Raw genomic sequence first — 72,089 nt, 5'->3', positions numbered from 1 at the left:
GCAGCCATAAAAAATAATGAGTTCATGTCCTTTTCAGGGACATGGATGAAGTTGAAAACCATCATTCTCAGCAAACTAACACAGGACAGAAAACCACACACCACATGTTCTCACTCATAAGAGGGAGTTAACAATGAGAACACATGGGCACAGGGAGGGAACGTCACACATCAGGGCCTGTCGGGGCTGGGGGGCTAGGGGAGGGATAGCATTAGGAGAAATTTTACATGTATATTGTACATGACGGGTCAATGGGTGCAGCTAACGACCATGGCACATGTATACCTATGCAATAGACATTCACATTCTGCACATGTATCCCAGAAATTAAAGTATAAAAAAAAATTAGTTTTAACTAACATCCAAAATTAATTAAAAGTTTATCAATTAAAAAATGTCTTTGCAACATGAATGAATAATTTTCCTCTCCTTTAAAGTAATCATGTGAATTCACAACATGCACTCTCCCAGCAATTTTAGAGTGAGCACTGCTTAGGGAAGGGTCTTTTGAAATATAATTGTAACTATATATAAAATACAGCTGTTTTCTATAGTAGTTTACATTTTTGTCTATATTATCAAAGTGAAAGTATCATTTTTGTGCTCAGTTTCACAAGTTTGGAAGCCTTCCTACATTTTCCTGTGATCTATAGATTACTCAAACTCTTCAGAATTGTCTCTTCCTTGAAGTCTTTGAAGCTATCTGGATAGCTTTTAGGGGTGGGTGTTGAACAACTTCCTGAAGAATTTCATAGATATAAAACTACATATATTTCCTATCTATTTTAGCAACATTCAGCAATTTAGGTCTTCCTAGAGAAAATACATTTTTCCAGATTTTAACATTTTTAACATAAATCAATAGAAAGTATTACCCAATAACTTTGACTTATCTGTCAGCTGGCTTTGTCTTCTTACTTATCCCTAATTTGTGTGCTTGGCTGTTTTCTTCCTTCTTTGAAAAACCACTTAGATATTTATACCTTAGATTTATACTTAGATTTATACTTAGATTTTGTACCAAGGTACAAAAAGCTCTTGGATTTATTATACTTTATACTGCTTTTCAGTTTTCTATTCATTAATTGTAGCTTAAATTATTATTTTCTCCTGCTTTCTTATGTTCATTTTTTCTTTTGTAAATTTTCAAATTCAATAGCTTTTTTGTTCCATTTTTATTCTTATATAGCAAGAATGTAATAAAGGTGCTTAATTCTATAACTTTCCTGTGAATACAGCTTTGGCAATATACCAGAGGTTGTTATATGCAGTCTCCTCGCTTATTAAATTTTAATTTATTTTCTTCTTTGACTACAAAATTGTTTATTTTCACATTTTTTAATATTATTTTTCTTCTGTTATTTATTTCTAGCTTTCTAATATTGTTCCCAGTGTCTGTAACCTACACTAATTCTATCTTTTGGAATATATTCATGTTCAATTAAACAAAAAACTTACAAGTGCTTAAAAGATTTTCTGTAGTGGATAGAGTTTATTACATATTCTTGAAATCTTTTTAATTTCCCATTCATTTATCTCTGTTCAATATAATCTTTCAAGGACTAAAGGAGGCAATTAGTTTCACACTAGTACTGACTGACTTTCTGCCAATATCTCTAGATACAATATTTACTTTGGTTTTGACTTTATAGGTTTCAATACTATGTCACTTGTTGAGTTACATTTCAGTAAAATATAAACCTCCTTTGTAATTGTTTAAACATGTCACATTTATTTAAAGTTTCATATTAAAATTGCAAGCATTTTTATATTTGTTCCATTTGATGACTAATCTCCACCTTTAATTTTTAACTTCTGATTTTTACATGTGTCTCATAGAAATTATGTAACAGTATTTGTAGTTTGCTTTTGTATTTACTCAATTTATGTATTTATTTGAAAAGCTAAGTTTTTCATGTATATTTGTATCTTACTTCTGTCTCTGAATATAAGAGTTTTCTTTTACATCCTTCTTTTTGGTGTCCTTTATTTTCTCTATTTTGCTTTATAGTCTGTGTTTCTTCTATTTCCAACATCCCCAATTACCTTATTTTTATTGTTATATTCACCGAACATTTTCCTAGTTTTCTAATTATTTTTACTCTTAGCACTTAATTTATTTCTTTAGGTTTTAGACATATGTTAATTATCTATACTAAACTGTATATTTAAATGGTTTTAATATTCAATATTATCCCTTGGAACCAAAGCTCTCCTATTTATGAATTATTTGTTTTATTCAACCTTTAGTTGAGTAATTATAGCTTCAAGTGGTTTTGGGGTTTTTTTTATTGTTTTACCTTGCTTCGTTTTTCCATTTTCCCAGTTATATTAGTAATCCTTCCTGGAGGTTTGCATATTTGAAAATAATTTAATGTTATCTCAATCTATTAACAATATTGGGGTAAGGTTAAAATTCTTGATGTAGCAACACTTTTCCTCAAGATATTGTAGTTGATATTCTATTTCCTTCTGATTTCCTAGCTATGGAAAAAAAGGACAGAATTGTTACTGTTCTCTTTAGGTGACTCTCCCTAGTCCCATGTAGGTTTCGGTTTATTCATGAAGTTCAATAATCCCAGTAAGATATGCTTTGTTGTTTCTGCTTTTCACTTATCTTGATGAACTTTAACAACTCTTGTTATCAATATATTTAATTTTTTCAACTTAATAAAATTTTCATCTACTGTACCATCGAATGTTTTCCCTTCTTTTTTTTTTCAATTGTTTTCATTGAAAATACCAGTTATACTTATTTTGGAGTACCATCATCTTCTGGACAACATCTAATTGGATGTTATCATCTTCTGGTCACTTTGTTCACCATGACTATTTATTGGATTCAATATTATATTTTTCATGTCTATCCTCTATCACTGATACATTTTTATTCATATTATTTTCTTTCTTTTTCACTTCAAGATTTTTACTGATATTATTTCTTCCCTCACTTTCTTTTCTAATTCTACAAATACCTTCTCTTTTTTTAATATTAATATTATACTTTCCAATTCTGTGAAGAAAGTCATTGGTAGCTTAATGGGGATGGCATTGAATCTATAAATTACCTTGGGCAGTATGGCCATTTTTACAATATTGATTTTTCCTATCCATGAGCATGGTATGTTCTTCCATTTCTTTGTGTCCTCTTTTATTTCACTGAGGAGTGGTTTGTAGTTCTCCTTGAAGAAATCCTTTGCATCCCTTGTAAGTTGGATTCCTAGGTATTTTATTCTCTTTGAAGTTATTGTGAATGGGAGTTCATTCATGATTTGGCTCTCTGTCTGTTACTGGTGTATAAGAATGCTTGTGATTTTTGCACATTGATTTTGTATCCTGAGACTTTGCTGGAGTTGCTTATCAGCTTAAGGAGATTTTGGGCTGAGAGGATGGGGTTTTCTATATATACAATCATGTCATCTGCAAACAGGGACAATTTGAGGTCTTCTTTTCCTAACTGAATACCCTTTATTTCTTTGTCTTGCCTGATTGCCCTAGCCAGGACTTCCAACACTATGTTGAATAGGAGTGTTGAGAGAGGGCATCCCTGTCTTGTGGCAGTTTTCAAAGGGAATGCTTCCAGTTTTTGCCCATTCAGTATGATATTGGCTGTGGGTTTGTCATAAATAGCTCTTATTATTTTGAGACATGTTCCATCAATACCGAATTTATTGAGAGTTTTTAGCATGAAGTGCTGTTGAATTTTGTCAAAGGCCTTTTCTGCATCTATTGAGATAATCATGTGGTTTTTGTCTTTGGTTCTGTTTATATACTGGATTACGTTTTTTGATTTGCATATGTTGAACCAGCCTTGCATCTCAGGGTGAAGACCACTTGATCATGGTGGATAAGCTTTTTGATGTGCTGCTGAATTCAGTTTGCCAGTATTTTATTGAGGATTTTTGCATCAATGTTCATCAGGGATATTGGTCTAAAATTCCCTTTTGTTGTTGTGTCTCTGCTAGGCTTTGGTATCAGGATGATGTTGGCCTCATAAAATGAGTTAGGGAGGATTCCCTCTTTTTCTATTGATTGGAATAGTTTCAGAAGGAATAGTACCAGCTCCTCCTTGTACCTCTGGTAGAATTCGGCTGTGAATCCATCTGGTCCTGGACTTATTTTGGTTGGTAGGCTATTAATTATTGCCTCAATTTCAGAGCCTACTATTGGTCTATTCAGGGATTCAACTTCTTCCTGGTTTAGTCTTGGGAAAGTATAAGTGTCCAGGAAATTATCCATTTCTTCTAGGTTTTCTAGTTTATTTGCGTAGAGGTGTTTACCATTCTCTGATGGTAGTTTGTATGTCTGTGGGGTCGGTGGTGATATCCCCTTTATCATTTTTTATTGCCTCTATTTGATTCTTCTCTCTTTTCTTCTTTATTAGTCTTGCTAGCGGTCTATCAGTTTTGTTGATCTTTTCGAGAAACCAGCTCCTAGATTCATTGATTTTTTGGAGGGTTTTTTGTGTCTCTATCTTCTTCAGTTCTTCTCTGAACTTGGTTATTTCTTGCCTTCTGCTAGCTTTTGAATGTGTTTGCTCTTGCTTCTCTAGTTCTTTTAACTGTGATGTTAGGGTGTCAATTTTAGATCTTTCCTGCTTTCTCCTGTGGACATTTAGTGCTATAAATTTCCCTCTACACACTGCTTTAAATGTGTCCCAGATATTCTGGTATGTTGTATCTTTGTTCTCATACCTTTTCTTATTTCAATATAGTGACTTATTTAATATGGTATTGAGTTGATCTTCTTATTTTTTTTTTTTTTTTTTTTTTTGGTGTTAAGTAGTATAGTCTAAATTTTTCTTCTGGTTCCTAGTGTTAATGATTTTCAGAAATATTGTTCTGTGTATGTTTTTAGTTATATTAATCTTCTTTATTGTTGCAAAACATTTACAACAGTCCCATGCTGTTGTGTCTTTTTTAAATTCTTTTTGGGAAAGTTCATTCGAGGTTACTATCTTTCATTAAGTCTTTTTTGTTAATCTGGAAAATACCCAAATCCCTTCCATCTTCATATCTGGATTAACACCTGCAATTTCACCACCATCTTATTCTAAATTTTTTCCTTTTCCTTTCCTTCAGTGCATTGAAATAGTTCCAACTATGCCAAAGATATTTTAAAAATAAATGACTTAGGAAAAATACAGATATCGATATATTTGTGGAAAAGGCTGATTGGCTTATGTAAAATTGTTACTAATTATGCAATTTATACTAAGAAGAATTTTTAAATCAATGGTAAAACCCAGGAAGCTTGTAAAAGATCTTAGATTTAGAAATATTTGCTTGAGGCAATTTGCTAGGCTTCTGAGGGCAAATATTTCAAATCATGTTATTGCTACTGCAGTCTCTCTTCATCACCACACTAAAGCTATCTACGAGCCATTATTTCTTATCACAAAAGCTGCCAGTATAAAAATCAAAGCACAACAAAGAGCAAAACATATTCTGTCTCCTGCTTTAAAATGCACTGTGAGTGCAGATGTGCATCCACTTTTAAGTGTCAAGAACTAAGCAGAAATTTTGAAATGTTTGAGAATGGATGCTTTATTTTACCTAAAACCAAAGAAGCAATACTGTAGTTGATTAGCTTATAAAAGGTAACCTATTATTGACTTACAACCAATAAATGATTATGTTATAAAAGGTAATCATTCATTGGATTACAACAAATAAATGTTCTAAGATATACAAAAAGCAGACTTCCTATCACAAAGGAAACTTTATTAGAAATCTCATTCTAAGCTCCTATTCTTAGAATATTATCATGATCACAACAATGAGAATCAACAAATACAAGTGGTTTTTTCCTGAATGTCTGTTTTTATAATATCTTCCAAAAATAAAGTATAAATTCTAAAAACTGAAATCTCTTTATTGATATGCAAGTACTTAGCAGTAAAATGTTTGAAAGTGACTCTCAAACTTATATTGTGAGGAAGAGTATTTACATACAAGGACGAAGAAGGAAACTATATATAAGAAGATGAAGTCAAATATACAGAATGTGTTGGAATTCACAATCTGGGATGAAAATAAATGGCACCTTAGGTCACTAGATAGTCTATAACCAAAGAAACTAGAACTGTATGGACGGCAAGAGAAGACTCCTTCCCCACAGACTCAACAGGAGCCAGAGGCACCACTTTCACCAGCACTGCCCAAGCATGCTGGTTGGTTTCCACACCTCCCTTCCAGCAACAACTGTAAAAACTGTTACCTGTCTGATGATAAATAAAATTAAATAGTACAGTTTATTTTATTTTGAATTTTCCTAACCACGAGTGGATGTGAATATCTTAATATGTTTGGTCTATTGTACTTCTCTTACATAGAATGTCAACTCATAATCATCTGCCTATTTTTCTATTGGGTTATATAACTTTCTATATACTAAGACATTAATATTTCTCTATTATCCCCATTGATCTATGTTTTCATTCATAGCTACTAGGTTTATGTTCATGATGGAGGTCTCCACTGTGTGTGTGTATATGTACGTGTGTGTGTATAATGCGTGTGCATTTGTAACTGTGCATGTTGTGTGTGGATGGGGATGTGTACTCCCTTGGTTTTCTTTTTTTGCAGAGGGCTTTTTTTATTTTCATTTTGCTTTGTCTATCTTTTCACTTCACTTTTTATATTTAAACTGTTAATCTTTCTGCAATATTTTTTACAGATAGTTTAACTGAAGATCCACTTTTATTGTTTTCTAGATGGAAGGTCAGTTGTATTGGCATTATTTCTCAAATAATTATTTTTCACCATGTTGTATTGTACTATAAAGTTTACCTTATATTCTCAAATATACTCAGATGTATTTCTAAAATATTGTTTATATTCATTTTTATTTTTCTATTCTTAAACCAAAACAATATTCTTATTTCTCATGAGAGTCCTTGAGTCCTGATAATGCATTTTATGTACATTTTGAATAATTTTATTGAATAAAGAATCCAGTAGATGTCTTAATTTACATATCAATTTAGGAGATTTAAATTTTATGATAGATCTTTCCAGTCAAGATGAAATCTGCATTTCCATTTCTTCAGCTCTTTTTTTTCTTTCATAAGATATTCTATTATAGTATTGTGCAAATTGAGTAAGTCTTTGAAACTTTCTTTTTAGCTTTTCCTGAGCATTGTGTAGTTATAGCACATTATCAAAATCATCTCCATTTCTAAATGTAGGTAAGCAGAAAATCTTTTTAAACCTATTTTTCTGGTGCTCATACATCTTACAAATTTTCTGATTAATTTTAGTATTTTCGTTTTACTTTAGTAGCTCGAGTTTTCTTTGCACATAAAGATATAATAATCAAAAAGATTATTTCTTTTTTCCAATTTTTTTCCTGTTATTTTATTTTCTTCTCTCTTTGCACTTGATAATGATATTGGCAGCTGCTAACCCTGTCTGCTTCTTAATAATAACTAAAATTGCTTTATTATTTGGCTGAAGTAGATAAAAACAGGCTGCTTTTGCTATTTGGTTAAAATCCTTTATTATATTTAAACAGTTTTCTTCTATTGTATTTTATTTCAAATATTTCAAGGTAAGAATTATTTAACTCTATCAAAGACTTTTTCTCACCTAAATATGCAATCTGAGCCATAGTTGAAGCTTACATGTCACTTGTAACCTTCAGAATTTTGAAAAAGGAGGCACATATCAATTTTCAGAAAACAGCTATTGCTCTTATGAAGATTTTCACTTTAATCAAGGATATCTGAGTTTTGTTTGCCATATAATATTAATCTTAGAAAAATGTGTGCATTTCTGCAGTAGAAATTTACTCATCTCGAAACATGTCCTCAATGACAAATTTTCATGATAAATTTGTAATAGTGTTTCAATGTCTAATTACATTGATTTACAACCCAGTTGCATTTTATATCTCTTGATCTTAGAGTAAATTTAACATTCTGATTACTGGTACTGATTCTCCTATCTTCAGAATATCCCAAGTAGTAATTTTCAGACTTATTTTCAAATCCTTGCTTGTCAGCATTTGCCACAATTAGAATATTGCATATATTTAAGGAATACTGTTTTGTTTTGTTTTTTCTATTTTGAAGCCTTCTTTCGTTTTGGTTACAATTATTTCCCAATGAAAATTCATTTCCCTTGCCTCATGCCAAGATTGCAAAAATTAGTTTTCCTAAATTGGTTGTTCTACTTTCAGGATTTAATGTCTTTCTAGAAAATTTTAATTCAAAACTAAACTTAAATATGTTACGATTTTTCATAGCATTTTTAGTTACTATAAAAACTTTTAGGTTCTTTTTAGTCCCATTAAGTATGGTTACTTCCCCTACAAAATATAGTGACTGAAGTGCTATCCCAGCTTCTCACTGTGGATCCCAGGCAACTTTCTACAGCTCGTCTGTAATCAAGTTTCTGATAGCCACTAGTCTTTGCATCTTTAAAAACTACACTACATTTCTCACTCTCAGACTAATTTACAATTTTTTTGGCGGGGGGAAGAATGGAGTTTCACTTCTTTGCCCAGGCTGGAGTGCAGTGGCGCCATCTCGGCCCACTGCAACCTCCACTTCCCAGGTTCAAGCAATCTTCCTCCTCAGCCTCCCAAGTAGCTGGGATTACAGGCACCCGCCACCACGCCCAGCTAATTTTTGTATTTTCAGTAGAGACAGGGTTTCATCATGTTGGTCAGTCTGGTCTCAAACTCCTGTCTTTAGGTGATCCACCCACCTTTGCCTCCCAAAGTGTTGGGATTACAGGCGTGAGCCATCACTCCCAGCCTACAAGTGTTTATAAAGTGGAAAATCTTCTGAAATTAGAGAGAACTGGGTCAGAATCCTAGCTCCACCATTTATAAACTGAACAAACATAAAAAACATTCTTCAACTAATTGAGCATCAACTAAAAATGTGTGTGATAATATGTACCCCAATCATTTGTTCAATTCCTATTAATTGAACATTAATGAAGAAAACAAATACAAATCCTGAGAAAATTATCTTAATGTTAAACTAACTCCTGAGAAAATTATCTTAATGTTAAACTAACTGTAACGTGATGAAAGCATTTGATACACTAAATTATTGCTGAGACCACTGCATCAATTCACTGGACTTATAATCATAACGTATATTCAATTCCACAATTATGGAAAGTGTATATCTACTACTTGAAAACATTCTGTTGGAAAGCATTCTATGATTTTAAATGGAAAACAATTGAGATCCTTGTTTCAAATTTTGATATCACTGAAAAGATTAGTATCATAGGAAAAAAGGTCATATTGAAGAGTATGACTATTTTGCTTATATTCCCAATTTTAGATGTTACATCTGGAGATTTAAGAAAATATAAATGTTAATTATAGAACATCTATCACTAATTACAGGGAATATGTCTTAGAGTCCTGTGCATAAATGTATTAATTAGTCTCTTTAAACTCTGATTACTGCTTTCCCTTTGCAGCCTCCCAGAGAGCAAAGAAATTCATTATAATGAAGAGTTCTTACAAAAATTCACATTATGCAAATTGCCTTTGGAAATATGATGAAATGTGAACCTCCCAAAAACTTTGAGAAGATATTTTATCCACATTATATGTAAGAAAACTGAGTTTTAAGGAGCAATTGTGTTACTAAACCAAAGTAACAAAAGGAATAAGTTGCAAAGAAATATGCCATTCAATACATAATCCTGGCAAATGATCAGCACCTCAACTGTCCTTGAAGAGTTACCAGAATGAGATGACTGTTTCCCAGGGCAACTGAACTATTACCATATTATATCTCGTAATCTCTCAGCATCCCACTGTGAGTAGGTCGCTATATCCCTTCAAGAACTGAAACAGACCATATTCATTATAGCATTAATCCCTGAACACATTTATGAGTTCCTCTGCAACAGCTTTACTGATCTTGTTCCTCTTTTCCTTGCTTTGAGTCGCATCTTCTGTACAGACCCCAGAAATCCAGAAAGACTGACTCTAACAGTAGGTAGATGCTTCAAAGCTCACTTTGAACGGGATATACTCCTTCCTAACTCTACAATAGAATCGGGCATAATTTTTTCTGACTTTTTGAGTCACATTATTCTTATTCATGTTGCCCTGACCCAACCTTCAATTATTTTTTATTACAGAATCACTAAATTACACAGTAGAAGTGAACAATGTGAATGAATTAATTAAGCCCAAGTTTTGAATGCACATATTTACTCAGACTTTTCCAGGAACTGAAGATGCAAATTCTTCAACAACTTCAGGATAGAAATGTTTACAAGACATTTTCACACTATTCTAACCTTCAGAAAAGGTTTGTTTTTTGCTTTTTTTTTTTTTTTTTTCCTGAGACAGGATCTCACTCTATCGCCCAGGCTGGTATACAGTGGTGCAATCACGGCTCGCTGCTTTTAACCTCAACCTCCCAGGCTCAGGTGATCCAACCACCTCAGCCTCCTGAATAGCCGGGACTACAGGTGTGTACCACCATGCTAATGAGCAAAAATGCTAATCTTTGCATTTTCTTTCATAAACATGAGGTTTCGCAGAAAAAAACAATTTATCTTGTAAAATTTATTTGTCTTTAGATTCTACCCATTGAATCTTGTGGTCTTCAGTGGAAACACAAAGCAGAATAAATCTAATTTTCTGTCTCACACACACACAAGAAGTCTTCAAAAAAATGCCAAACCACACAAATGTAAAACAAGCATGAAACAGAGTACAGAGATAAACTCACATACATGTAATAACACAGAATAGAGGTGGCACCACCAACCAATGACAAACGGTTTAGTAGGTGGTGTTAGAGAAGCTGGCTCAATACGGTGAAAAGGGAAATGAGAGCACCACATATAAAGGTAGGCTCCAGCTGGATTAATGATCTAAGTGTGAGGTGTAAAACTTTAAAAATAATAAAAGAAAATGTAGCATATCTTTGACATAAAAATAAGGTAGATCTTCTCAAAAAATAAATCACAGATTTAAAATGTTTGTTCATTTATGCACAATATGAGCAAAATTAAATGACAGTTTTGGAGATATTTGCAGTGTCTAACAATGACAAGGAAATTTATCAAGAATATACAGTGAACTCCTACAAATCAATAAGAAAAAGACAGAAACCTCAATGGAAAAAATGGGCAAAGGATATGGAAGAGAAACCACGAAGGTTAACACATATTGGAAGAAATGACAATGTTCAAACCCGTTAGTAATCAGAGATATGCAAATTAAAATAGCAAGATAACTTTTTACTCCTCAAAAAAAAACATTAAAAGGGGATATAAAACAATGTTGGCACATGCTTGAGGACATATAAGCTGCAATTTGGCAGTTTGGACTGGTGGAGACATCCTGGAGACTAACCTGATGATACTTACTAAAATAAAATATAAACACATCATTTGTCTCAGCAATTCATGTTCTGGATTGATTCTCATAGAAGCCCATGGGAGACATGCTCATTGCACCAATGCTGTGCTGAAGAGTCTGGGTGTGATTAAGTGTGCATCATTGAGATCCTGAATGGACAAAATCTTGTGTATTAACCACATGGAGTACCAACCAAAAATTAAAAATAATAGTTTAAATCTACACATAATAGCATAAATGGGCCTTTCAACACAAATAGTGCTGAGAGAGAAAACATCTTCAGAGGATATAAAGTAATACCATTTACATAGATTTAAGATATTTAATGAAATGACCAACTTTCTTGGGACTTCGAAAACATGAATAGGGATGGTTGCATATGAGATAAATGGCAATATGGCTATAAATGAGAGATGAAAGTGGAAACCAAAAATAAATAGAAGAGAATAAATAAATTATTATGTTAGCAAAATATTAAAACACAGAAAGACCCATGTGTGGGCAAACAATAACATTACATGAATAGGGGAGTATATTAAACCTCTACATTTCAAGAAAAAATTTAGCGAAGACATCAGTTGTGCACCTGCCCAACTAAAGTTGATGTAAGGACATATATTAATTTACCTAAGATTGTGCTTGCTCAGCCTTTTGTCCTTTCCTCTTGATCGCCAAGACTTATAAAATTTGGGCACACATTCTTGGCTGACTAGCACAACCATGGCCCACAACTTTTTTTTTATTACCCATCTTCAGCTAAGAGTGGGCGCAGAACACATGTGTCCAAACAGGGCAGTCAAAAGTCTTCCAGGAAGAGTTTACCTTCCCCCCAACAAAGGACAAGGGTTTTTAAAGACCTGATGATGTAGTATATAAATACCTATATTTATTTTATCCCTCTGTATCTGGGGATTCTGCAACCATGAATTCACTCAAGCACAGATAAAATTATTGGGGGAAAAATGACAAAAATAAAAACCAACAATTAAAAATGATACAAACAAAAAACAACTCAAATATTCACAGAGCATATTCAGTATCATAAGTAATCTAGAGATGATTAAAGTATGTGGGAGGAAGTTCATAGTTTATATGAAAATACTATGCCATATTATATAGGAAATTTGAGCATTTGTACATTTAGGTATCTAGAGGGCTTCTGGAACCAATCCTTCATAAATACCAAGCAATGACTCTATGACTCTGTGTGTGTGTGTGTGTGTGTGTGTGTGTGTAAATTAATGTTTTCATGATAAAATTTTAATAATGATCAAATGCCCTCAGAAAATTATCATGTGATTGACCTCAGTCCACCTTGCCTGAAGCATTTTATACAATAATGTTTTTGTACAAATACACAATGAAGCGGTACATCACAGAGCTTGGCTTCATAGAATATTTTGCAGCTCAGCAACCATGAAAATTCATTAACATGACTAATAATCTACCTCAGGAATAAACCTATGTGTTAAACAGGAAGAAAGTAAATTTCTGCATTCCCAGATAGTCATAGGATTGCCATGAAAAAGTGAAGTCCATCTCTGTTTGGAAGTGTGACTATGTTACAGTTGAAGATTTCAGTATAGACGAGTTGTTATGAAAGAGACCTTCCTGAATCATGAGGTCATGTTCTAAAAATTATATGAGAATCACACTGATAGCCAATAGATATTGCCTCCTTTTGCTCTCTTTCCTTTTTTAAACTTACACTTTAATTGACAGAAAAATTATATATTTATGGTGTACAATATGAGGTTTTGATGTATGTATACATCATGGAATGACTAAATCAAACTATATAACATATGCACTACCTCACATATTTATCAGCTTTTTGTGGTGAGAACACTTAAAATCTGTTATCTTAGCCAATTTTAATTATACAATACGGTCTTGTTAACTACAGTCAACACGCTCTATACTATGTCTCCAGAACTTATTTATCTTACAATTGAAGGTTCATACCATTTGACCAACATCTCATCATTTTCCCCACTCCATAGCTCATGGCTAACACCATTGTACCCTTCATTTCTTTGAGTTTGATTTTCTTGGATTCCACATAGAAGTGAGATCTTGTGATAATTGTGTTTTTATAACCTGGCTTATTTCACCTAACATAATGCCTTGCAAGTTCATCCATGTTGTTGCAGATGACGGTGCTCCATTTTAAGGCTAAAGAATATTCCATTGTGCATAAAGTTCACATTTTCTTTACCTATTCATTCACTGATGGACACTCAGGTTGATAGTTGATTCTGTATCTTGCACATTGTGAGTAATGCTGCAAAGAACATGGGGGTACTGATGTGTCTTCAACAAACTGATTTTCTATTCTTTTTGATGGAAACTCAGCAATGTGATTACTACATTATAAGGATGTTTTATATTTAATCTTCTATAAAAACATACTGTTTTCCATTGTGACTGTATTAGTTTACATCCCCACCAATGGTAGAAGGATGGACTTTCCTTAGAATTCTAGCCAACACTTTTCATGTCTTCAATAATAGCCACTCTAAAAGGTATAAGGTCATAGCTCACTGTGGTTGTAATGTGCATTTCCATGATTATTAGTGATGTTAGGCATTTTTTCCATATACTTTGCTCATTTGTTTGAGTTCAACTGAGAGATGCCTATTCTGCTCCATCAGATTATGTTTCTCATTCCTTTTAATCTTCAGGTTTGCTTTCCATGATTTCAGTTACCCACAGTCAACAGTGGTCTGAAAATATTAAATAATAAATTCCTGAAACAAAAAATTCATAGGTTTCAAATGCTGTCTCATTCTGTCCCACTCAAACATTAATCATCCCTTTATCCAGAATATCCATGCTGTAGATGCTACTCACTCATTAGTCACTGAGTAGCTATGTCAGTTATCAGATGGACTGTAGTGATATTGCAGTGCTTGTGTTCAAGTAACCTTTATTTACTTAATAACGGCCTCCGAGTATATAATAATGCTGGCATAATGTTATTATTCCAATTCGTTATTAGTTGTTGTTTATCTCTTACAGTCCATGAGAATTTATAAATTAAACCTTATTATAGGTATGTGTGTAAGTATAGGGGAAAAAAAACATGTTGTATATACAGCTTAGAATGAACCAGAGTTTCAGGCATCCACTTGAGGTCTGGAACATATCCCTCAATTATAAAGGGGTACTACTGAATTATTTGAATTTCTTATATATTTTCAATTATAAAGGGGTACTACAGAATTGAATCGTTTGAATTTCTTATATATTTTGGGTATCAAATCCTTATGAGATATGTGGGTTGTAAAAATATTCTTCTATTTTAAAAGTGTATTTTCACTCTGTTGCTTATTTTGCTTGCTGTACAAGAGCTTTGCAGTTTGTCATGATTTTCTTTGTGTGATTTTGCTTTTGTTGCTTGTACTTCTGGGGTCATATTCTAAAAATTATTGCATAGACCCTGTCACAGAGCTTCTACCCTGTTTTCTTCTAGTAGATTTATAACTTCAGATCTTACTTTTAAGTCTTTAAAACTTTAATAGTTTCTTTTTGTGTGTGGTATAAGATTAGGGTGTAATTTTTTTCTTCTGCATGTGGATTTTGTGTTTTCTCAGCACTATTTTTTGAAGGACTGTCCTTTTTTCTATTGTGGATTCTTGGCATCTTTATCAAAAATCAATTGGCCATGAATGTGTTTAATTTGATTATGGGCTATCTGTTCCATTCCAGTAGTCTATATAGTCTGTTTTAATGTGAATACTATGCAGTTGCTATTATCACAGGTTTCTTGTAGATTTTGAAATCTGGTACTGTGTTGCCTCTGACTTTGTTCTTTTTACTCAAGATTGTGTGGACTATTTGGAGTCTTTCGTGGTTTCATGAATTTTAGGATTGTTTTCTCTATTTCTATGAAAACTGTCATCAGAATTTTCATAGGGATAGCATTAAACCTGTAAATTGCTTTGGGTAGAATGGATATTTTAACAATATTGTTTCTTCCAATCCATGACCCATGGGATCTCATTCTGTTTATTTGTGTCCTCTACAGTTTTTTATACCAGTATTTTATAGTTTTCAATATAAAGATATTTTGCTTAAATTGTTTAAATTAATTTTAATTGTTTTCAATTGTTTAAATTGATTCCTAAGTATTTTATTTTATTTTTGTAGCTGTTGTGATTGGGATTATTTTCTTGATTTGGTTTTCAATAGTTGATTGTTAGCATATGGAAATGCTACTGATGTTTGTATGTTCATTTTGTATCCAGCAAGTATACTTAATTCATTTATTAGCCTTAAGAGATTTCTGGTGAGGTCTTTCTGGTTTTCTATATATAAAGTCATGTGATCTACTGAGACTATTTAGATTCTTCCTTTCATATTTGGTTATCTTTTATTTCTTTCTTTTGCCTAATTATTCTGGCTAGGACTTACAGTACTATGTTGAAGAGAATCAGTATCTTTGTCTTGTTCCTGATATTACAGGAAAAGCTTTCAACTTTTCACTGTGGAGTATTATGTTAACTATAGCCTATCATATGTGGCCTTTATTGTGTTGAAGTAATTCCCTTCTCTATCTAATTTGTTGAGGGTTTTTATTAAAAATGGATGTCGACTTTTGTTGATCGCCTTTTCTACGTCTATTTAGATGACCATATAATTTTTGTCCTTGACTCTGTTAATGTGGTATATCACATTTATTGATTTGAATGTTAAGCCATCCTTGCATTCCAAACATAAATTACACTGGTTATATGGTGAATGATACTTTTAATATGCTGTTGATTTCAGTTTTCTAGTTTTCAGTTTTCTTGTTGAGGATTGCAGCACCTATGTTTATCAGGAATACTGTCCTATAACTCTCTTTTATTATAGTGTTCTCCTCTAGATTTGGTACCAGGTTAATGCTGATCTTGTGGAATAATTTGAATGTATTCTCTTTTCTTTAATTTTTTTGGAAGAGTTTGAGAATGATTGGCATTAATTCTTCTTGAAATGTTTGATAGGATTCACTAGTGAAGTCATGGGTTTCTGTGCTTTCCTTTGACAGCAGACATTTTATTACTCATTCAATGTCCTTACTTATAACTGACATGTTCCTATTTTCTATTCCTTTGTAATTTACTTTTGACTGGTGAGTGTATCTAAGAATTTATCCTTTTCTTCTAGGTTATCCAGTTGACTGACATATAATTGTCAGCATAATAGTTGCTTATTATGATCCTGTACATTTCTGTGGAATCAGTTGTAATTTTTCCTCTTTCATTTCTGATTTTATTTACTTGAATCTTCTCCCGTTTTTTCTAGTTAGTCCACTTAAAGACTTGTTACTTTTGTAATCTTCTCACAAAACCAACTCAGTTTTATTGGTTTTTTTTTCTGTTGATTCCTAGTCTCTTTTTCATTGAGATCTGCTCTGATTCTTATTATTCCTTACTTCCTTTTATTAACATTGGGCTTAGTTTATTCCTTTTATTCCCCTCAAGGTGTAAAATTAGTTTGTTTATTTAATATTTGCCTTCTTTGTTACTGTGAGCATTTATTGGTATAAAGTTCCCTCTTAGATCTGCCTTTGCTGCATCCCAAAGTTTTGGTATGTTGTGCTTTTCATTTGTTTCAAGATATCTTTAGTTTTCCTTTCTTTTTATTCTTGACCCATTTGTTGTTTATGATGATGTTGTTTAGTTTTTATATATTTGCACATTTTCCAAAATTCCTTCCGTTACTGATTTGTTGATTCAAACTATTATGACTGGAAAAGATACTTAATATGATCACAGTTTTCTTAAATATATATTAAGACCTGTTTTGAAACACATTTCAAAACCAAAAAAAGCTTCTTAAATATGTTAAGACTTCTTTTGAAGCATGTTTTCTGTGTTTTGAGCAGAATTGTATTCTGCTGCTGTTGGATGAAATGTCCTATATATGCCTATTAGGTACATTTGCTCTGAAGTATAGTTCAGATCTAATGGTTACTTACCTATTTTGTATCTGAATAATCCATTCATTGATGAAAGATATAATAATAGTAATAGTAGTTGTAATAACACGATGATACAATAACAGTAATATTATATTGTAAATCTCTTCAAGTATATTAATATTTGCTTTACATTTTTAGGTGTTTCACATTGGGTACATATATGTTTATAATTGTTACGTCTTCTTGATGAGTTAATCCATTTACCGTTATAAACTGACTTTCTTTTTCTTTTTTTACAGTTTTTTTAAATTTAAAGCCTAATTTATCTGAGAGATATATATATATATGGTCCTTTTTGGTTTCAATTTGTGTGGAGTATCTTTTTCCATCCTTGTTCTTCCAATGTGTATGTGTTCTTAAAAGCAACATGAGTTTCTTGTAGGCAACATTTAGTTGGATCTTTGTTTATATATATACACACACACATATATAAATATATGTGAATATATATGAATATATATGTGAATATACATATTAATATATATGTGAATATATATATAAGCATTTTCTTGTTTTCTGGTTTTGTAGACCTTTTCTTTTCTTTCCTCCTCTCTGCTGTCTTCCATTGTAATTAGACAATGTTTTTCTACTGATATATGCATTTCACAGTGAGTATTTCCTGGGATCCCTTCGATAACTGAAATAGATCCCACACATTATTGTGGTAATATCTTACCTCTCTAATGAGCTCTTCTGCAAGTGTATTACTAATCTGTTGTCTTTCTTTCTCCTGCTTTGGAAATCATTTTCTGCACAGACACTCAGCAATTGTTTAGAACTTGGTCTAACAGGAGGTTAGCCTCAAAACTCATGTTAAATCTTACATTCTTCTTCCTAAGTCTATAATAAAATTGAGTATCATTTCTTAGCTTTATAGGCCATATCATTCTTATCCAGCTTGCCTACAACTAACGTTCAATGATCCTTTACATATACAGTCCCAGAATTTCAAAGTAGAAGTGGATGATGTGGATAATTTAATTAAGTCCATGTTCAGAGTGCAGATTTACTCAGAATTTTCTAGGGGGTGGAGATACAAATTATTCAATAACTTCAGGACAGGGATGCTAACAAGACAGCTTATTCCATCTTCATGCTGTGTTAGCCATTTGAAAAGTGTCTTATTTTGTTAAGTCTTCCTGTCTTTAAATTCTACCCATTGGACCTAGTTGTCTTCAGTGAAAAAACAAAGCAGAATAAACCTCATTCTCTATTACACATATGCCCTCCATACAAAACCTTTAAAAAATGCTAAGAAACCTAAATCAAGTGTAGTACAATGTCCAGAGACAAACTCTTATATATGTGATAAAATCATAGACTAACAATGGTCACCACCAATCAGTTACAAATAGTGAGCTGTTTGGTAGGTGGTGCTGGGGAACCTAGCTCAGTATAGTGAAAGATGAAACTATATGGAGTCCCCCATATGCAGAGGTGGACTCCAGGTGGATTAATGATCAAAGAGTGAAATGTAAAAATTTTAAATTGACAGATGTAGAATATCAATGACTTAAGGATAATATATATCATCTTTCAAAAAACTAAAAGTCAGAAATTATAGTTTATAATGTGGTGAAATTATGCACACTATTAACAAAAATAAACAAATGACAGTTTGTGAGATTTTTCCAGTGTCAAAAATAACAAGGGAATTTTATTAGGAACATACAGTAAATGCCTACACATCAGTAAGAAAGAGACAGGCATCTCTGTTTAGAAAATGAGCAAAGGATGTGGAAGAGAAAACATGAAGGATAATACATATGGAAAGAAATAAAGTTGTTCACACCTATTAACAATCAGAGATACATAAAGCAAGATGATATCATTGTCACTGTGCAAACAAGCGACATTAGCATGTTAGATTTAACAAATATTGTTACATATGTGAGGACATAAGAAATGCAATTTGGGGTTTAGATAGTGCAGACATCCTGGAGACTAGCCTGGAAATACTCAGTAAAATTAAATACGCACACATGATTTGTCTCAGCAGTTGAGATTTTGGGATTGACTTTCATAGAAGCCTGTAAGGGTCACGTGTTCACTGCAGCAATGTTGTGCTGAAGAAGAGCTGGGTGTGATTATGTGTGCATCACTGAAAGAGCAAAAGGCAAAATCTTGTATATTAGCCACATGAAGTACCATATGGCAATAAGAAATAATAGTCTAAATGTACACATAGTAGCATAAATGAATCATTCACTGCAATTGTGCTGAAAGAAAAGGGGTTTTAATATGTGTGTGTGTGTGTGTATATATATATGTATATATAAAATAAAATTTAAATAAGTTTAAAATATGTAGTAGAATGGCCAACTTTTGGGGGACACCAACAAGATGAAATGGGGTATTGCATATAAAATAACAAATTACAAGATGGCTATAAATGAGATATGGGTGTGAGAATGGAAATAAAAGATAAATAGAAGAGAATAAATAAATTACTCTGTTAGACAAAAACAGACAAAAAAGGGAAAGAGCTATGTGTGGACAAACAGTAACATGATATAAATAGGAGAGTGTATTAAGCTCAAACCTCTGCACTTGAGGAAAAATAATGAGTGAAGTCATAATTTGTACCCCTGCCCCAACTCAAATTGCTGTAAGTACATACGGCCATTTACCTGAGGTTTTGCTTCCTCAGTCTTTTGTCCTTTCCTCTTGATCCCCAACACCTACAAACTTTGGGCACACATGGTTGACTGACTAGCAGAACTCCTGACCGCAACCTTTTTGTTCTTTACACACCTTCAGCTGAGAGTGGTCACAGTACACATGTGTACAAACAAGAGCAGTCGAAAGTCTTCCAGGAAGAGTGTCCCTTCCCAAATAAAAGGACAAAGTTTTAAAAGACCTGATGCTCTTCATCATTTGTCCTTAGTTGTGCAGAACGTTGGTCATATACAGCAACCACTTCAAAATCATGAGTGTGAAAGTCACTCAGCAAGGGTGGGGAGTGGGAACATAAAAGAGCCCTGATCCTTTCTCACCATCTTGAGCACTCATAGGAGACTTATCTGCTCAGTCTAAGATTTCTTGTTTTACATGTTTCAAAAGCTATTAACATTAAAGTAATATTGTTGTTTCTTAGTTACCTTGACTTACGTTCAACCAAGATAATCACAGCTGGACTAGTGCATTAACCTCATGAGTAGATTCCCTGTCTCATTCTTGGTTCTATTCTAATTCTTTTTTCATGCATGTTTTAAAGTTTTGAGCTTAATATTTGTGTTCATGTTTAAATAAAAATATATAGTAAACATACAGGGAATTAAGAAATAAGTAAAACACAATTATTTGGATTCGACCAATAAAATAACATTGTCTTATTTAAAGCTGTGGTCACACAACTTTTCAGGAAGCCACAAATCCTCAAATTAAGGAGACATTAAGGAGACCAGACTTCTTAGTAAGATCTTTTATTAAGAAAATTCTATTTTGTTTCCATTTTAGCATGCTCCAATTATATAGTCCTCTTGTGTTTCAGCAAATAGTCACAAAGATTAAGAAATGGCACAAAGATTAAGAAAGAAAGGTAAGAGTTTACGTTACAAAATTAATTACACTAGAAAATTAATCAGAATAAAAATCTCTCTTCAGTGATGTGATGAAACTACTCAGTCTCCATCCACTGCAAACAGCTTCTCTTATATGCATTCAGATAGTCAGGGGACCATAGTCAATCTTTACTTAGATGTGAAGATAATGAGTAGGGGAGATTTCAATTGAACTTGATCTTGGAGAGGTCATTGTAAAGCCAAGGATGTTCTATAGTGATGATTAGTAGCAAGAGGAATAGCATCTTCTGTAGCAAAGTGGTTGATAGTCACAGCAGCTAGAGCTGTATCCACAGCCACAGCGAGAGCCAAATCCATATCCAGAGCAGTATCTACAGCCAGAGCCATATCCACAGCCATAGCCACAACCATATCCACAGCCGGAACTCCAGCCAGAGCCATATCCACAGTCCCCACAGGAGTTTCTGTAGTAGTTGCAACACATGATTTCAGGAGGTTAGATTTCAGTTGAGGTGTAGGAGGATATTTCTGCAGTGTGAGTGTCCTCTACTCTTCTAAGACCTTTATATACTTCCAGGGATGCATGGGTCATCCTCACATGGGCTCTATTTGCTCATTTTATAATCTAATCATTTGCCTAAAATGAGCTCATTCTGTGTACATCTACTTTCTTTGGAATTCATAATTTGCTTATGACTTCCCTAGGGATATTTTTATGCCTGAAAAGAAAACAAATATACAAGTTCTAAACACACAAGCTTATACAATAATAATTTTGTTTTCCATTGTTTCATTTCATAGCCATGACATAACACATCATCAAAATATGACTTAAGCTCAACCAAGACAGTCATTGCTGAACTAGTGCATTAACCTCATGAGTAGATTCCCTGTCTCATTCTTCATTCTAATATTTTTTCATGCATGATTTGAAATTTTGAGTGTGATATTTGTGTTTATATGTAAATATAAATATAAATAATTGGCATGATTTGAAATTTTGAGTGTGATATTTGTGTTTATATGTAAACATAAATATAAATAACTGACATACAAGGAATTAAGAAATATGTTAAATATAAGTATTTGGGTTCAACCAATAAGATAACATTGTCTTATTTTAAGTTATGGTCACCCAGCTTTTGAGGAAGCCACAAACCCTCCAATTAATGCTGATCCTGACATTAAGGAGACAAGACTTCATAGTGAATAAGGCATTTTATTAAGAAAATTCTATTTTTGTTCTATTTTAGTACATTCCAATTATATAGTCTTTTTGTGCTTTTGCAAATAGTCATGGTACAAAGGTGGAAAAAAAGATGTCGGAATTCACATTTGAAAATTAATCAGAATAAAATCTCCTCTCTTCAGTGATGTCATGAAGCTACCCAGTCTCCATCCACTGCAAACAGCTTCTCTTATATTCATTCAGGTGGTCAATGGACCATAGTCAAACTTTACTTAGATGTGGAGACAGTGGATAGGGGAGATTTCAATTGGACTTGATCTTGGAAAGGTCACTGCAAAGGCAAGGATGATCTGTAGTCATGATTAGCAGCAAGAGGAATAGCATCTTCTGTAACAAAACGGTCAGCAGCCACAGCAGTCAGAGCTGTATCTACAGCCATAGCGAGAGCAAAATCCGTATCCAGAGCCATATCCACAACCATAGCCACAGCCTGTTCCATATCCAGAGCCGTATCCACAGCCATAACCACAGTCAGTTCCATATCCAGAGTCGTATTGACAGCCAGAGCCGTATCGATAGCCAGAGCCACAGCCACAACCATATCTACAGCCAAATTTCCAGCGAGAGCTGTATCTGCAGCCCCCACAGGAGATTCTGTAGTAGTTGCAATGCATGGTGTCAGGAGGTGAGATTTCAGTGGAGCTGCAAGAGTGTCCTTTACTCTTCCAAGACCTTCATATACTTCCAGTGATGCATGGGTCATCCTCATATGGGCTCTATTTGCTCATTTTACAATTAATGGCCTAAATTGAGCTCATTCTGTATACATCTGCTTTCTTAGGAATTCATAATTTGTTTACAGCTTCCCTAGGAATATTTTCATGCCTGAAAAGAAAACAAACATACAAGTTCCAAACATGCAAGCTTATACAACAATAATTTTATTTGCCATAATTTCACTTCATGCTCGTGACAAAACACGTCACCAAAATATATTTGACCTATAAATGTATGTTTATCATTCTATTCTTGTAAGGTCTAGGGAATCATCTATTAAATAAGGAGTTCTACTCACTGTTCTTAATATCATCATTTCTTCTTATCCGTTCCTAACACTTTTGGTTTTTTATCACAATCACTTCAAATTACTTTTCAGGGATTTTGGACAGGGAATTGAGTATATCCACGTGGTACCTCCACTCTCTGAAACTCTCTACTTACCTCAGAAAAAAAAGCTTTTCCATCCCCTTCTTTTCCATGCAGGTTATGATCTTCTCTTCCTTCTTTGAGGAAAAAATGTTTTTAAACTTGTGATAGGTCAGTTATGTAAGGAGATGTATCATTTATTATTTAAAAAACAAACTTTGCCAAGAATGCTAATTTAGAAAGAGGGTAAATCCTTGGTTCATAGCTTCTTTGTTGTTGAAATCCAACTGTAGGGTGCAATTCTTAAACACAGGTCATTTTTGAATTTACTCAGAGTACGCTCATGTTTGTGTTATATATCAGTGCTTCCCACTAAAATGTAATCAATCAATAATTCATTACTCCATCAAGTCGAATGGATGGGGAATGGCGAGATGTTGATCAAAGGGTACAAAATTTTAGTTAGTAGAAATCAGATTTAGCAATCCCTTGCACAGAATGCTGACTATAATAATTAATAATGCATCATGTATTTTTAAATTACTGAAACAGTGTATTTTAAATGTTTTCACCACAAAAATGTATAAATATGTGAGAAATTTGACTTGTTAATTGACTTGATTTAATCATTTCACAGTATTTTCTTGATTTTAGTCACATTTATGTTCTTCAAAACAAAATTTTAATGATTTTTACATGTAAGAAACTTTTTTGATATTTACATTATGACATTAATAATAGTTGACCTTTCTGTAAATTCCTTGTTCATTCTTTCTTTAACTTCATATCTTCTCCTGTTGTTTCTGTGATAAATGAATTCATACTTCACGACTTTTCTTCATTGAGAACACTCTTATTCCTAAATTCTGGGGTTCTTGTGGTTGCTTCACCCTCCATCTTTGCTTCTTGTTTTACACACTAGAAAATCTTCAGATCTTCTCTGCTACTCCGATTCCAATATTATGTGTATGAAATAACTCCTAAAACTAAAATTGTCTGTATCAGTCTGGGCCCAGTCAGGAGACAGAAATACACAGCAAGTTTAACAGGAAAAGTTTCACATAAAAATCATAAACTATAATAATAGAGTATTTTTAAGATATGATGAATCTATATGCTACTCCAAGACTGTGGGACAATACTGAAGGAAAAATAAACTTAGAAAAGGTACTCTACCTTCTGGCTTAATGTATTGAAAAGTTGTTGTGCTATAGTTAACTACTGTATTGCATACTTTGAAAAACTTATTAACGGAGTAGATATCCTGTTAAGTATTCCTACCAAAGAGAGCAGAGGAGGTATCTTTTGTAGATGATGAATATGTCTATTACCTTCACTGTTGAGATGGTTTCATGAGCATATGCATGTGTCCAAATTCATGAAATTATATACATTACACATATAGACTTTTATATCAATTATATCTCAGTAACATGAGGATGTTGAGCTTTAGCCTGGCAAGAACCTTTATTTGGCCCTGTCGTTTGAAAAGTAGCACCATAAAGATCGTTCACCCAGAGTCCCCATGGGGCTCCTACCCAAACAGACACCCAGATTCCCTCTACAGGATGTCCCTACCCACTCTCCAGAGTCTGTCTGAGGCCCACGGCTTCCCAGGCCCCTACATCCCCACATCTCCAGATATGCATTGCTTGTTCACCAACTCTGCTTCAGAGGGTCACCTTCTGTCTCCCTGGTGACTACAGAACAAGTTTGATTATTTAGTCATTTAATGTTATCCAAAAGTTGCATTAGTGACAACATTTAAACTTTTTGTACCTATCTTGAAATATGCAATACATTGTCATTTGCTATAGTCACTCTATTTTGTAATGGAACACCAAAATTTATTCTAACTATAATTTTGTACTCACAGTCAAAATAATTTTGAAAAGAAATCAAAGTTGAAAGCCTCACACTACCTAACGCTGAGTTACTACAGTCCTGCAAAAAACAAAACTATGTGATATTGATGAAAGAATGGGCAATAAATAAGTAGTGATTGAAGGAATAAATAAATCTAAGGCTCCACTAATAAACCACTTGCCCGAAATTCCAGGGAAGATGTAAACACTAAAGTCAGTGATGATTGTAGTGCAAAAAAACACAAATTTTTACAAAAATCACTGAAATTTGTTTATGAAAAAAGCGTAATTTCCTCCAACTAAGAAGTGTTTATGGATCAGCCATGCAAAATCTAATAATTTACATTTTGAATATAATTAGAATAAAATCTTCTGTCTCCAGGTAACATAATGGGAGCATTAATATCTTCTCAAAAATGAACAGATTTGTTGAACTAAAAACAGATAATATCCAATCCTTACATGAATGTAGAGATGTTAAAATGGGATATCCCTTGGGAAGAAGTATTAATCTTAAAATATTATTTCAAAGGCTGATTCTAGGATGATGCTCTAGTAGCAACAGGAGTAGCATCTTCAGTAGCAAAATGGTTGGTAGATACAGCAGCCACCGTCAGAACCAGACCCACATCCATATCTGGAACCATATGCGCAGCCCCCATGGGCGTTCCCACAGTAGTTGAAACTCATGGTGCCAGAAGGTGAGATTTAGTCGAGGTACAGATGGATTTTTCTGAAGTTTCGATGTAACATATGACCCTAGAACCTTTACATCCTGACAGGAGGAGCCAGGGCACATCATCAATTTCATGATTCGTGCAAAATAGGTTTAATACCTAGTATGTGCAAATCACCCCACTCAGTTGAAAATGAGAGGACCTGGTCTTTTCATAGCTATAGTATATGCCTTAAATAAACATATTATTATAGGTTTTCCAGTTTTATTGAGGATCCATTTTTTTGGTCATGCAGGCATTGTCTTGAGCCAATTACAAATCTCTAAGAACAGTTTCTATCCATTAGCCAGTCATCTGAACACATGATTCCAAAGATACATTTTACACAGGAAGGCTCTAGGGAGGGTTAGGCAGTTGATGTTTGAAAATGCAATCAATAAAATGAGTTTGACCCATTACTTTGACTAGCTTGCTAATTACTAATTCCTTTGTAGGTGATTTCATTGGAACCCAATGCTGCTGTATACAGAAACTCCTCAATATTTCATGTTACAGAGTTTCTATGAATTCAAATAGCCATGGATATAATATTCTGATAATATGTATTTACTTCTGGAGAAATTCCTTAACAAATATTAATCACCTCTAGATATTTATTTAGTTCAAACTAGAACAACAACAAATGAGTATCCTGTATGATAACAGCTGTTGAATGTTTTATGAATTTTAAATTCCTTTTAATCTTTTTATTTTAATTAAAATTAAAACATGAAAGAGGTAGGTAGCATACTATAGATATTGAGGTGGAAAAAAGTTTAGGAAACTTACTAAAGGCACATATGAAGCACAAGTATGTATTCTTCTTTGCTGTGCTACATACAATCAGTACGTTGTTATTTGCTATTGTCACTCTATTGTGTAACAGAGCACCAAAATTTATTTTGAAACAAATACGTACAGAGATATATCAATCTCTGTATATTTGTGGATTGAACTCAATATTGTTAAGATGTTCATTCTCCCAGAATGGATCTATGGATTCAACTCTAACCCCATCAAAATCTAAGCATGATATATATGTAGATATTAACAAACTGACTTGAATGTTTAGATGGAAAGTCAAAATAACTAGAAGAGCCAACATATTTAATTTGGAATTTGTAATTGACACATAATGTACACATTTATGGTGTAAAATGTGATGTTTCAATGCACATATATATAATATAATGACCTCCCTTCCTCATCATCGGGTGCTTAAATACTTACTGTAACAGGGATGTCATTATTTCGTGTGGTTATCCATTTCACTGTGTAATTACTCTGTTATAAAATTCCCCATATGCTTTAGGGTCTCTCATTTTTTTCATTGTCAATTGGGGTCCTAGATAAAATTTATTTAAATGTTTTGTACCCAGGGCACTCCCACCAAATATGGCTGCTAGTGCCTCTCACCTTTTCATTTTCACTCGAGAATAGTGTGTCCTTGAAGTTCATTGGAATGGCTGGCTTCCTAATCTCTGCTGATGTGCAGGTATGTTATCCTGGTTATCTAAGACAACCACACCTCTTACCAGGTAATTTAAAGAACAGAAGAAGAAGTGTGTGGTAATCATTTTCCATTACGCATAACAAATTATCACCAAAATAGCAGCTTAAAACAATATCCACTATTATCTCAGTTTTCGTAGATCAGAAGTCTAAGCACAACCTAGCTAGGATCTTGCCTCAAGGTCTCACATCATTGTAATTAAAGTGTCAGCCAGGACATCTGCAAAATCTCTTTGCCATGTAACTTGAATTGCCAGATTTCGTAAGTATGCCCCAAATATTGCATAAAACATACTTATACTAAAAAGACATATATTTTTAATCTGAAATTTACATTGATTTATTTTGTGTTTTATCTGCTAACCCTAAACATAATGTAATCACAGAAGAGATATCCCATCATCTTTAGTAAGATTAGAGACAAGTGATAGGTCCTTCCCACACTCAATGAGAGTAAACCACACAAGCGTACGGTTATTGGGGGCCATCTGAGAATAGCAACAATTCACACCTGCAATTTTTTTTCTTTTTGGCTCAACTGTGATTACATTTCTCCCAGGAGAGATAATGGCTGTAGCAATAACATTCCAATATGTGAACTTTTTAATTTATATAAACTTAAAGGGTACAAGTGCAATTTTGTTTCACAGATATATTGCATAGTAGTAAAGTCTGGGTTTTTATTGTATTCATCACTCAAATAATGTACATTTTACCCACTAAATATTTATTTTTTTCTTCCCTGCCTAGAAGGATATTTCTTTCTTCTATGATTGATCAACTTCTATTCATCCTTCATAGTTCAGCTAGAAATTTGTCTCTTTTTCAGAAAGCTTCCTCATCCTTCTTTCTACTTTTTCTTAGTTCTGGCCCTTCTTCTGATTTATTCCCCTGTACTTCTCAAATACTTCTGTGTGTAACTGTTATATAGCAATACTCCAATCTTTGTAGCCTGTGGTCTTGTATGCCTTTCCTATGTTTTTGGAAAGCAAGGATGAAATATTTTACTTCACTGTTCATAGTACATAATGAAATGTGTTTTATTAGGAGCTCAATAAATATTTGATAAATGAGACTTCACGGTTATCTAATTTAGAAGTGATTCTACACCTTCAAGAAAACAATCTCTTCATCCATGCCCTTTTGCCCTACCACTTCTCAAGACTTCAATTTTTTTTCAAGAATCAAGGGTGTCTGGGAACAGAATTTATTTGACCATGGGTGGCTGAATCTTGACTTCAGTTCTGACTGTCTTTTTATATCCAAAATGAGTATTAGATTTCTGCAGCCAGACATATTACAATTGGCCCCTCCTTCCAGATATAGAAACATAAAAGTTCTCATTCTGTACCTTTTTTTTAATACAGCATCACCATTTTCACAATCAAGTTTCAAAGCACAAATCACTTTCTTTAGTATCCTAGATTAGGATGGAAGTAAAAATGGATACGTAAGATCAATTAATTCCATACCTCTTTCTGACTTTGTAACTTCCTCCTAGAATAACTCTTAACAGTGAGAGAGAGAGCCAACCGAGGTTTAAATACGTCCAATAACAGAGCGCCTAATGAGGAAGTAATTCTTGTTTCAGATGCTGTCACATATTAAAAAGAGATCTTGTGTTGAGGAATTTATGTCATTGTTACACATTCAGTCTAATTAGTTTCTCAACAACAACACAGGGCACATCTGCAAAACTAGTCTTACTAATTTCCCAATACCAGTCCTGAAGATATATAACTATATATACGATCCCAAATTCCCCACAATTCTAAGTGCTAAGGAAAAAATATATACTTTTTAGATATTTTCTTCCCTAGATGTTTCTCCTTTTTCTTTCTCTATTGAAGTCTAAGATTTTACAGGTTCTACCTTCACCAAGTCTCTGATGTTCATCTGTTCTTTTTCATTATCTACACTGAAGTGTAGATCTCTTTAACTAGTATCCAAATCGTTATTATACTTACATTTTAACCTTTCTGTCTCTTCCATTCCAACCCATTTTTGTGCCATTAGCATTTTCCTAAAGCAGGCTTTTCTGTGGCATTCTGTGTGTGTGTGTGTGTGCGCGCGTGTGTGCGTGCACGCACATATATTGATGAGTGCGTTATTGCTCGTTAATGTGGAAAAAATTGATAGACCCAGAGTCATGAAACACAAATACTTAAGAACAAACCCTTAATGAAAATGAATGAAGAACAGAAGACTCAGCCAATAAGCAGCCATTTTTTCAGGGACTATAAAATACGTGACATCTAGTACGTCACAGGCATGGACCAAGCAGAATGGAAAGCACAATTAGAAAGAGCAGCTTAGCATTAGCCCACCCAATCTTTGAAGACATCATACAAATATAAGACAAAAGTGTAAGTCAATAGCATGCCTGAAACAACAAAAAAAAAATAGAAAAACTTGTTAGGACCAATGAAACATGTTTATTTGGAAATAGTTACAATATAGAAACATAAAATAAGAAGGTAGTAGGTTTACATTTGGACCATGGCCAGAGTTAGGTCTTCTGTCTTCCAGAAACATCATGGGGTAACTCAGGCCCCCACAATAGTAAGCAGGATTTCATAAGATGATCTATTTTCTGCAGGTTCTGACTGCTCTCTATTCCGTAGAATCTTGATGGAATTGTAGGACATTGAAACGGAAATGGCCTTGAAATGGTCCTTTTGGAAGAAAAGGTCCACAGCAGTTATTTTCTAGCAGCAAGAATAACATCTTCTATAGCAAAATGGCCGGTAGCCACAGCAACTAGAGCTAGAGCCGTAGCCAGAGCCGTATCCACAACCATAGTTGGAGCCATATCCACAGCCATAGCCAGAGCCATAACCACAGCCGTAGCCAGAGCCATAACCACAGCCATAGCCAGAGCCATAGCCACAGCCGTAGCCAGAACCATAGCCACAGCCGTAGCCAGAGCCATAGCCATAGCCATAGCCAGAGCCATAGCCACAGCTACCACATGAGTTTCTGTAGTAGTTGCAACACATGGTGTCTAGAGATGGGTGTTTAGTAGTTCAGTAGAGAAGCAGGTGGGCGATTCTGAAGTCTGAATGTCATCTTCTGCCCTGAGACCTTTATATACAACCAGAAGTGGGTGGAGCACACAACACAGACTCTGTGGCCTCATTACAACAGCAATTTACATTTTTTAAAAGTTCATCATTCTAAGGACAATGAGTGTTTCAGGTAATTATGACCAGGATTTGCCCCTAGCCAGCCATGAGAATTGTAAAGAAACAGCTGTAACCCACACATGGAACAAGCATGCCTTGTGGAGTGTAATCAAACCTAATTTAGATTTTTTTACTCCAGGGGCCATTATCTCTTCTGTACTTCCAGGTACACACATACCTGTGCACCGGGAGATGTCCCAGCATTTTCTATCTCAGTAATCAACAAGAAATTCCCAGACTAGAGGTGAGAAGCAAACAGCAAAGGCACAAAATGAGACATTCTTAGGTTACACTTGCAAGAAAGTAGATGGAGCCCATGCAGGATGGCCACTGAAGTGGTGGCTAGAGCAAGAGACAGGTGAGGCAAAGATCTGAAGTGATGTAAAACAGAGGTCTGATACAATATAGTAAAATAAAAGCAACAGGATTTTGCCCAATGCACCATAATCTACCCTAAGATTTCTTGGAACTTTTCAATGTGTTACTTTCTTTGAAACATCTTGCCCACTTCATCAAATTTTTTTTAACTTTTATTTTAGGTTCAGGGGTACATGTGCAGGTTTGTTATATATGTAAACTCATGTCTCAGGAGTTTGTTGTACAGATTATTTCATCACCCAGGTACTAAGCCTAGTATTCAACAGTTAATTTTCTCATTCTCTCCCTCCTCCCACCCTCCCCCTTCAAGTAGGCCCCTGTGTGTTGTTCCCCTCTTTGTGCCCATGTGTTCTCATCATTTAGCTCCCACTTATAAGTGAGAACTTCCAGTATTTGGTTTTCTGTTCCTGCATTAGTTTACTGCTAAGGATGATAGCCTCAGCTCCATCCATGTTTCTGCAAAGGACATGATTTTGTTCTTTTTTATGACTGCATAGTATTCCATGGTGTATATATACCATGTTTTCTTTGTCCAGCCTACCATTGGTGGAAATTTAAGTTGATTCCGTGTCTTTGCTACTGACTTCCAATTTTTACCTGCCAAAATCCTGATGATCCTTCAAAGCACAGCTTAGGCTATATCTCCTATGAAAGCATTCCTGGACATTCACAGTAAGTGTTAAGCATCACTCCACCATTCTTCTAGGGATCTATTTGCTCAATTCTATTATGGTCCTCAATATGTTATACTGGCATACTCTTACTTTATTTATCTGATTCCCTCAGATGATTCTGAGTTATTTATGGTCAATAACTTTGTCTTTATTTTCTGTGAATCTAACAAACTAGGGGCACTCACTAACTTAAATGAAAGCCTATGAGATTTCTTCCAGCTGTAAATGTTTTTATTTTAATTTAGAGGATGTTATATCAGAAAGATAACAATAATAAGTATTATTATTTATATTTCCCTTTATAGTTTTCTCTACATCCTCACCAATGTCTGTTATTTTTTGTCATTTCAATAACAGCCATTCTGAGTGGTATAAGATGATATCTCTGTGGTTTTAATTTGCATTTCTGTGATGGTTAGCAATGTTGAGTATGTCTATTTGCTGATGATATGATCTTAAATAAAGAAAAACCTAACAACTTTACCAAAAAATGTTACCGAATTCATTTATCAAAACTTATTGTATACACAACATTATATGTATAGTATTGTATATGTGTAAAAAATATATATACAAGAATATAGTAACCAAAACAGTATGGTAGTGGTATAAATATAGATATACAGTTCATTGAAAAAGAAGAGAGAACCTAGAAATAAAGCCATATATTTATAGCCAGCTGTTCTTTGACTAAGTCAACAAGAAAATACATTGGGGAAAGGACACTCTCTTCAATAAACGATGCTGGGAAAATTGGATTGCTATATGCAGATGAATGAAATTGGACCCCATCTCTCACTATACACAAAAACCAACTCGAGATGTAATAAAGACTGCAATGTAAGACCTGAAACAATAAAAATACTGCAAGAAAACCTAGGGGAAACTCTTCTGAACATTGGTCAAGGCAAATAATCCATGACTAATATTTCAAAAGTATGCAACAAAAACAAAAATAGATGAATGGGACTTAATTAAACTAAAAAGCTTCTGCACAGCAAAAGAAATAATTAACAAAGTGAACAGACAACCTGAAGAATGGGAGAAAATATTTGCAAACTATGCATCTGACAGGGGCTAATATTCAGAATGTACAAGAAACTCAAACACTTTAACAACAACCACCAAAAAAAAAAACACAAATAATTTCATGAAAAAAGTGGACAAAGAACATGAATAGACATTTTCCAAAGTAGACATCCTGTTATAATTTTTGAGTCACATTTACATTTATTACTTTGTTTGATTCTTATGAAAACAATGTAAAGTAAGAAGTTGTGTTTTTGTTATTTTCCTGCTTTATTGAGGCATAATGGACAAAGACAATCATATGAGCTTAAGTTATACAACATGATGATTTGATATACATATTTACTGAGAAACGATTGATACAATCAAGTAAGTTAACACAATAATCACATAAATAGCATTTTTGTTTTGTTTTGTGGTGAGAACAATTACGATCTACCCTTTCAGCAAATTTCAAGTATACAATGTGGTATTGCTAACTATAGTTAGTTACCATGAGGTAAACTGTATCTCCAGAACTTATTCTTCTTGTAACTGAAGATTTGCACTCTTAAACTAACATCTTCCCATTTCTTCCACCTCCCTGACCCCTTGGCAACCACTATTCCACTCTGTTTTTGAGTTCTACTTTTTTAGATTCCACATATCAGTAAGATTACTCAGCATTTGTCTTTCTCTGGCTGACTTGTCACTTGGTATAATGTCTTCCATGTTTATCTATGCTGTTGCAAACGGCAGGATTTCTTTCTTTTTTATAATATTCCATTACAAATATACACCACAATTTATTTTTTCCTTCACCCGTTAGTGAACAGTTAGGTTGTTTCCGTGTCTTGGCTATTGTAAATAGCGCTGCAACAAACAAGGGAATGCATATATCTCTTTGAGCTACTGATTTTGTATCCTTCACATATAAACCCAGAAGTAGGGCTAAATCATGTGGTAGGTCTAATTTTCATTTTTCGAGGAACCTCCATATTGTTTTCCATAATGGCCATATGAATTGATATTCCCATCAAAAACAGTGCACAAATGTTTTTTATGGCACTTCCTCGCTGACGTTTGTTATCTCTTATCTTTTTTATAATACCCATCACACCAGGTATGAGGTGATAGCTCACTGTGATTTTGATTTGCATTTCTCTGATGATTATTGATGTAAAGCAACTTCCATGTACCTCTGGTTTTTGTTTTTACACACATCACAGATGTGAAAACAGAAGCCACAGGTAGTTGTCACTTGCCCAAGGACTCTCAGCTGTTTAGTGGTAGAATCAAATCGATTTAACCCCTGCAAGAATATTAAAGCTCAGGAAGGACCCATAAATTATTTTTTCCTTTAGGTTTTCAAATGGAAAATATGCACTTCATTTGACTAAAATTGCCAATATTTTGCAACCTTTGTCCTACACCTCTACCGTCTGGATTTTCTTTCTTTGTGATCTTTACAATCCTAGCCAAAATTCCTAAAACTCTATACCAGCTTCTAGTACTTTCATAATTTAACTTTCATGTGCAGAACTTTAATTAGTGTGGAATTTCTTATGCAACATAGTGTGAGGTAGGTATTTATACCTTTGTATCTAAACAGGTGGGACATTGATCAATCCCATTGCTGTGGTTTCACTGTTTGCCCCCTTCAAAACTCATGTTGCAACTTAATTGCCATTGGGAAGGTATTGGGAGGTAAGACCATTATGAGGTGTTTAGATCTTGAAGGCTCCACCCTCATAAATGGACTAAAACCATTATCACAAGAGCAAGTCTGTTATTGCGGGAATGGGTTCACCCCGTCTCGCTCTCTCTCTTGCCATCTCTTGGTCTTTCACCATGTGATGCCTTCTGCCATGTTTTGATGCAGCAGGAAGACCCTCACCACTTTGATACTGGATTTTCCAGCCACCAGAACTATGAGCTAATAAGTTTCTGTTTATTATAAATTACCCAGTTTCGGGTATTCTGTTGTAGCAGCACAAAACAAACTAAGGCACAGATTTACTGAATAAACTATCCCAGATGGAAAATTTGTGTATACAGGGACTTTGCTCCTCCCCTGAAGTCTGCAGCACTGGCAACACTGGTCCTATTGCCTCAGGCTGACCTACTGCTTATACCTGGATAACATGGTTAGACTTCCTAATCTTTGCTAGTGGCCTAACATGACTTCTCTTTCTAGCCAGTGTCCTTACCTGGCCAGTTTGTTATGATTGGCCCTCTAAGACAACACTCTACAATAGAAATATACCATGAAACACATTGAAAAATTTAGATTTTCCAATGTCCACATTTTAAAAAGATAAAAAGAAACAGGTGAATTAATTTTACACCATATTGTATTCACCCTGTTTCAAAATATTATCATTTAATATATAATAAATAATTTAAATGTATTTGATACTTTCATTCTTTTTTTCTATTAAGTCTTTGATATCTACTGTGTATTTTACACTTACAGTGCATTTCATTTTGAACTATATATTTTGAGCGCTCAACAGCTGGCTAGTAGCACCATATGAGACAGTGCAGCTCACTCAAGAGACGTGATAATTCTTTTATGGAAGTGGATACTGATTAAAATTTCACAGTGGAGCCTCCTAGTCTTTCAATAAACTGACAGCTTATTTTCTTCTTTCCTTGAATTTCTTGGCCTTGAATTCCATTTTCCGTCTCTTGTAACTGACCAAATCTACCTCATCTTTTATGGCTCTCTTCCTATCATTCTTTGGAAGCAATTTCTGACCGTTGTCGAGCCTTCTCTTTCTACATTCGGATTTAAGTTTCCCCCTTGAGCTCTTCTTGGTAATGCCATCATACCTGCAAGCATATCTGCTATGTATGATTTAGTATATTGTGTCCCGCTGAAGATTTTTAATTCTTAGAAGGGACTATGTGTTTTATCTCTCTGTCTCCACACCAATCACATTACATAGCTGAAACATGAATCTTAATGTTTGTTAAATAACTTAAAGAACAACTTTTGCAATTTAGATTTTACAATTTACAGCCTCTACAATATGTAATAACATATTCCAAAAAAAGGACTTTTGTGTTTCTTTATAAAGGAGCTTTGAAGCTTAAATCATTTTCCAACCACAGAAAGTATTGTGAAATATAAATAGTTTTTCCTTCCCTCCATAATGTGATTACACATGTGAATTCACATATCCATTTTTCCCAACCTCCACCAAACAGGCCACACTTACACGAGTGTACACACACACACACACACACACACACACACGAATCTTCTCTAATTTTATCATCTCTGTCTCTGTTACCATTATCACCATTTTCTCATTTCACACAAGCTGAATGTCTCAAAATTTTCTTAAACTGAGATAGCCACAATATTTCAGGTTTTGAAGATATGTTAAGTGTTATCCACTGCTTGCAATACTATAATAACCTCAGAGTTCCAGAAAGCACAGTTTGTCTGCAGATCTGACTCACAAATACTCCAGATGTGAAAGGTATCCTGCTCTTGGAAGAAACCCCAATTGTCCATCAGTTGGACAGATTCCATCCTGGACATAGCCTTCCTCCTGGGCTGATATTGATTGTAGGGCTATCTCTCAGAGCCAGACATTTTGTGGGGTAACCCAGCTCCAGGGACCTCAGAGAGCCAGACTTGGTGTAATGGTCCCTGTTGTGTGGATGAAACAGGGACACTGTTATTACTGCTGATTATAAGAAGTTTCTACTGAATCCAGAAGACTCTCTGTTGTAAGATTTAAATGACAGAGTTTGGATGGTCTGGAACTGGAGGAAAGGACACTAAAATCAGAATCCAAGAAGCAGTAAACACTCCACATCAGAAAGTCAGCCAGGTAACTAGAACAAACCCTTTAATCTCATTTTTATGACCACCCCAATCTAAAAAGAACTCTATTAAGATACTAGACCTTGCTCTTTTCTAACTGAAAACTGTGTCATCACCTTCATCACATCCAAAACTTAATGAACTGCACTCTCCCTTGGTACTTACTGCGGTCCTTTTTAGTCTTTCTTTGCTGCTGAAATTGTTGTATTATGAGCTCAAATGTCACAATCTCAAAATATTTCCCTGAGCTGTCTCTCCAGTACTTCAAACATTAATCTCCTCTCCATTAAGCTGCTTTATTCTCTCTATAGCAATTATCTGTCTGAATTTATCATAATTCATTTTTGCTTTTTTTATTACCTCTTTTTTTTTTTCTCGGAGTTTTGCTCTCGTTGCCTAGGCTGCAGTACAATGATGCGATCTTAGCTCACTGCAACTTCTGTCTCCCATGTTCAAGCGATTCTCGTGCCTCAGCCTCCCGAGTAGCTGGGATTACAGGCACCCATCACCATGCCTGGCTAATTTTTGTGTTCTTAGTGGAGACAGGGTTTCGCCATCTTGGCCAGGCTGGTCTCGAACTCCTGCACTCAAGTGATCCGCCCACCTCAGCCTACCCAGGTGCAGGGATTAACAGGCGTGAGCCACTGCACCCAGCCTATTTTTGCTTTTTAAAATCTTCATCTGTTAGACTATAAACACTCTGAGAGCAGGACATTTGCTTATAATAATTTTTCTTCTGTGTCTTCCGTGTCTAGGATGGTGTCTATGCAAAACTATTTGTTAAGTGAATTAAATCACATTTCTCAACCTCCTTATAAGCAAACAAATATATTTGTGCTTTTGTCAGATGTAGATAAATTTGATAGTATACTTTTTCTTCTAACTTACCCTTTTTCAGGTTTTTATTCCTCATGCCTAACACTTGAGCCTGACTCAAAATTTTCAACAATCCTGGAAGTGATCTCTTCTATTGCATTACTTTTTTTTTACTTTTTTTTTTTTTTTTTTTTTTTTTTTTTTTTTTTTTTTGAGATGGAGTCTCACTGTATCACCCAAACTGGAGTGCAGTGGCGCAATCTCGGCTCACTGCAACCTCTGCCTCCTGAGGGTTCAAGGAATTCTCCCATCTCCACCTCCTGAGTAGCTGGTATTACAGGCATGCGCCACCAAGCCCAGCTAATATTTGTATTTTTAGTGGTGACAGGGTTTCACAATGTTGACCAGGCTGGTCTCGAACTCCTGACCTCAGGTGATCCACTCACCTCGGCCTCCCAAAGTGCTGAGATTACATTACTTCTTTAAGCACTCAGGCTATATCTCCTCCCTGAGACTCTTGTCATAACATCCTGAATAGGTGTCACTTTCCCTCCCTTTCCCCCTCCAGCTCCATTCTAGACACTCAGTGCCATTTCCAAAGCACAGTTCTGAAATAATCTGTGATTTGTGCTTGGGCATGTGAGAACCTGAGCATGTGGGATATGAGAAGCAGGTAGAGAAAACATTATTTATGATGCAAGTATAAGAGGAAATAATTGCAGTGTATCAAGGAAATACCTAAGGTTCAGCCAACATACTGTTAGCCCAATTTTCAAGAGATACCAAAACACCCCAAGAAAGGAGTAATTCACAAGCAAGTACACAAAGATTTTTAGAAATAAAGAACCATTTTTATTGCAAAAGATTGACTTCCCCAACTGTGGATGTTATGATCATTAATGCAGTCACAACAGAGAATCAGAGATTAAGGGAGAAAAAGATAACATTTGGAAAACAGTCAGATGACACCATGGATCCTATGGCCGTGATTTCATTCAAAGAAATGTGAGGCTAGAAGCCCAAAACTCTGTCAAGCATATAATTCTTGGATATAGAAATCTTGGAGTATGAATCCTTGAATCAGCATTATCTTTAGACGTGTCATTTTAGAAGCAAATGGTCATCTGCCGGTGATGTTTTAGCAGGAAGAATAGCATCTTCTAAAGCAAAATGGCTGGTAGCCACAGTAGCCAGAGCCAGAGCTGTATCCACAGCCATAGCCAGTTCCATAACCACAGCCATAACGGGAGCCAAACCGACAGCCATACCCACAGCCATAGCCAGTTCCATAGCCACAGTCATAGCCGGAGCCATAGCCGCAGCCATAACCAGAGCCATAGCCACAGCCATAGCCGGAGCCATAGCCACAGGAGTTGCCATAGTAGTTGCAACACATGTTGTCAAGAGGAGAGAATTGAGATGGGTTTCAAGAAGATGCTTCTGAACTGTGGATGTCTTCTGCTTCTCTGAGACCTTTATACACTGTCAGTAATTGCCAAAGCATACCATTCACTCCCTGACTTAGCCAACAAATATTTGAACAGCTATTATGTGCCAGTCACTGTTGACCATCAATTTATATTTCACATAAGTTATAAGCATAATATTTTGCTTAAAATGAGCCAATTATTTTGGAGACTCTACTTTCATTTCAGGAGCATCGTTTTAATCTGCTCTGCCAAAGAACTGTCTCAATGAAATCATGTGCCCAAATATAAAGCAATACTGATTTTCAAAATCTCCTATCAGTAAACACATATCTTACATAACAAGTTTTAGGGGATCATAACAAAATTTTATCCATTTTTTCTCTCTCTCTTTTTTCCTAAAATGTCTACCTCTACCCATAGGGAAGGAGACAGTTCTATTCTCTTTCCTGAATCATTACAACTTCTTGCCAGGCTTCTTTCCCCAACTCACTCTGCACTTCCACATCTACTCCTTGTCCGACCTCCCTCAAATCCCAAGAAACATATTCACATCTGATCATTCAAAGCCAGACAGTATGCTACCTGCAGGTGCTTTTTACATTTTCCTTCCATACACCAGGCAAACCAAGACCTTCGGGAGGCAGAGAAGCCCTCCTTTTTTCTCCCATTTCTTAAGCTATGTAAGTAACTGTCATCAAGGAGCCTTTTAAACCCTAACCAGCTTCATTTGGATAAGAAATTAAAAAAAATCGTTCAACCAGAAACTCCAGTTCTTTCCTCCAATACAGATTTCATCAAAGTTTTGCATGATGAAATACGGGTACATTCCTAGAATTTAATAAACCATTTTTTTCTCTTTTCACTACTATTCCTTGAACATTTACTTCAGAAGCTAAAGGAGAGTGGACAATTTTAGGTTGCTGACAGCAAAAACCCACCTTTAACAACTAACACTTCTATGATATAAAGTAGCACAAAAATAAATTGTGTCCCCTTTCCATACATGCATTTCATGCTACTCATTCAAAATTCTCAATTACCCACTTATTACGAGTTCTCAATCTTCCACAAAAATGTTCATTGTGATTTTGAAATACAAGGTGCCCTCTTTCTTCCCAATAATCCTCTCTATCACACTTACCTTTTCAAGATATGAAAGAGGAAAATGAGTATCATTTTTTTTCTGCCATTAGTATTTTTCTTGTCACCATCAATTATCAACCAAAAACCTTCTGTTTATACATCAAAACTCAGATCTGGAATCACTTTCTTCAGGATGCCTCTCCTCATTGCTACTGCGGATTACATTTTCCCTTCAGTTGGCAATCTTTCCCTTTTTTACTGCCGTCAGTCACTCGTCTCATCTGATCACTCTGCTATGTTTCGTCCCGAAGAAAAGCGAAAAGAAAATAGATCTCTGTCTCAATTTTTTCTTTTCCTTCAGTTTCTTTCTGTTTTTTTCATCCTGGAAATTCAAAACTATAAATTCTACTTCACAAGTAGATTTTCTTGTTTGCTCCTATATGCAGACCAACACATACGCAATTCTTTAAAATTCCATGAATCTTTCCACATAGCAAACTCTTCCCTACCTTCTCCCTAGACAAGTATGGAATGGTGATATTTACTTGCACAAATTTAATTGGATATTTCACTACATAGTCACTAAACCAATCAATTCAATTTATCCATCATGGATTGAGAGCACGCCATACGTAAGGCACAATCAGAGCCAATCATACTGGTTTGCAATCCGTGCAGTTTATAAGGCCCAGTGCTCAGACAAGGTTCCTGTGCTTGGAGTTTAATGCTCTATAGCCCCCAGCTTTAATACTTTGTTGAAACTTTATCTTGTTTACTAATAAAAGCGTGACATTCTTGAGGAAAGAGACTATACCTTTCACATAGAAATTCCTGGCAAACCTGAGATCCAATCCACATTTTACATAAGAGGAACTTAAAAGTCAATAAGAGTCAAAGACTAGATCCAAATTGAAGCCACTGTAGCTTCAATTTGGGTCTACTCTAGGTATGACGGTAGCAAACGATATTGATGCCACAAAGAATATTTTTTCTACTGAGGCTGAAAACATGGTCAGAATTCAGGAACTGGTGTTCAGCCATAAAATTTCTATGACATTTCAAAATTGTCTAATGTGTACAGCATCTTTATTTTCTCTAATATTTTAAAAAATTTTGTCTTTATAGTCCTAGCAGGACCATGGTGATTCTGCAAGAGGATACCTGTAATTAGTGCTTGGACCTGTTACTTATGTATCTGTTATATAGGTTTGTGTGTGTGTCTGTGTGTATGTGTATTCGTGTATAAAACTATATATATGTTACCATCCATTACCTCAACTGCAAATTTACACTAGCAAGCAACTTATCTCTCCACTTGCAGGATACAGAATATCCATCTGGTATACTAAAAGTACTTAGAAAAGCAAAGGATTCAAGGGAAAAAATATTTTTCAATAAACTTCAACTTTTCATTCCTATCAGTAAAGGAATGAAACATTTATCCATCCATAATACAGATTAAGACTAGAATTCCATGTTATTTATCACTTCAGACATTTATAATGACTGATGGTCCTTGTAATAATCCAGGTGAGTTAGATTAGTGGGAAGTGATCTCACAGACACCGGCTCCTAGTTGTTGGTATTATAGGAAAGATACAGAACTCAGCAGAAATGAGATGCTATGCAGAACTAAGCAGCCTGCCTTGACCTGAGATCTCCCTTTCTCCTTGGTTCTTCCATGGGGTACACAGCTGTCAATAACATTCTCTGTGCAGTATGGTCCTGTTGGAATCAAATAAATATGCAAGCTCCTGCTCTTCACTTCCTTTTGCACTCCTGTTCATATGACCATACTGGAAGAACTTACACTGAAACACTATGAACTTCATTTAAGAGAATATTTACAAACTCCAAAGCTGACTGGTTCTTGAAGCAAATCTAGATGTAGAGAGAGACGAAAACAATGTCAGGGCTTCCAGTGCCTTGGTGTCTTAATCAACAGTGCTTCCCATCTTTCCTGTATCCTTGTATGCCTAAAGTCCTCTCCTGAAGTTCTATTACCAGGTTTAATCCAGAGAACAAGACCACAAATCCATTTACCTGCTTCCTCTCTTCTAACTAAAATGCATTCAGTTTTCACTGAATTCACAAAGATTCACAAAGATTTCACTGATTCTCAAAGAATCTCTGCTTTTTCCACATTGGGTTTCCTCATATCCAATTTTAGTTTTAAAATTTTAATATGTACTTAAACATTTTTGTTGGTTGCTTTGCTTTCTAGGCATCCACTGAACAACTCAGTTGAATTCCACAAACACTAACTGGGCCCACGCCATAGGAAAGATGTTGTCTTGGGAAATGAAAGTTTTCAAAGATAGATCATACGTGGTTTTTGTCTCAGGGTCAAGCATTTGCATTAATAAAGTGGCCCCCCCACAAAATGACCTCTGTTCCTCTTAGGAGCAACCTACCTTTTTACTGCCCCTATTTTAGGGCTCATTTCTTTCCACACTACAAGTAAAACAGACACAATGGAGCTAGTGCACACCCATATCAGTGGTTCTCAATGATGTTTTTTTTGCCCTCAGAGACACTTAATAATGTCTGGAGACATTTTCAGTTGTCACGACTTGGGAGAGCGGGAGAAGTTACTGGCATTACTGGCATCTAGTAGTAGAAACCAGGGAAGTAGCTAATCCTACAAGGCATAGAGTAGTCCCCAACAACAAAGAGTACTGAGGTCTAGAAACCCTGATTTATAGCTATACATCTACAAGCAGGCTTCTAAAATTACAGGTGTCCAATCCAAACTAACCCTTTCTTCTTACTTTATGCCCAGCATCTGACCCTTCTATCACCAAACACACAGTCCAAAAAAGTGGGTTTTTTCTTGTTTCTTTGTTTTAACTTATCTCACTTGTCTGGGTTTCATTTAAATCATTGTCAGAATCAGATTGACTCTATACTTTTAAGTTACTTTTACTATAACAGCCACAAAATCCAAGTTGGAACAGAATATGTACTCAGGAAGATCAATTCTTCTCCTGGGTGCTCGAATTTGACAACAAAGGAATGAGTGGTGATCCAGCACTTTATTAAATGCCTTCAGCAGGGATTTTCACAAAGCCGCCAATTTCATTTTCTGATAATCTTTATTATGAGACATTTTTCTTTCAGTCGAGAAATCTTCCTACTTTTTCTGCTGTCTGTCACTGGCCTTATCTAATCACTCTGCTATGTTTCATCCCTAAAAATAAGCATAAAGAAAATGAATCTCTGTTCCAATTGTTTTCTTTTCCCTAGGTTTCTTTCTTTTTCTATTATCCTTGAAATTCAAAATTATAAATTCTACTTCGCATCATTCCCTGGAATAGACACTTTGCTTTTCAACACTACTGCCAATACTCACTTCCAGGACACAATACCCCTGAGTTATTGAAAAGGTCTTCTATCAAGATTGCATTACCTCTAATCCTTTCCACTCAGATCTCTGGATGCTCTTTCATAAGGGCAGAAACTATCTACATTCCCTGAAAATCCAGCTCTGAATACATGTTTGGCACATAATTTGCACTTAATATTTCTCTACCATAAAAAAGATGACTAAGTCAAACATATGTTCCATTGTTTGTATGGCATTTATAGGCCGTAAGATATTTGGATATAGGCTTAAGTTCTCTAAACACCAGTTTCTTCTTTCTAAAATGGAATCTAAGCATTCTCACATCCTTTTTCATAGGTTTCATGCCTATGCAGTGCTTTAGGTCAGGAACTGTATTCTATAAATGTTATTCCTTTGATTGTATTTTTCTCATACCATAGTTTTGAATTTTTGTCTAATAATAGCTTTTTGAATATCCATACTTATTTTTACTGAAATGCTGATTTTATCAGAATGTAATGTGATAACTTTGTAATTTAAAGGAAGTTGTCCTATGGTATATACATACATGCTCTAATGTAAAATTTTTCTATGATGAAGCAAAACCCCACAGAAAATAAATTACCCTCCCAGTAGCTTTTGTACACCCTGACGGAGCCACTCTGTATAGTAATTTATTACTAAACATACAGTGTCATCCGTATGTCATTAGGAATAGCATCATGCGTGGTTTCAAACTCAGCAATTATAAGATGATTTTGTGTTGCATTTATAAAGCATATCACTTGAAAACATATTTAGCTACCAATCAGGTATTACGTAAAGGAAGCTCATGTGATTTTTGTTGTGGTGGTTGTTGTTTGTTTTTGTTTTTGTGTTTGGAATACCACTAGAGTCAAAAGATCAGCCTATAATACAAGAATATTTTATTTTTAGGACTATGGCTATTTTGATAGCTTCATTGAGTGTCATCTCACAGTAAGAGTTTTAGTGAAGATCAAGGATGTATTATACAGTAAATCCTAAATATTAATAGGAGATATGTTTTAGAGATTTCCATAATTTGGGATATACATAAATTTCCCCACTTACTGTATAGTAATTTTTTTCTAGCTTTCAATTCCAAGAGTTAATTCTTGTCTAAACTTTCATTAAACAATGAAAAAGTTCTCTCTAACCTGTCCTTCTATATTGTAGTTAGTAAAGTGTCTTTACATACATTTCTTCAATTCATTCTCACAATCTGGTGAAATGATTAGGGCAGGTACTACTTGAACTAGTGTTTAAGGAAAGAAGCTGAAGCCCAAGATGATTAAGTCACTAGCCCAAAGTCACACAGCAGATGAGGGTAATCCATCAACTGCCCCTCCTGGCCAGGCCCTCCAGATCATCGATGAGGTCTGTGCTGCTCTCTGGGTACCCTTCTTAGACTAGAGAAAGGCTAGGAACTTCCTCTATAAATCTGCTTGGTTATTGCAGTTTTGTAAATACTGTCATAAATGCATAAGAAGATGGCTTTTTGTTCTGCTGCCTTATCTCACTGGTCATTCCTGTTCATGCCTCAGGCCTCAATTCAAATGCCCCTCTTGCAAATCTTTCTTATCTTCCCACTAAATAATCCCTCTGTATTTTAAAACTTTTATACTTATCACTATAAAAACAATAACTTCTTTCTATTCATAATATTATCATATAACTTAAATAAGACTACTGATCCACTGAGGACTGACCCCATTTGGATAGATAGTTGATGGGTAAGCAAGCAGGTAGATAGGAAGGAAGGAAAGAAGGAAGGAGGGAGGGAGGGAGGGAGGGAGGGAAGGAAGGAAGGAAGGAAGGAAGGAAGGAAGGAAGGAAGGAAGGAAGGAAGGAAGGAAGGAAGGAAGGAAGGAAATTCTCCAAAACATCCACCATAACATGAGCTATTTCTCTTTTCTTAGCCTCTAAGTTGAATAACAACTCCTTTCTACACTGCTGAGTACTGAGTACACAGAAGACCTAATTTTATTTGAAGAATTATTGAGATTTCATACCAGCCATGACTTTCTTTCAATTTATGTAAGATACTTAGCCTTGTGAAAAACTGACTCTCCTGTCTCCTTTACTGTCTTGTCTCTGTCATTACTGGCATCATTTTCTTGCTCATCAGGCTCAACAGTTCTAAGTCATTCTTGATGTGAAGTTCACAGAAGTTCAGGACCAGAATGAACACTAGGTCACCAGCTATTCTGCGGTTCTCACTCTGGTGATTTTGTCTGTCTTACCTGTGATTGGGAAGTTTTCATCACCTATATACCCGTGGAATAGCCAATTTAGCTCTCAGGGATATACTTGTAAAAAAAATCAGAGGCTATTACCCATTAGTCCCAATTCTGATCTCTGGAGACAAGAAGCAAATCCAACCCTCCTGCCATATTATAAACCTTTAAATGTAACCCATGTCACTTCTTCCCGCACAAGTCTAATATCTTTCCTCACAAAAGATCACAAGGATGCATTTCTACTAAGTTTCTCTTCCTTGGGCATCTCATCTACCTTCCTCTTTCATCATGTCCAAGGCTGAAATACTTGGCCTTCAGACTGCTTCATAAGTCCATCACTTTCTTCCCTTTATCAGTGACAAAACTCAATTCAGGCCCACATCACATCTTCCTGAATTCTCCTAGGCTCATGTCTCTTCCTTTCCAATCCATCCTACAAGATATTACAGATTTCCATAAACACAATTCTGAATCCTGGGCAACTGCATATATAAGCATGTGTTTCTGTTATTTCTGTTGTAATCACCAAATAGTAACTTACTGAAGAAAAATACTTGGATAAACGTCTGAAAAATGGTAAAGTCACAGGTAACCACACATATGAAATGACAATAAAACAGGAAGGTCACAAAATCTGTAGTAATGGATGATTTTAAATAAGATGGATGACACAGACTTGATAGATTCAAAAATGTATTTTATTGGGAAACTGATTTGCCACGTAGAGCACAAATGCTCATGGCCATAGTCACACCATTGGAAGAAACCATGAAACTTAAGGGTTAAATTTCAGGAAACAGTTGGCATATAATCTTTCTTCCATTAACATCAAACCTCTATCTATGGCAAAATAGTTCAAAGGGATTTAAATAGAGTCCCAGCTGTCATCCCATTGTCACTTCAGCAGCAAATAATGCTCTGATAGTGATTTTCTAACAGAAAGAGGTCTAGCATGCTCTGTAGCAAAATAGATAATTAGCCATTGCAAACACAGCCAGAATGACAGCCATTGACACGGCCGTAGCTTGACCCACTGCCACAGCCAGAGCCGGGGCTATATCCACAGCCTCCACAGGGATCGCCATAGTAGTAGCAATTCACGGTGTTAGGAGGTGAATGTCAATGAATTATAAGGGGTAATTCTGCATGTCTGAATGGTCCCCACAATCGCAGACCTTCACATGCAATCAGGGATGGGTGGAACACACTGAGTCCACCTGGTCAGTCTCATAGCAATCTGCTTCAAAGGAGCTCATTTTAACTAGGCACTCCAGTTTTGTTAGGAGATCACTCCAATTTTGCCAGAAATGCTCTTCTAACGTACTCTTACCTGGGGTTTGTCTCTAGTTGATAATGAGCCTGGAGCAATACGGGCTTCTTTTTCATCAACGCTCTTCTATTAAAAACATCTCACATGTGACTCATGACCCTATGTAGACCAAAATATGTGGTTTGTCCTCTAACTAAATGAAGTGGCCATGAAATGTTGTCTGGGTCTGTGTGTGTGTACATGTGTATATGTAAATATATAGAATAATATTAATTCTGCTTAACAGGGATTTTAATTCTTGTTAAGAGATTTTTTTTTGTCCAGAGTTTTTTTGCTAAATAAAATCAAGTGACTTGGCCAGAACCACACAGCTGTGTAGTGACAGAAGTATAACTTAGTCATCAGACTCCAAATTCCATATTCTTTGAGTCTGACTTAAAATGAGAGCAGAGTCCAAAAAATCAGCTTTCTTAAAAACATTGAAATGCTAATATTACCATTCCATAAATTATGAACATCTATGACTTGTTTTTTGATGCTAATAGATCCTTGCTTACATTTCACTTTCACCTTCATAGGTTTGTATAAGACAAATGCAAATTGACCATTTTAACCTCTGCCTTCTATGAGTTCTAAGTCTCCCTTAACGAACAAGGCATCATTATCATTTGCCCATCCAGTCATGCTGCTCAGGGTCAGAATTGTCTACAATTCTTCTTCCTGAAAGAAGAGTTAGGTAAAGACAGGGGCTAAGAGAAAATGAATATAGATTTTTTTTCTGTTTTTTTAATTATGGGTCTAAGCCTGTGTAAAAGTGTATAATCTTTAACCATGATCATATATAATTAAGCCATGAAGCAAAAGCCATCTTGAGATTTGGACTTCCATCACTATTGTCTGTGCCTTTCTTTGTGCAAAATAAAATACAATAAAATAAAATAAAATCCAATACATACGCAATTCTTTAAAATTCCATGAATCCTTCCACATAGCAAACTCTTCCCTACCTTCTCCCTAGACAAGTATGGAATGGTGGTATTTACTTGCACAAATTTAATTGGATATTTCACTACATAGTCACTAAACCAATCAGTTCAATTTATCCATCATGGATTGAGAGCACGCCATATGTAAGGCACAATCAGTGACAATCATACTGGTTTGCAATCCGTGCAGTTTATAAGGCCCAGTTCTCAGACAAGGTTCCTGTGCTTGGAGTTTAATGCTCTACAGTCCCCAGCTTTAAGTTCTTAATACTTTTATCTTTGAATTTGTGGTTCATTGATGATGAAGTCTGTGGGGCAATGGAACATGTGCTGGGGTGGGGTGTCAGCTCACACACAGTCCCACCTCTCATCTCCAGCCCACCTCCCCAGAACAGGTTTTGGTTTTCAGCTCCATCACTCAGTGACTGCTGCCATCTTCTTTCCCCAAAAGGAGCCTGAGCACAGGCATGGAAAAGGTCAAGATGGAATAACTATGAGGATCTAGACTTACGCAACAGGTATTCCCACGCCCAAGAGCACATGACATTAATAGCAAACAAAAAGCATCATGACATGTCAAGAGAGCATGTGTTCTGTTTACACTGGACTCTGCAAATTGTGTAGCTGGCCCTAGATAAAGCCCAACGTGTTCCATTGCCCTACAGACTTTGTTGAGAGGATGTAAGTGGCAAAAAACACACATTCTCAGACCTTCAAGTTTCTGTTAATATTTCAGGAGTTGGTCCTTAACCCCACACACCCATCCACCACTCACTCCACCTTGTTGCTTCCCTTCACCACCAAGTTTTTTCAACAAGTAGGCTGTGCCCAGAATTTTGCCATCCTTTTACTCATCAATTTCTCAATTAATTGTAATTTGTGTTCTATCTCAATCATATAACTAAGCCTGCTCTCAGTAAGTCACCAAAGACGTCCCTGCTGCCTGGTTACTAAATAGACCATATCATTATTTAACCCCTTTGAAGCATTTCACAACACAAACCCCCATCTCCTTACTGAATTTTAACTCCTAACCTCATCATTTTTCCTTGAAAATACAGAATTCCTTACAAATTACAACTGATCAAAAGTCTATATTTTCCAGTTACCACTCAACTGGTCTTGCTGCAGAATATTCTCAAATATATTCCCAAACATATTATTAAATTGGTCTCTATTAAAGTTTGGTTATTTTATTATAATATATCTTAATTAATATTTTGATAACAAATAAAACAAAATGACCAAACACTCAGACAATAAACAAATCCTGGTTAAGTGTTATGCCATATTGCCTGGAGCATTTTGTACAATAATTTATTACCAAACATAAATGCTCAACAGTATGTCACTAGGTTTGACATCATGGCATAGTTTGAAGTTTATTAACTGTGGTGGAAACAGATGTTAAATACTTCTGACCTAGAAACATTATTATGTGTAGTATATAGAAAGGGCAGTATGACATGATACTAAGTACACTTTTTTCTTCGTGGCAACTCACCAATGAATGCCAGCGACGTTAAGAACCTAAGTCAATAACCTATCGAGTCATTCGCTCATACCAGGAAAAATACCCTCCAACAGAAAAATCTATGTATGCTTAATTAATTAATCAAGTCTTTCTACAAAACTATTTTTTATATATATATATATATATATATATATATATATATATATATATATATATCTCACATGGTTACATATAACACATGGTCTCAGTCACCAATTCATGGACTTTGTGAATGCAGTGAATATATATATTATATATATATATCAAATACATATATTCTATATATATTATATTTGATCCTTGTAAAAGTATTGTAAAAGGCAGCATGGTTAGTTTAATTCCAGTTTTACAGAAAGGATAAAAATGAGACTGGATAAGAATGAGTTTTTCCTGAGGTCTCCCAGCTCCTAAGTGTCTCCATAACAGCTTTCAGATTCAGAGCTCACTCTTCTCTGGACCCATGTCTTACAAGATCGTTTCCCAGCCTCTTACTAAAGACTTGTCATAAGAAAAAGATAACTAGTTCCCCCAAAAAAATCATTCAATTAAAAAAAATTTCCAGCTATCAGAGAAATCCCTGCATACTTCAGAGTTTCTCAACATTCAACAATGAATAGTTCCCAATGCACTTAGCATCTCTGTAGAACTATTGCCTGCACTGGGTGCCTCTTAAACTAATTTTCATGAATCTTGATGCACCATCCTTTCCTAATGGTCTTCCCTGTTCCCATTTCCAGCTGGTATGGCAAGTTGATTGATGGCTGCAGATGAGCTGATGTGACATCTTTTAACCAAGCCTTTCAAGTTACCCAAATTCTGTGACTATTTGCAAGGGAAACCTCTGACTGCCTCTGCTAATCTGACTCTTCCAGTAAAGACCAGACCTCTGTCAATAAGATGGCATGTTATCGATGCCTTCTCCTTTTATTGGTCCCTCTGATCATTTCTCCAATCATCCAACAGTCTACCTCCCATTCATCCTTCAAGGATGATCTTTTTGTCTCCTGGAACTTTCCACTCCCCATCATCTCTAACTTTGATGTCTCTTTTTTGATTTTTTTCCAAAGCACCCTCTGCATAAACATTAGAAATGTTATCACATCTGTATCATAACCTGCCAGTAAGGTGCTGGTAAATGCACTTACTGGGAAAAAGTAAATAAATAAATACTTCCCTCTTAGCCAGTTTCAAACTACCAACATGATGTCACTGATTGTGGAGCTGAGATGAGATATACACAACTAGCCTTCACAAGCCAGCACAGTGAGCTCTAGCATCCTGCTGCAAGAGAGGCATCTCACAGCTGGCTCTAGCATGCTGCTGCAAGAGAGGCATCTCACAGCTGGCTCTAGCATGCTGCTGCAAGAGAGGCATCTCACAGCTGGCTCTAGCATGCTGCTGCAAGAGAGGCATCTCACAGCTGGCTCTAGCATGCTGCTGCAAGAGAGGCATCTCACAGTGAGCTCCAGCGTGCTGCTGCAAGAGTGGCATCTCAGTGTGGCACTTAAGAACATGGATTCTGGCTTCAACTCTGCCTCTGCCACTAATTAGCTCTAAAATCTTGGACAATTCATTTCATTTGTCTGTGCCTCAGTTTTCTCATCTTAAAATGAATATAACGGAAGTACCTACCTCTTAGGGTTGTGAATAGAATTTAAGCTAGTATCTGTAAATCACTCAGAATAGTACCTAGCCAATAGTAAGTGCTATTTAAGAGGTTTTATTTTTAATATAAATTAGATTGTGTGGTCTTGTTATCTCTCCCATACATCAGAGTGCAAACTTCTTGGAGTCTAGAACTTTATCTTGTGCCATTAAATCTACAACATCTAACAAAGTCATTATATAAACTTTTATAAATGTTTGATAAACGACTATTGATAGTTCAGAATCCAGAACAGAGGTTGGTCCATAAAAGGTGAATTTTTGTCTTTCCTCAAAGCTTCAATACACACACACACACACACACACACACACACACACACAATCTTATCTGCTCCCTACTTTGAAATTCTAATTTATTCTATGCTAGAAGATACCTCTCTACAATGGGATCAGGTTTCTAAAACTAACTGATAATATTTTATCTCTCTCTCCATTACAGAATTCTATGGTCAATCATGTTATTTTTTTCTGTTCTATATTCAGCAGCATCATTCTTCTCAAGCCTCTGTATTTGAAAGCCACTTTTTGTTCATAGAATCCCAGAGGTTACAGTAAAAAGAAACTTCAGAGGACAGTTAGTTCTGCCCAGCTCCCAGATGCCAGGGCTGCATTCACAAAGTATCCGTGAATTGGTGACTGAGACCATGTGTTAGTATCTTTAGAGACAGGGTAGGCCATAAAATTATCAATCCACTTTTCAGACACAACTAATTATTACAGAAATTACTTTTTTATTATTTTATTTTATTTATTTTGAGATGGAGTCTTGCTATGTCATCCAGGCTGTATAGTGCAGTGGCACAATCCCAGCTCACTGCACCTCTGCCTCCCAGGTTCAAATGATCCTCCTGCCTCAGCCTCCTGAGTAGCTGGGACTACAGGCGTCCACCACCATGCCTGGCCAATTTTTTGTATTTTTAGTAGAAACATCATGTTTCACCATGTTAAACAGGATGGTCTCGATCTCGTGACCATGTAATCTGCCCACCTCAGCCTCCCAAAGCGCTGGGATTACAGGTCTGAGCCATTGCACCTGGCTAGAGGAATTTCTTAAGTCAAGAAGTCTGACCCATTGAATCTTCTGTTCATGAATTCTGATTACGGTCTCTTGAACTGTACAAAGCAAATAGAAAACAGTTACCTTATAATCTTCAAATATACAACACCACAGGCAATGTTTCCTGCTCCAACTTTTAAAATCATAAACACTATAAAACAGGGGTTTTTCTCCCAGTGAGGGAAAACATCCATGCTTTTATTTTCAAATGCTAATGTTCAGCATATCTGATAATTTAATGCTGACTTCTTTCCTGGTATTTCCTACATCTTGCTTTTCTATTATTTTTATCTTTATGGGCCTAATTATAGTTTGTTTTCTAAGCAGATCACTGTGACTAGCTCACAAAATTGTTGTATATCTTCTCCAAGGTACAGAATATCATTATCACTGCTGTTCCCTTATGACAGTTAAATCGCAGTTGAATATATACAGAAAAAGAGGGATCGCTCTAAGAGTTTGTTTTTCTTACAGAAAAGGGAATACAAAGATCAACAATATCCATACTCAATACAAAGCCTTAAGTTCTCATTCATTTGTATAAATGTCTTACTAGTAAATCATGATTGGTAAACTTTGATAATGTTTATCCTCAAAAAAAAAATAAAGCCATCCTCCCACCATTCTTCTGGAAGCCAATAATTTTTCTGCATTTGTTTATCACATTTCTTCTCTTTCAAGTAGTTTTATGATGTGGCTGTGTTTTTTTGTTTGTTCGTTTGTTTGTTTTGAGACAGAGTTTAGCTCTTGTTGCCCAGGCTGGAGTGCAACGGCGCGATCTCTGCTCACTGCAACCTCCATCCCACTGGGTTCAAGCAATTCTCCTGCCTCAGCCTCCTGAGTGGCTGAAATTACAGACACGTACCACCACACCTGGCTAATTTTGTATTTTTAGTGGAAACAGGGTTTCTCTATGTTGGTCAGGCTGGTCTCGAACTCCCAACCTCAGGTGATCCGCCCACCTCGGCCTCCCAAAGTGCTGGGATTACAGGCGTGAATCACTGTGCCCAGCCCAATGTTGCTATTTTTAAATAACTTTGTTGGTTGTTTTAACAAAAGAAACAAGCTCTTATTAAATACATACAATATACGAAATAGCACACCATGGTCAACAGAATTCTGAGATGACCTTCATGATTCCCACCTACTGGTGTCCATGTTTCCGTGTAATTCCCTCACCTTGGGCATAAGAGGCAGGACGTGCAACAGCCTTCTAACCAACCAAATGTAGTAGAAGAGATGGCACAGCACCCCCATGATAAAGTGACTTCACAGGGCAACAGTGAAGAAATTTTCATTTAATGGTTTTACAGGTGAGTAAAGTAAACACATGACTTAAGAAAAGAAGTTGCTTTTATCTGTTGTTTTATTGTTCATTTAGAATCTTGTATATGAAGCAAAGATTCATAGACAAGCCTTAATTTAAAACGAATAAATAGCATCCTGGGTATAACTTTGTTATAATCTTCATCTTGTAGCTTTTTGTTTGTTTTCTTATAAAGTCCATGTATTCCTTGAGTAGAATTTCTTTTCTCGTTCATCTTATGCTCCCATTGCCTATTCATGGGCATCAACTCTAAGTAGGCTGTCATTAATTATTTGCTTAATTAAACTGAACTGAATTGAATCCGGTTGGATAAAAGAAATTAATTCTTGCAGTAATGTCTATGATACATTAAACAAAAAGACTGAACTCACAGAGAATCTTTATTAAGCTATTGTACAACATAAAAGATCAGGAATTTCTGACTAGAGCAATTGAAATGGCACTCAAAAGAAGGAGAAGTTAGTTATAAGAAACACAGACAAATACTGCATGTTCTCACTCGTAAGTGGGAGTTGAACAATGAGAACACATGGACACAGGGAGGGGAACATCAAACACTAGGGCCTGTCAGGGGATGAGGGGGTAGGGGAGGGATAGCATTAGGAGAAATACCTAATGTAGGTGACGGGTTGATGGGTGCAGCAAACCACCATGGCACACGTAGACCCATGTAACAAACCTGCACGTTCTGCACATGTATCCCAGAACTTAAAGTATAATTAAAAATATATATATAACAACAGCAAAAAAAAAAAAAAAAAAAAAGAAAGAAACACAAACAGAATTTGGCAAGACAATGTCTCTGGCAAGACAATGTTTCTGAAGGAAAAGGAGGAGCAGATGATGTTATATTTTCAGACCCTGGCAATTTGGCAATGATGACACCATTTTAATACTTATTATCCCTACTTTTCTCTATAGTTAAGATGACTTCTGCTCTCCACATGTAAGTTCTTTGGGATCAAGCAAAGATTCCCACAAAGTATTGTGAGAAAATGACCCAGTTTACATTACTTGGCAATAACAGTGATTAAAATGAGTAATGAGAACTCTGGTATTCATCTCCGCTAGGTATTACTCATTCAAGAGAAGCTCATAAAAGCAATGATCTAGGTAACAACTTTACACCTATGGCTAATGTTGCAACCACCGCAATCCCTTATTATAAACACAGTTTATAGTGACTACATGATTTATTTTCTCATCTTAGTATAACAGCAAGTGAGGTAATCATGATAATGTATAAATGTGGGCCTGCCTGGCTAAGCGTTCCTATTAGGAGTGACTCTACCAGTTTCATATCAGACAGTTTCTCTCTCAGAAGCTTTAAATTACCGACAAAGTGTAATTGGTTAAATATCTGGGAGAATGTAAATGTCAACAATAACTGGCCATTACTTTTTCTGAATTATAGGAGAATTCTAAGGAAGCTGGTATGGGGCTGTGATCCCAATTTGTGCAGAGCAGAAGCCCAAGGAAGGCCATGCCACTTGGCCTGAGTCGTGCTGATGCTGATTTTAGAAAAGCAAGCAATGCTTCATAAGTACTGAGACTGTGTTTAGAACCACCAACTTTCCAAAATTAGGATGTAATGACAGACCACGTGTGATGTTTTGCTAGTCAGGATATATTTTGTGCCAATGACACAATTTAGTTGGCCTTTTCAAGAGAAAAGAACTACAGCCACATACTGCATTTGATTTTGAAAGAAAAAGAAAGCCATCTCAAAGAAGACACTACTATGATCCTGTAGAAGACATACAGTGGAGAGAGCATTGTATATGCACCTGAGAATTAAAATCCATAATAAGACCTATGATAAACAGACTTTAAAACAGGCAGCAAGAAGATTCATGACGGTGCTATCTAAACTATTCATGATACTAGTTTGAATAATTCATTCAAACTCAACTTTTTGTTTTGTAAGACCTGAAATAAAGAAAATACACAAGTAAATTGCAAAGCTACAACTTCGTACATTTTGTAGGATGTAATTCGATTCTGCCCAGATTTCATCTTCAAGAGAAACAAGTTAATTGCTTTTTTACCTAAAATTATATGCAGAAAGCAGAACAAATTAATTTGTAAGATGCCCTTGGCTTATATGATTAGTGAGTAAATATCTACCCACCAGAAGTAATTTTAGAAATAAATTTAAAGGTTAAAAAATAGAATGTCTGAGTAGGAGAAACTAGGAGAAGATAGAGATCAATTTAGATTATTGCTTAATTTTTTTAAATGTATCTTGTAAGGAAACTAGTATAAACATTGTCAAAAATGTAAACAAAATCATTTTGGAATAGTCAGATCTCCTTAACAATGAATAAAAAGAATAACCAAACAGCAGACTCAAATTGTTCAAGACTTTATGAAAATATTTAGGAAAAATCTTTATGAAAATATTTAGGAAAAGACTTTATGAAAATATTTAGGAAGCAAATTAAACGATTCACCATGTCACAGAAAATGTAATAAATAATTTCATTAGGAAATCCTCTAGGAATATAATAAATAATGCAATCTTTTTCACGCCTGCTGAAGTTTGTGCTAGTATATTCAGTCAATGAGACCTCAGCAGGTAACAACACTTTTGATTCCTTCTCATTAGATTGTTATAAGAGTTGAATAGAATGTTGTTCAGCAAAACTGTTTTATGTTAAAAATCAAAGGCAACACAATTTGCATCATTACAATAAAAATTACCCATACATAAACTTATTTCACAAAAATGCATTGAGTCTATATATCTATGCTGGACAATGTCCTGGGCTGGAAATACAGTGGAGAAGAAATGAGGTGGAATCTCTGACCTCAGAGAGCTTCCAGTTAAAAGAAGTATTTCCAGGATCTCTCATCTCTGAAGATCTCTTCTTGGCATCTCTCTCTGTCTTAAATGTCTCTACTGTAAATAAATTGATATAGTTTGGCAGATACATTCTTTTTAACAGCAGGAAATAATTTTATTTTCTTCCCTATGACACTAACAAGATTTCATCTCCCTGCCTAGGTTTTTGAAGTTTTAACTATTACTTCAGGTAATAAATATCATAATATAAGTTCTTAAATACGAAATAAATTGAAATAAGTACAAAACTGTACCTCTCTTTGGCACCTAATATAATCCAATTCATAGAAATGTCTGGGTTTTTCATCAGTTTAAGCAGAAAAATACTCAGATTATGTCTTCCTATGATTATCCATCTTACCTGAAACCTGAAAAAAATATTAGACAGTAATCCAGCTACTTCAAAGGCTTGAATGTTTAGTTCCCACACACAAGTTCCTACATGTTCTAACATTTCTAAAATTTCAAATATTTATCATGGTCCAAAAAAGAAAAAACCATCCATCAGACCATACGACGTGATGGAGTAGCCACAGTGCTCCCCGTTCCTGATGAACCCCTCGGGCCATTGATTAATGCAATCAATCGAGTACCAGACCATTACATCTGATTAAGCACTCCCTGATTTTATTGGCAATTTAAGAACTCCAGCTTAATGTTTATGAGGGAATCTAACGCATTAAATCTCATATATCATTTTTTTTCCAGGAGGAAAACTTCATTTGGTATTCAGTCCACACTAGATAAAGGGTGATCTATGGAGACTGAACTACTAAAGCAAATAGGCATGCAGGCGATGAATAAACAGAAGGGAAATGTCTTACAAACACATACGGTTTTAACCAACGACCTTAATGTTGAGTCAAGTGTCCTTTCCATGAACTTCTTTGGAACACAAATGATAACAAAGTCAATAATAACTACTGTCACAAAGTCTCCAATCTTGGCGATCTTGGGAAAGAAGTATTAACTTGAAAGAAGTAATAACTTTTGCACCAACATAATACGTCTTTCCCAGGATTACAAGGACTGGAGATTCGGTTACAGTAGTTATTATTGACTGTCTTATTTAGTCTTCTTTTCTGATTTCTGCTTATCTCCTATGAATGTATCCCAGGAGCAGCATGAGGAACGTGAAATTCTGTAGGAAACTGCCAGAGACCCAGGAAACACGTGAACACAGGCGAAAGGAAAGAGAGGTGTGCCAAGGACTGAGGAAGAAGCAAAGAATCCTAACCCTGGATGTAGGAAACATCAACCCCTGTACATCAGAGATGGTCATACTCACAGAGAGCCTGTAATAACCTATAGTATGGGGAAAAAAAGAAAAATGAGCCAGTTCACCAGGTATCATAGATAGTGCAGAGAATCATCATATACTAAGTGAAGTAAGTTTATGTATGGATAATTTTTATTGTAATGATGCAAATTCTGTTGCCTTTGATTTTTAACATAAAACACTTTTGCTAATAAACATTCAATTCAATTCTTATAATAAGCTAAGGAAATGGGCAAGGTTAGACCGTATCTCGTCTTACAAATGGGGAAACTAGCATCTCAGTGAGTCTATATCATATAAAAGATGGCTGGAGTTCAACACAGCTTTCTAATTTCCAATTCCATGGCTATTTCACAATACAATTAAGTACTATGGAACTTTAGGTTCTTATTTTAATGCATTTTTAAAATATTAAAATAATAAATAATTCTTTGTGCTGCTTCCCCCAGATTTTAATTTTAAGGAATTGTGTATTTTATTTTTAGTCTACTGTATAAAATCCAATATTCATTAAGTGAATATGAGAGAATTGAATGAATTAAAATTGTAAAATATAAGACATATTACAGAATTATTTTGAACATATTTACATATGTATAAGCTGAATACTTTGTGAATCCCAATGCTAATATATCCTTTCCATAGTTATAAAAGAACATTCAATTTAAGAAGTGGAGCTAGGAAAATTGATTATTCTCATGCAAAAGAATGAAGTTGGATCTCTTCTCACTATATACAAATATTAACTATAAATAGATCATCTTAAGCATAAGAGCTAAAACTATAAAACTCTTAGAAGAAAATATAGCAGTAATTTTTCACTTAGGCAAAGACTTCCTAGTTATAATAAAGGACAAGTGACAAGAGCAAAATAGATAAATTGGACATTATCAAATTAAAAACCTGTAGTTTTCAGTGGACATGATCAAGACAACCCATGGAATAGAAAAGACTGTTTGCAAATTCTGTATCTTATGGAGGAGTTCATCTAGCATATATAAAGAACTCTTGCAACTCAATGATAAAAGACGAATAACCCAATTCAAATATGGGCACAGGATCTGAATGAGCATTTCCTCAGAAGGGATATACAGATAGCCAAGAAACACAAGAAAATATGCTCAACATCATGAGCCATCAGAGAAATGTGAATTAAAATCACACCCATTAGAATGACTATAATCATAAAGTCAGATAATAACTAGTGTTAATAATAATAAAGTGTTAGTGGAGAAACTGAGCCCTCATACACTGCTGGTTGGAATGTAAAATGGTGCGGGTGTTTTGAAAAACAGCCTGATAATTTTTCAAAATGTTAAACATAAAGTTACCATTCAGCTCGTAGGTATATAACCAAGAGAATGAAAACATACATTCACCCAGTAAGCTGTATATGAATGTAAGTAGCAGCATTATTTATATTAGTCAGAAGAAAATGAAAACAAACCAAATGTCTGTCACCTGGTGAATGGGTTATAAATGTGGTATATCCATACAATGGAATATTATGTAGCAATAAAAAGAGAGAAAGTACTGATACAAGAAAATACAATTGTACTCCTACACAACTTCTGGTTGCCAGGTGAACTTCTGCTGTGAAATTCATTGCCTATCAACATTTGATGTTTTTGAGAGCCTTAAGAAAACCACTTCTTACATTTTAATTTAAATGAGTCATTTTTCTTCTTTCACATGCAAAATCTCCCATTTTAGTTTTTGCTGTTTTCCAGTATTTGGGCTTATGTGCCCAAAGTGTTTTTTGTCTAAACTCATAGAAATATAAGCTGTATTTCAAGAATGGTCACTGCCCACGAGCCACAAAAGAGGTAAAAAATACACTTTCTAAATTATCGGGAAGACTCCTACAGCTGATTTTATGAGGAACTCCCTAAAATACACACCCACAGTTTAAGAGATTTGTCAGTAAACAGCAGTGTCATGTGATAGCGATTAATAAACACAGTAGTAACACCTTGTTTGTTCCTGTGTTCAACTGTCGAAGTAGACCATTTCTTCTGGACTATTAAAACACCTAAATGTGACCTCGTTTATCAATGGTAAAGTGAATCATGGAGTTTTTGATGAACACAAATAGAAAAATATCCTGTAATGTGAATTTAAATGCATGTATTTAGGCGCTATAATATATAAACTACAGTATACAAATAGAGGTTGGAAAGCCATAGTTTGATGATACAAAAGCAAATGTTTAAATGATGACTATACAAAAATGCTGGAAACTCCCAGAGGCAAAGAGTAAACTGGAATGTCATATTGCCTGCCACTGTCCACAAGAGATGAAGGGAAAGGAAAATTAACACAGGCTTCTTGAAATTCATCACAGGATATACTAGTAAAGGCATAAAAACTGGAAGTCAAAAGTCAGCAGCAAGATGATAAGCATTTTGGAAATAGGGTGTTCAGTAGAGAGGGTAACCATAGCCAGAGTTGTATCACAGCCATAACTTGAGTCATAGTCACCACCACTTATGGAGCCTTAATTACAGCCCGGTCCTGGGTAGCTTTTGCTACCCACATTGTAACCATAGGCAAGACCACGTCCACAGTTCCCATATGAGTTTGTGTCATAATTGGAATACATGGTGTCAGCATGTAAGGTTTCAGTTGCATCGTAAAGGAAGACTGATGGTCTATTCAGAGCACCATGCCAAGACCTGCACTTCGGGCAGGCCGTGTGTCATGCAGACTCTGCCTCCTCTATGCCTCCATCAGTTTGTGGAGCAGCCTTTCATCGTTTTGTGGTGTCCTCTTAGAAAAGATTTGGTCAAAGCAGTTAAGAAAGTGTTTAAGTGATCTGCTAACTTGGCTTTCTCCAAATAAATTTTCAGTCTAATATAAGTCATTTTTGAGGAACATACTCGTCAGATTTTATTATCCATAACTAGCAGTCTGACACCTACTGTGAAGGTGAAGGTCTCAGGTGAGCACCAGTCCACATGACAGCTGCTATAACAAACCCTTTTGCCTCTTTTATTATGCTGTTATTTTACCTAAGACCATAACCTCAACTTCTTCCTAATTGCAACGTAGCACATCACATCGGCCAGGAAGCTATATTCCCATTAAAGCATACAGCCACAGAGGCAGAATTATGTCTGTGTCTACCCGCATTCGAAACAAGATATAATTGGTGATTAGGCCACATCTGCTACCAAATTCATAGAGTTAATTGATGAGAAAAGTTAACTCGTGTGTTAAAAGCTATGATCTAGTCTAGGTGTGGTGGCTCACGCACGTAATCTCAGCACTTTGGGAGGCCAAGGAAGGGATTCCTTCAGTCCCAGAGTTCGAGACCAGCCTGGGCAACATAGGGAGACACTATCTCTAGAAAAAATTTGAAACTTACACAGACGCAATTGAGGTGAAAGGTTGCCTGAGCCTAGGTGTTTGAGGTTACCGTAAGCTATGATCATACCACTGGACTCTAGCCTGGGTAACAAAGCAAGAATCTGTCTCTAAAAAAATTTTTTTTAATTAAAAAGAAAACTGAAGCAAATTATTTTTACCTTTGTAATATCTCACTTGCCTAACTTGTTTGCTGTTAATAATATTTTGATAATTTATCCATCCTTCATGTGATTTTTAGTTTATTTCTATTATTCAAACTTCACAATCTAGTAAAACCTATTTCATCCTTCTCAATGTATTCTGCAAATCCCTTCCCTTCATTCTGTTTCTCCTTTTCCATGGCCAAGCATCAATCGTCTTTTGGCAACTGACCCAAATACAGCCATACCCAAATGAAGAAATAACATAAATCATAAGTATAATACATTTTAAAAGTGTTGTTTTACTGACAGGCAGTGTAATCACAGTGCAGTCTCAGGTAAAAGCATACTGCCACCCCTTACTATCAAGTGTATTCCAATTTGGATAATAAATTGTATCAGTGACCTATAATCAATGACTCAAGGGCCAGCCTGCCTTACCAGGTTCAAATACTAGCTTTGTCATTTACCATTTGTGAAATTTGGACAAGGTTTACCTCTCTGACCCTCAGTTCCCTCATTTGCTATAGGGATATTAAGTTAAGTACTAAGGATTAAATTAGTATATGAAAAGCATTGAGAACAGTGTCTGAAAATGACAATTATTACATTTTTAAATGTAAGCTGTGTTTATTCTTGTATACATTAAAACCAATTACATTTAGAGAGAGAGAGAAGAACAACATGCCCTATGGCCTATGGTACTTCAGAAATACAACAAATACGACACAGAAAACCAACTAAAACAGTATTATTTGATTATATATAGCATTAAGCACGAAAAATGTCAATAGGGACCTTTGGGATTGTGAAACTTTTAGGAGGAAATAGTTATTAGCTTTGCTACATATTACCTGAGGCAAAATGTATGCTAATATTCCATTGAAATGTTAATATTTAGATGTGAATATTAGTTTTAGTTTAACAATAATGGAATACAAATAGGATGCATTTAGAAAATTCTGGAGACGAGATAGATATAAATAAGTTACTATTAATATGAATAAGGTAATTTTCACTAAGTACTTGATATTTTATTTTTGAAAAGAAAAAGTAGAATACTAAAAAAATACTTTTCCCCAGGTTTATGAAAGCATTGTGGAAAGTGAAAAATAAAAGTAATTCACTTTCCAGGATCTTTCTTTACAGAATGGCTTGATAGGCTGCCTACTAATGTTTCCAGAATCTTAAATATGGGAAGTAAAATGATATTTTTAATAAATCACGTATTACATTTTAGATAGGTTTACCTAGTTCTATTAGCATTCACAGAATTTTTCCTTTCCATAACAGAAATAAGCCATCAGTAGAATCTGTATTTGAGTAATTAATTCTAAAAGCAACGGTGGATTTGAAATGATTAATCTATATTTTTCCCCTTAGAAATGGCAACATGTAGATTAAAGGCATTTAACCTGGATTAGAAGACAAGTCATGGTCGCAGAAGACATTACACTCCAGTCCCCCAAATCATGGGGGCACACGCTCACAACCTCGGCATTATTGAGAGAGCCACAGACAAGCATCGCTAATTGGACCAGATGCTTTTTACATCCAGTACTGTTCCAAAATTCTGAGTTCTCTCCAGCAGATAATTCGATTAGGTCAAAAAAAAAAAAAATACTGCAAAGTAAAAATAGTCACAATCATTTTATCAGAAAGTTCAGAAAATTCCAAAAACTCCTAAGTTGACTTGCAGGTACCAAGTGAAAAAAGAAGAGATTTTCTACTTTCAGGTAGTATATGGATGATTAAGAAAGATCTTCCCTCCCATAACAACCACAAAATCTTGGACCAAAAAAAAAAAAAAAAAAAAAAAAAAAAGAATCCTAGTTGAACCGAATTTGAGAAAGAAATAAATCTTAAAAGAGGAAGCCATGGGAGCTTTTATTGCTGAAGGCAGATGTCCACTTTGGATACAGGCAGATCAGACATAAAGAGAGAATTTAAGAATAATTATTACATATTTCAAATATGAAAAAGAAGCCAGTCTCTTTCACTAGCTTCGCTCTTTTGAGAGTCTGATTTCACCTCAACTCCCCAATGCCCTTGTGTTCTGATTTCCGTGGCTAAAGCCAGCTTAACACCTCCGAATGTGTACTGTTAAGCTCCAAGGGAAGAAAACACATTCCAATTCAGGCACCCAACTCATGAACATCACAATCTCTTTTATTCAGAGCCAGTACTACCTTCTTTTAATCTACAGCTGACATCACTATGATACTTTGCTCTGGAGGCTGTAACTGACAACATATAAAATGTAATAGCAGCCAGGTAGAGCATTATAGTTCTTGAAATGAAAGGGGATTTGCCATAATAGAAACTCAATCGCCATATGCTGCATCAGCTATAAGTAGCATGTTGGAACACAGCGTGCTGTGTTTCAAAACACACCTTATCTTAACACTTAGTACCTGAGGCAAAGGCGCATTCAAAATGTATGTCATTGCAGAGAGACGAATAATAAAACAGCATCTTCCATTTTATAGTGTTTTACAGTTTGCAAAGTGTTTTCATGTATATAATCTAGTATGGCAATAAAAAATTATGAATTCTATCTCACAGAAAAGAAAACCAAGGTTTAGAGACAGTAAATTACTTGCAGATGGTTAATGAAATTGTAAATAGAGGGACAAATTGCGCTAAAGTTTCCTCATTCTAAATATAGGACTCTTTCGACAGTCACACAGGACCACATTCTTTCAAATAGTTAATATCATAGAAAAAACATGCTGAATTACATAATCAAAACTTCTGGTTTTTCATTGTGGCTGTATAGTAAGCAAATGCATCAATGAGCTCATGTATACATTCATTTGTGCAATAAATATTAATTGAGTATTTTTCATAGGTTAAGTCCTGGGAACGTGAAATAGTACCTGCCCTTAAGAATCATACATTTGACAATAAACATGTAAGTAATCAATTCCAAGATACTATAACAAGGAGAACACAGAGATTATCACTAAGGGAAGCTTGAAGTTTCTATTCCAAGAGGATGACTAAAACTTCATGAGACAAAGAATCAAGGAAAATATTCCATGGAGAAAGAAAAAGGATACGAGGGCGAAAATACGGAAAGGCATAATAGAGTTGGGGTGCAGCAGGTATTTTGACACCAAGTACCCAGAATTCTGTCTTTGGATGGCTTTGCCTTTCTGTCTGCATTCACTTAGTGATCTCATCCAGTCTCATGAATTTAAGTACTTATACATGTTGCTGGCAACTACCAAATTTATAACTGGCCCAGGTGCCTTCCCAGACTCATGTCCATCTGCCTGATTGACATCTCCAGTTGGATTTTTGATGAGCATCTCGAACATAAAAGCTTCAAAATCGATCTCACAGATGCACTTTTTTTTTTTTTTTTTTTGAGATAGAGTCTCATTTTGTCACCCAAGCTGGAGTGCAGCAGCTCACTGCAACTTTCGCCTCCCAGGTTCAAGTGATTCTCCTGCCTCAGCCTCCAGAATAGCTGGGACTACAGGTGTGCACCACCAGGTCTGGCTAATTTTTGTATTTTTAGCAGAGACAGGGTTTCACCAGTTAGCCAGGCTGGTCTCGAACTCCTGACCTCAGGTAATCCACCCGCCTCGGCCTCCCAAACTGCTGGGATTACATGCCTGAGCTACAGCACCTGGCCCACAGATGCATGTCTTTGCAGTTTGTTTTACTTCCATTTAAGACTGTCCTATCTTTCCTGTCATTCAGCCTAAATCTTGGAATCACCCTTAACACTTCATTTACATTTATATGTCACACCCTATCATTCAGCAAAACTAGTAAACTCTACCTTTGAAATAGCTCATCATTTTGATTGCCATCACCAGCAGCTAATTGCAAATGGCTTTTAGCTGACCTTTCTGCTTCTACTCTTGTCCATTCCTGCTCTCCAGCAGGATATTATCAACGTACTACCCAGAGAGAGCTTGTTAAGACAGAAGCCAGTTTGTGTCACTCCTCTGCTCCAAACCCTGCAAAGGAATCTCATCTAGAATAAAAGCTAAAACTTTTTACTTAGGTTCTCTGACCTCATCTCCTGCCACCCACTTATCCACCACCTTCCCTGCCTGCTAGCCACACTGCAGCTTTCTTCTTCTCTGCAAAATAGAGTCCAGCCATTGAACTTTCTGTTCACTCTGCTCCCAATGTTTTCTCCTGAAAAACATGAGTCACACTTTATCCTCCTTCAAGGTTCGCTTGAATGTCATCTTCTCAAAGAGAACTTCATTGATCATCTTATTTAAAATTTTAGGACCCTTCCCGGTACTCCTTGTCACACTTCCTTTCTTTTTCTCCAAAGCCCTTTTCATCATTAGACATTAAATTTATTATCTGTTTAAGCTCTACAAAGCTAAATGTAAATTCCAAACATGCAGTGATTTTTGTCTAGAATAGTAATCAGCGGAGTACGTTCTTAAAACTTTTGTTGAATGAATTTAGTTGGTGAACATGGTGTATGGCAAAGTTGCACAAGGGATGAAATGTGAAAGCTAAGCCATATTCACAAAATGATGGGAATTACATATGGGGGTGTTCATCCTTCCTGGTTTACCAGAGACAGTTTCTATTACTCTCTTGTAAGTACTCAATTAATAGGGCTTCCATGGCTGAGGCAGGCAGATCACGAGGTCAAGAGATCGAGGCCATCCTGGCCAACATGGTGAAACCCTGACTCTACTAAAAATACAAAAATTAGCTGGGCGTGGTGGTGTGTGCCTGTAATCCCAGATACTCGGGTGGCTGAGGCAGTAGAATAGCTTGAACCAGGGAGTCAGAGGTTGTGGTGAGCTGAGATCGTGCCACCGCTCTCCAGCCTGGTGACAGAGCGAGACTCCATCTCAAAACTAAATAAACAAATAAATAGGGCTTCCATAAACTATCCAAAACATATAGTTATCCTATGTATATGGTATGCTAGGAAATGTGGACTTTTTCTCAAGCAGTGGGAAGCAATCAGAAGATTTCCAACAGGTGAATGGCATAAGCAGGTACGTGTTTTGAAAAGATAATTCTGTAGCAACAAAACCAGTGAAACTGAATGGAGAGGGATTGGTGACTGGGAAAATGGTTAGAAAGCCAATAAATACCTTGTACAGTGGAGATTATTCCTAACTATGTGACAGACAGTGAACATCGAGATGAAGCGGACATTTTGAGATGAACAAATGGAAAAACTGTCAGCAGAATTTGGGAATTAATACCATTAAGGAGATATCATAGGTCAAGGCTGGTTGTATGATTTTCAGCCCGAATGATGGTGCAGATCAGGAAGTGGTTTATCCAAAGTAATGGACACAAGAAAATGATCAAGATTGAGAAGCAAAATGTTAAAGCCAGCTGAGATATAAGTTTGAGGCATATCTGTGTACACTTAGAAGACAGTTCAGCAAATTAAGAAGCAAAAAAAATCTGGATATAGAAAATAAATGTAATGTCAGAAAAGAGAGATTTAGGACTTATCAATGCATATTTGAGAGTTTAAAGCATCTTGGTCTATGTCTTATTGCATACATTAAGTGATTTTAACGAAGCCAAAAACCTTGCACATCTACTTTTAGTTAATCACTATTATATACTGGAGGTAAGATACCGTTATGCATTTTTGGGACATTTATCCAGCCTCATATGAGTAATATCTTCAACAATCTTTTCCAAATGAATATTGGATACTGCCAATCCATTTTGAAACTCTATTTAAATACCTTTTACTTGTATATGTTTAAGGTGTACAACTTCATGATTATACACACACACACTTTGAAATAATTACTACAAACAAGTTATTTAACATGTATATTACCTTGCAAAGTTATTTGGTGGGAGGGGCAGCTAAGAAGACTTAGAATTGCCCTCAATAAATTTCGAGTATATAGGACAGTGTTGTTACCTGTGATCAACATTAGATCTCCAGGACTCATTTATCTTACTATCTTTCATAAGTGAGACTTTGTACCCCTTCACTAACATCCTTCCATACACCTCTTCCCTCTCCCCTGGTAACACCTTTCTACTCTCTGCTTCTATGAGTTTAACTATTTTTGATTCCACATATAAATGAGATTATGCAGTATTCGTTTTGGTGCCTGGATTATGTCTTTTAGGAAAATGTCCTCTGGGTCCATTCATGTTCTCATGAGTGGAAGGGTCTCCTTTTTCAGCTGAATAATATTCTGTTGTACGCATATACTGCATTTTCTGAATCTCTTTATCTGTCGATGGACATATAGCTTGTTTCTATATCTTGGCTATGGTGAATAATGCTGCAATGACATTGGCATGTAAATGTCTCTTTGGGATTCTGATTTCAATTCCTTTGTATTCATACCCAGAAGCAGGATTTCTGAGTTGCATGGTAGCTTTGTTTTTAATTTTTTTAGAAACTTTCATAGTATTTTCCATAGTGGCAGTAGCAATCTGCATCCCCATCAACAGTGTGAAAGGGTTCCCTTTTCTTCATACTTTTACCAATGCTTGTTATCTTTCAATTTTTCAAATGTCGTCATCCTAACAGGTGTAAGGTGATATCTAATTATGGTTTTAATTTGTTATTTTCCTGATGATTAATAATGTTGAGTATTTTGTCATATACCTGTTGGCCACTTCGTATGTCTTCTTTGAAAAAATGGCTATTCAGGTCCTTTGCACATTTTGTAGTCAAGTTATTTGATATTTTTTGCTATTAAGTTGTAAGAGTCCCTTATTATATATTTTTAATATTAACATCTTATCGGGTATTTGATTTACAAATATTTTCTCTCATTTCATAGGTCACTTTTCACCTTGTTGGTCGCTTCCTTTGCTATGCAGAAGCTTTTAAATTTGATGTAGCCCCACTTACTTATTTTTGCTTCCATTGCCTGTGTTTCAGACGTCATATCCTCAAATTTGCTGTCAAGACCATTGCCAAGGAGATTTTCTCCTATGTTTTATTCTAGGAGTTTTACAGTTTCAGGTTTTACATTTAAGTCTTTAAACCATTTTTAGTAGTTTTTTTATATGATGTAAGTTATATAAGGGTCCAATTTCATTATTTTGCATGTGGTTATCCAGTTTCCTCAACAACATTTATTAAAGAGACTATCTTTTCCCCTACCATGTATTCTTGGGATGCTTGTTGAACATTAGTTGATCATACTTGAATGGGCTTATTTCTAGACTCTCTTTTGTAATGTTGGTATATGTGTCTGTTGGTAAAGGGAAACTGTTCTTACCCTCTTTGATGCACCTATCCTTGGATTTTTCTGGAATCTCTTCATCTCTCTACTGAACTCCTAGGTTCCCAGAGAAGTATTCCTGCCCATGCATGGTTGTGAAAATTGATGTTCCTGTGGAGGGTTGAGGGATAGAATATCTTACTCTACCATCTTGCTTCCATCCTGCCAATCCATATTTTATTTGGGCACAAATCTCCTTCTTGAAGACATTTGCTTATTCTTTTTTAGCTCATTTGGTTCATCCTTAACATGTTTGTATTAGATTTAAACTAGCATAATGGCATATGGTAAAATCTACTGTAAAAAAGTAGTAAGCAATATTGCTTATAGAGTCACTAAACTGAACACCTGCAAAACTAAGTAAATATTCACTGCCAATCCATGTCAGTGAGAAGTTAAGTACTTTTCTGCTAGCTCTGACAAAGTAATGTACTGGAGATTATGCACTGCCACCAAGTTATTAAGCTTCCCTTCCTCTCTAACAGAACCTAAGGAAAAAGCCTTTCCTCTCCAACTTCCGACTTGAAGATGTGGTCACCGGCATTGATGCCTTTGTACTGAAGTGACCCCATAAACTGAAACTTAAGATGATGCTTTCTGAATGTTTTTAGAGATGAACTTAACATTTCTGTCCTCACATTTATATAAATTAATTCATAAACACCTTTGTTATTTTAAAAGATAGATTTTGTTACTATTTGGAGATGGTTAGGACAATAGGTCAGGAGGCAACGGCCACTGAAAAGACAGTTTGTTATCCACACGGATCCCAAGATGAGGAGGCATGCCACATCCAAGGGAGTTACCTAGAGGAGGACTAGAGTCAATCAGGAGGCAGAGGCAGAGGAGGAAAACATGAAAGAGAACCTTCACTGTGGCTTCTGTGGGAGGCAGGGTAAGCAGGTTTAGGATTGTCAAGTTTGGATCATTTCAGTGGGCTCTGGTGCACAGGCGTTGTCCCTACTTGTCTGGTGCCTGGCCCGGGGGTTATTTGAGCAGGTGGATAATGGCCCAGAGTGTGAGACCCCAATAAAGGAGGTGGTTGGGGGTTTGCACTCTGAATTGGCTGGTTTGCATTTGAAAGGTACACTCACTGGTGGTATATTTACTACCTCTAGAAATTGGCTAACTTGGCTGGGTGCGGTGGCTCACGCCTGTAATCCCAGCACTTTGGGAGGACGAGGCAGGCAGATCACGAGGTCAGGAGATCAAGAGCATCCTGGCTAGCACAGTGAAACTCCGTCTCTACTAAAAATACAAAAAATTAGCCAAGCGTGCTGGCAGGCACCTATAGTCCCAGCTACTTGAGAGGCTGAGGCAGGAGAATGGTGTGAACCTAGGAGCCAGAGCTTGCAGTGAGCCGAGATCGCGCCACTGCACTCCAGCCTGGGTGACAGAGCGAGACTCCGTCTCAAAAAAAAAAAAAAAAAAAGAAATTGGCTAACTTTGGAGGGGCAGTCCCTCCAAGGTCAACAAGGCTCACATGTCAAAGCACCAGAATACAGAAAATAAAAGACATGGTTAATACATTTACATGTACTTGTTGCTTCATTCAATTACTAACAAAAAATTTGTCTTTCAACATTGAGTGGTGATGGAGCAACATTCTTGACTTTCAAGGTGAATTATTCATAAAGCATCTATGCCTCAGTTTCACTGCATGCACACTAAACTGAGCATCTCCTCTAGAAGAAAATGACAGGAAGCAGATATAATGAAAGAAATATATCCATGAATTTGGTTACTTCAGTTGCAGATTCCAGCAAGTGAATTAAAAATCTACAAGCAATCAGATATCCTGTTATGTTGGTATTAGCTAGGAAGTTCAATATTAATATTTTTCAAGCACCATTGAACATGTTATAAATGTTATATATTATAAACGCTATATGCATAAATGCATTTATATTTTAAAATGCTCCATCTTATTTGGAGCATCTTATATAAGCATATGGCAAAGAATCTCCACAATTCTCTTTATGTCATGTCGTTTGTTCTTGGCTAAATAATGATTTTTAATTAGCTTGCTACTTCTCTGATTATGGACAATAATTCTGTTATTCTACTATGTGCTGTAATTATGCCCTGAACACAAAACTGAAGAATGAGAAGAGAAATCATAATGCTCATAATCACCAAATGACTCATGGCCTTTATCATGTTTCCTCCATTGTCACTTGCAATTGCAATCTCTTTTCCTTACTGAGTTTCCTTTCTGCAAATGTTGCCACCAGATTCACAATGTTGTTCATCATGTGAGTTCTAGAGATTTCTCAGCAAAAGAGTAAATAAAATCATGATGAGTTTTATCATTAACACAGTATTTTATCAAATTAAAAAAATTTTATTGTTTCTGTATGTATGCAATATACATTGTTCCTAATGTACACAATACAGGAATAGCATATTTAGTTATATTGTGAATCCTTTGGCAAACAGAGTATAATTCAGGAAATAAAATTTAAGTAAAATTAAAATATAAATACAATCTAGAAGAAAACCTGTACTTCAGGGTCATACCTGAGGAAATCTCCTGAGAGCTTGTTGGAAAAGAGGAATCTCAGGCTCCAGTCCAGACTCAGTGAATCCAATCGGGTTTTTAACAAAAACCTGATTTGAACATAAATTGAATTCACCTTAAAGTTTGTGAAACATTGATATAGATAGCATACGCTCTCCTAATAGTTGGATCACTCCTCAACGTAGGCATCTCTTTAAATGCTTATCTGTTCTTAGTAATTTTAATTCAAAAATCACAATTGTCACTAATTACTGTGGCATATTTCTCTTATGATCATGAATACTCCAATTAGCAGATTAACATTTCAACATATAAAAGCATGAACACCCAGGCGCGATGGCTCACGCCTGTAATCCTAACACTTTGGGAGGCCCAGGCAGGCAGATTACGAGGTCAGGAGCTCAAGATCATCCTGGCTAACACGGTGAAATCCTGTGTCTACTAAAAATACATTTTTTTAAAAATTAGCCCGGCGTGGTGGCGGCGCCTGTAATCCCAGCTACTCGGGAGGCTGAGGCAGGAGAATGGCGTGAACCCGGGAGGCGGAGCTTGCAGTGAGCCGAGATCGCGCCACTGCACTCCAGCCTGGGCGACAGACAGAGCAAGAGTTTAATCTCAAAAAAAAAAAAAAAAAATGAACAGTCTAATTTACCTTTGTACTGCTTGTTTACATTTGAAAGTGAATGTTCAGATAACTATAAATCGTTAGTAACATTATTTGGTTTTTTGTTGTTTTTTTGTTTTGTTTTGTTTTTTTGAGACAGAGTCTCGCTCTGTCGCCCAGGCTGGAGTGCAGTAGCCGGATCTCAGCTCACTGCAAGCTCCGCCTCCCGGGTTCACGCCATTCTCCTGCCTCAGCCTCGCGAGTGGCTGGGACTACAGGCACCTGCCACCTCACCCGGCTAGTTTTTTGTATTTTTTTAGTAGAGACGAGGTTTCACCGTATTAGCCAGGATGATCTCGATCTCCTGACCTCGTGATCCGCCCGTCTCGGCCTCCCAAAGTGCTGGGATTATAGGCTTGAGCCACAGCGCCCGGCCAACATTATTTGTAAAACTGACATTGACACTCTGCTGGAACAATCACATGACCAGGAATAATGAAAAGATCAGAGATATCAAGAATAAGGTTGGAGTTGACATGAGGTCCTTCAGAATTCCAGAAGCTGAAGCCAAAGCAAGTGTCAAATTTATTCTGTATGTACCCAGTCAATACATTCTCTTCCTTTTTCTGTTAATTTTTATCATAAAACAGAGCATCTGCTTATGTAAGAGTGCAGAACAACATGTTTCTAAAGTACAATCTAGAACACGCTGCAGCTTTCGGCCAGGATAAATTCCATCATCCAGATACAGATATGTCCTTTTTCTTCTGTGAAATTCATGAGCATAAACTTAACAATAATTCACAGTTAAATAAAATTACAAACCTATGGTCATTGCCTATTAGTCATACCTCTCTAGGGCATTATGAGATGCCTGAAAATAAATGGTTTTATTCAAATATATTTTTGTTCAAAACTACTGGTAAAAACAACCTTAAACTACATAGTTACCAATTTTATGGGGAGCAGGGCAGTGCCTGTTTTGTCCAATTCTGTCTTCTTGAGCAGGGTCTAAATTAGAGG

General features: G+C 35.7%; 1 protein-coding gene across 1 annotated transcript; it reads right to left on the bottom strand.

Moving 5' to 3' along the window:
* Nucleotides 1-38,003: 38,003 nt before the first annotated feature.
* Nucleotides 38,004-38,618, bottom strand: LOC103217287 (keratin-associated protein 21-1). The gene has a single exon (XM_037990869.2). The coding sequence runs from the start codon at nucleotides 38,568-38,570 to the stop codon at nucleotides 38,313-38,315; it is 258 nt and encodes an 85-aa protein (XP_037846797.1). The 5' UTR covers nucleotides 38,571-38,618; the 3' UTR covers nucleotides 38,004-38,312.
* Nucleotides 38,619-72,089: the final 33,471 nt, after the last annotated feature.

Source organism: Chlorocebus sabaeus, chromosome 2 (genome assembly GCF_047675955.1).
Source record: "Chlorocebus sabaeus isolate Y175 chromosome 2, mChlSab1.0.hap1, whole genome shotgun sequence".
NCBI classification, from domain to species: domain Eukaryota; kingdom Metazoa; phylum Chordata; class Mammalia; order Primates; family Cercopithecidae; genus Chlorocebus; species Chlorocebus sabaeus.
This window is presented reverse-complemented; position numbering and strand designations above follow the sequence as displayed.

Coding starts and splice junctions, on each gene's coding strand:
- LOC103217287 (XM_037990869.2), bottom strand. CDS start 38,570: ATGTGTTGCAACTACTATGGCAACTCCTGTGGCTATGGCTCCGGCTAT.